This window comes from Salvelinus sp. IW2-2015, linkage group LG23 (genome assembly GCF_002910315.2).
Source record: "Salvelinus sp. IW2-2015 linkage group LG23, ASM291031v2, whole genome shotgun sequence".
Classification (NCBI taxonomy): Eukaryota; Metazoa; Chordata; class Actinopteri; order Salmoniformes; family Salmonidae; genus Salvelinus; species Salvelinus sp. IW2-2015.
In genome coordinates, this window is record NC_036863.1 from 29,109,461 (window position 1) to 29,181,549 (window position 72,089).

At 43.5% G+C, this 72,089-nt stretch overlaps 2 protein-coding genes across 2 annotated transcripts in view; both read right to left on the reverse strand.

Annotated features, from left to right (window-relative positions):
* Positions 1-21,093: 21,093 nt before the first annotated feature.
* Positions 21,094-46,559, reverse strand: LOC111950271 (immunoglobulin superfamily DCC subclass member 3-like). Its single transcript, XM_023967712.2, has 14 exons — positions 46,253-46,559; positions 37,487-37,792; positions 36,570-36,714; positions 36,351-36,481; positions 36,060-36,197; positions 35,536-35,694; positions 28,981-29,146; positions 28,561-28,811; positions 28,167-28,331; positions 27,689-27,877; positions 27,373-27,489; positions 25,863-25,992; positions 25,567-25,693; positions 21,094-25,452 (listed from the first exon to the last, which is right to left on the reverse strand). The coding sequence occupies exons 1-14, from the start codon at positions 46,302-46,304 to the stop codon at positions 25,336-25,338; spliced, it is 2,193 nt and encodes a 730-aa protein (XP_023823480.1). The 5' UTR covers positions 46,305-46,559; the 3' UTR covers positions 21,094-25,335.
* Positions 46,560-56,779: 10,220 nt separating this feature from the next.
* The window catches only part of LOC111950267 (DENN domain-containing protein 4B), a 19,508-nt gene continuing 4,198 nt past the window's right edge, over positions 56,780-72,089 (reverse strand). Inside the window, exons 5-26 of the mRNA XM_070434492.1 lie at positions 71,024-71,265; positions 70,803-70,869; positions 70,036-70,094; positions 69,693-69,837; positions 69,266-69,441; positions 69,041-69,141; positions 68,537-68,752; positions 68,174-68,319; positions 67,795-67,928; positions 67,386-67,500; positions 66,408-66,743; positions 66,146-66,290; positions 65,841-65,993; positions 63,874-64,099; positions 63,482-63,764; positions 63,054-63,334; positions 62,508-62,658; positions 62,169-62,408; positions 61,961-62,060; positions 61,614-61,779; positions 59,265-59,323; positions 56,780-59,157 (exon numbers count right to left, since the gene is read on the reverse strand). Of these exons, the coding sequence (XP_070290593.1) occupies positions 59,012-59,157; positions 59,265-59,323; positions 61,614-61,779; positions 61,961-62,060; positions 62,169-62,408; positions 62,508-62,658; positions 63,054-63,334; positions 63,482-63,764; positions 63,874-64,099; positions 65,841-65,993; positions 66,146-66,290; positions 66,408-66,743; positions 67,386-67,500; positions 67,795-67,928; positions 68,174-68,319; positions 68,537-68,752; positions 69,041-69,141; positions 69,266-69,441; positions 69,693-69,837; positions 70,036-70,094; positions 70,803-70,869; positions 71,024-71,265 (3,687 nt within the window). The 3' untranslated portion in view covers positions 56,780-59,011. The remainder of the gene's footprint in view (positions 59,158-59,264; positions 59,324-61,613; positions 61,780-61,960; positions 62,061-62,168; positions 62,409-62,507; positions 62,659-63,053; positions 63,335-63,481; positions 63,765-63,873; positions 64,100-65,840; positions 65,994-66,145; positions 66,291-66,407; positions 66,744-67,385; positions 67,501-67,794; positions 67,929-68,173; positions 68,320-68,536; positions 68,753-69,040; positions 69,142-69,265; positions 69,442-69,692; positions 69,838-70,035; positions 70,095-70,802; positions 70,870-71,023; positions 71,266-72,089) is intronic.

The following is a 72,089-nucleotide window of genomic DNA, read 5'->3' on the forward strand; positions in this document are numbered from 1 at the left end:
GTGCGAAAGGGCCAAGAAGATACTTGTTAGTAGGGTCACAAGTAGTGGGCTAAGCCATAGTCATTATGCTATACAAATCAATTCTCCTGATCATTCTCCTATAGCTACGGTATGCTCTGAGGCTTGAGGCAGCCAGATTGATAGTCATGTAAGAAGAATATCATGGGATGTCTGTCCTGGGGGTATACACAGTACACATACTGTATGCCCACCTTCTTATGGAATGTTCCGAATATCATATACACAGAGGTATGGGGGGGTTGTTCCATCCCACCCAAAATCTATATGTTCCTGAGCAGGTAAGAGTTCTCATAAAGGGAGAGTATGCAACAACCTCTCCCTCAACGTGAGCAAGACAAATGAGCTGATCACAGACTACAGGAAAAGGAGGGCCGAACACGCCCCCCATTCACATCGACGGGGCTGTAGTGGAACAGGTGGAGAGTTTCAAGTTCCTTGGTTTCCACATCACCAACAAACTATCATGGTCCAAACACACCAAGAGAGTCGTGAAGAGGGCACAACTAAATGTTTTCCCCCTCAGGAGACTGAAAAGATTTGGCATGGGTCCCAAGATCCTCAAAAAGCTCTACAGCTGCACCATCGATAGCATCCTGACCGGTTGCATCATCGCCTAGTATAGCAACTGCTCGGCATCCGACCGTAAGGTGCTACAGAGGGTAGTGCATACGGCCCAGTACATCACTGTTTCCAAGTTTCCTGCCATCCAAGACCTCTATACTAGGCCTTGTCAGAGAAAGGCCCAAAAAATTGTCAAAGACGCCAGTCACCCAAGTCATAGACTGTTCTCTCTGCTACTGCACGGCGAGCGGTACCGAAGTGCCAAGTCTAGGTCCAAAAGGCTCGTTAACAGCTTCTACCCCCAAGCCATAAGACTGCTGAACAATTAATCAAATGGCCACTTGGACCATTTACATTGACCCCCCCCCTTTTTTTTATACTGCTGCTTACTATTTATGCATAGTCACTTTACCCCTATCTACATGTACAAATTACCTCGACTAACCTGTACCCCCGCACACTGACTCGGTACCGGTACACCATGTATATAGCCCCGTTATTGTTATTTTGTGTGACTTTTTATTCAATTTTTTACTTTAGTTTATTTAGTATATATTTTCTTAACTCTATTTCTTGAACTGCATTGTTGGTTAAGGCCTTGTAAGTAAGCATTTCACACTTCAAGTAACAGACGTTGTTTATGAAGCAGGGTAGCAAGATAAAGCAAGATAACAAGGTATGGAAATGCATTTAGAATCAATACACAATGTATGTCTGTGTACAGTATTTGCTGTTTACTGTTGTTCGGAATTCACAGGGTTATAAAGTAACAGGGTTGACAGTAACAGGGTTGATGACTTCATCTTAAAATCAGCCACAAATCCCCTTGTGACAGGGGGAATGGAAGCTTGTTCTGTGTGTTCAACAGGGAGTGGCAACTGAATGCAAGCTAAAAATTAAATAAAAACATTTGTTTAAACATTTCTAGCCTTTCTGTCCATGGGTAACAGAGTTGACGTGTTATGCTCGACCCACTCAGTTTCCCACCTGCTTTTACGCTGATTTGACTATTAATGTACAATGTTTTTTTAATATTTCTTTTAAAGGAATCGTTTCACTATATTAAAACGAGAGTTCACGTAACAAGATTGACCTTAAAATGATGGCCATGCATACTTTAATTGACTACTAATCACATTAAATAAATAATAATCTAGGGCTTTACAATGATTGTGAAAACATGGAGAAGTTAGGGGTTAAGTGGGTTAAAATCTTCCAGAAGTCACAGAAGTTGCACATTTATTGAATGCTCCATGTGGTCGATATTAATGAATCGTATCATGAATAAATACCGTGAAAATAGAGCTTGAAAGAGATAAAGGAAGAGATGGAGGAGGAAACCAGTGTCAATTAGAAATCAATTAATCTATCATAGCTGCCAGTGTTAGTGACATGTGGGGGTAACAACCATCCTGTGGTCCATAGAGGCAGAAGAGGTTTGCTGAGCTGACAGGGTTTAGTTAACCAGGAACAGAACAGCCCTCTTATCTACTGGAAGGTCTCCATAATGGCTCCCCATACAGTTCAAAGAGCCACACTGTCGCCTCCCGGGTGGCGCAGTGTCTGCCACCAGAGATTCTGGGTTCGAGTCCAGGCTCTGTCGCAGCCGGCCGCGACCCGGAAGCCCATGGGGCGGCGCACAATTGGCCCAGCGTCATCCGGGTTAGGGAGGGTTTGGCCGGCAGGGATATCCTTGTCTCATCGCGCACTAGCGACTCCTGTGGCGGGCCGGGCGCAGTGCACGCTGACCAGGTAGCCAGGTGTACGGTGTTTCCTCCGACACATTGGAGCGGCTGGCTTCCGGGTTGGATGGGCATTGTGTCAAGAAGCAGTGCGGCTTGGTTGGGTTGTGTTTCGGAGGATGCATGGCTCTCGACCTTCGCCTCTCCCGAGTCCGTACGGGAGTTGCAGCGATGAGACAAGACTGTAACTACTACCAATTGGATACCACGAAATTGTGGCGAAAAAATGTTTTTTTTTTTTTTTTTAAAGCCATATTGTCAGACTTGTCCTGCTTCATTCACACACACACACACATATTCCAAGAAGGGAAGAGAGCACCAGGCTCAAGGGATGTGCAGAGGGATTCTCCCAGAGGCTTGGAAGACTGTCCTGGAATACCGGAATATGAAATGCCTCCTCCTTCCCAGCTAGTTATGGGTAATAACCTACTGGGCACATCCAGTTTTGATTTACATTTGGTTGAGTTGTAATGTGAATTCAATGTGAAATCAACAAAAAATGTCACCATGTCACTGGATTTAGGTTCAAAGTTGGGTGAAAAAAAATACTAATTTCCCTTTTGTTGATGACTTTTTGCAAATCCAGTTTTCCACGTTGATTCAACGCCATCACATTGAATGTTTTTGTTGAAATGACGTGGAAACAACGTTGATTCAACACGTTTTTTGCCCAGTGGGAAGTGAAAACATTAAAGTGTGAACATGGAGATGAAAGGAATCATTACTGCATGCCATGAGAAGGATTCATCATACCGTCTGACACACATTAAAATATGTGCTAAGATCTTTCATAGGAAGAATACTATCTTTTTTCATACTTTCCATACTACTATCTAAAACAAAATGGTGACAAAAAGTGGAGGTGTGAGTGACAGACTATGTCCCAATCAAGCACTGTGCATACAGTAAGGAAGAGATTGACAGAAGTCTTGCACTTACAGGCTAGACAAGTGCACTGTCTGCCATTGGAGGAGGTTGTAGGAACAACATGTACATTCAGAATGCTTGCTGTTGAGTTTGATTGATGCTCGGTGTCAGCTGAAGAAGGCAGAGTGTGGAAGGCCAAGCTGTGCTTTAGAAGAAACAGATTCTCATACAACACCCTGCCGAGTGATTAGACGCAAGGATTCACGTTGGGTAAATAACAATGATACATTACATTAGCGAACACACACACGTCGGGCTCCGTCTTGATAATTAAGCAAGTACCATTAAAGTTTCTCCCCTGTTGTTTTTCTTGATTCCATGGCAACCTTTTCCAGGCTTTAGGTTCTGAGGATTTGCCACATCAATCCTGTTTTTAATTCCTCAATAGAGTTTTAAAATACCCCAAACATTGGTGCTCAAGATAATATTCTTAATCTAGCGGGTTGTTAAAGCATCTAATGCCCTAACATGTTATTATGGAGTTCTGTCCTTAAAAACTAATTTGAAGCAACAGAACATTTAAGTGGTTTGCTCCCAACTAGAGGTCTTCACGGGTCCACCCAAACCCGAATACCCGAGAGGGTCAAGGTCAAAAATTATTTTCAGGTCCAGGTCGGGTCCTTTTTGATTGTCATCAGGTCTCGGGTCTACGTAACTACAGCTGATGGACCTGAGTGGACCGGACCACAACTCTGCATAGCATATTTATTTTACGCTAATAATTTATTGACTGACAGAAGGCCTAGCCAACATATGAAGACCTATTTGTTAACCAGAATAGCAACTTCTGATTAACATAATTGTTTTTGTCACTCGCATCCAATCAGGTACTGGTTAGGGTCGGGTCTAGGTCTGGTTGTTGTCAGGTCGATTCGGGTTGGGGTCTGATTGTTCTCAGGGTCTGTCCGGGTCCCCCTAAATTAAAAACGATCAAGTCGGTTCGGGGTCTGATGGACTTGGATGGACCCGAGGACAAACATTTTGCACCCGAGAAGACCTCTACTCCCAAATCAAAAAAGCTAGAGACTGAAAACATTGGAAATATCCATTCCATGCCCTATAAGGCATATACTGTACTAAGAAGGGTGATCTGTTTGAGGCTGTCTTCTATACCTATTTATCCAACACATGCTGAGAAGAACCAACACATGCTGAGAAGAACCAACATGGGCTCATGCTTAATGCCTGAGCAGCAACAGAGAGATGTATTACACCGGCCAAGACCTTCACCATGATACAGCATCATGATGTGTAAAAACACCACAGTCAATCACCAGCCTCTTCTACTCTTCTCTTGAGGACACACGGCTTAACCTCCGTACTTTCACAAACCCTGGACTAGGAGGTAAAACAACCCTTGAAATCCAGAGTTCAGAGCCATGAATACTAATTGGATCTTTACATATTTCTTTGATATCCTTCCTGGTCGATACTTCATTGAAAGATAACATGAGGCTCAGGACAGAAAACCAATAAAACCAAGACTATTCTCAGGGCAAGTCTACCGATTTTGACTAGCAGAAGTGTCTTTTCGTAGCAGGTTAGGAGAACTTATGCAGGTTGTTAAGGGAATTAACGTGGCAGGTTATGATAATTAAAGTTAGGAAAAGGGTTAGGGTTAGCTACAATTGTCCCCGAAACAACTAACATATCTAGCTACAACCAGGCCCAACCTGAAAACAGTCTATATATACAAAAGTATGCCCCTTCAAATTAATGGATTTGGCTATTGCAGCCACACCCGTTCTTTACAGGTGTATAAAATCGAGCACACAGCCATGCAATCTCCATAGACAAGCACTGGCAGTAGAATAGCCTTACTGAAGAGCTCAGTGACTTTCAACGTTGCACCATCAAAAGATGCCACCATTCCAACAAGTCAGTTTGTGAAATTTCTGCCCTGCTAGAGCTGCCCCGGTCAACGGTAAGTGCTGTTATTGTGAAGTGGAAATGTCTAGGAGCAACAACGGCTCAGCCACGAAGTGGTAGGCCACACAAGCTCACAGAACAGGACCGTCGAGTGCTGAATCGCACCGCTCGTAAAAATTGTCTGTCCTTGGTTGCAACACTAACGACCAAGTTCCAAACTACTTCTGGAAGCAACGTCAGCACAAGAGCTGTTTGTCGGGAAATTCTTGAAATGGGTTTCCATAGCCAAGCAGCCGCACACAAGCCTACGATCACCATGCGCAATGCCAAGCGTCGGCTGGAGTGGTGTAAAGCTTGTCGACGTTAGACTCTGGGTCAGTGGAAATGCGTTCTCTGGAGTGATGGACGTTTCACCATCTGGCAGTCCGAGGACGAATCTGGGTTTGGTGGATGCCAGGAGAACGCTACCTGCCCCAATGCATAGTGCCAACTGTAAAGTTTGATGAAGGAGAACTAATGGTCTGGGGCTTTTTTTCATGGTTCAGGCTAGACCCCTTATTTCCAGTTAAAGGAAATATTAACGCTACAGCATACAATGACATTCTAGACAATTATGTGCTTCCAACTTTGTGGCAACAGTTTGGGGAAGGCCCTTTCCTGTTTCAGCATGAAAATGCCCCCGTGCACAAAGCGAGGTCCATACAGAAATGGTTTGACGAGATCGGTGTGGCAGAACTTGACTGGCCTGCACAGAGCCCTGACCTCAACCCCATCAAACACCTTCGGGATGAATTGGAACGCCAACGGCGAGCCAGGCCTAATTGCCCAACATCAGTGCCCGACCTCACTAATGCTTGTGGCTGAATGGAAGCAAGTCCCAGCAGCAATGTTCCAACATCTAGTGGAAAGCCTTCCCAGAAGAGTGGAGGCTGTTGTAGCAGCAAATGGTGAACCAAATCCATATTAATGCCAATGATTTTGAAATGAGATGTTCAACGAGCAGCTGTCCACATATTTTTGGTCATGTAGTGTATCTAGTTACAACCAGGCATGCCCTGAGAACAGTCTTGGTACAATAATGCGATGCTGCATAAGCACAGCTCTTATTAGTGAAGAGACAGCGATATGTAGAAGAAATGTCATTTAGAGAGTACTGGATCCTATATGACAGCCTTCAAATGTATTGTCTTGATAGCTGAATATAAAGGAGGAAAATAAAAAGATCTCTCCAAAATGAAGATGTATCCAAGTATGCCTTTTGATTTCAAGAGAAATGGATTAAAGAAATATACAAATGTAACATCAAAGCAGCAGTTGTCCTGCCAAATAAACAGGCTCTGGAAAGGATCTCTTTGCTGCCATTGTTTGACTTTGTATTGCTTCACTACGCACAGTGCTTCATTTGAATGTTTTGAACACTTGAATGCTTTCATTCCTTTCAAATGAGCTATACAGGGAATATCCTGGAGTGTGGAGGGGAATAAACAATGTTTGACGCAAACAAGGACACTCCAAAGGGGAGTGTTTTTGTCAGCGTGCAATCTTCCTGGCTGAAAGGTAGATGAGAGATATGAATCTCTGGCTGTCTAACAGGGCTATTTTGAGGCAAGGCACGACAATGGGCAGGACACACACATACACACACAGAGGGATCTGTCCTTCAGAAGGACAATTGGTGTGGAAAACAGAGAATATTGAAGGTAAATCATTGGCATAATGATTTGAGTGTGTGGAATAGATTTGTAGTTGTGAGCACAATTTGCCAGCATGTAACTGATAATTTGTGAACATTAAATAATAATCTGTAGTTGTAAGCACATTCTCAAACATGTAACTGATGAGTTTGTAGTTGTAATCAAATTCTAATATTTGCCAGCATTAATTGCATCTGTACAACTGCACATGTCAATTTCACGCACTCAGACTTTTGTCAGGGCTTTAGCGCCGTATCAAAGACAGTGGCCCTACTGGGACAGAAATATTTGTAGATCTGCAAACAGTGATTTCTGTGTGTGAGAGCAGAAGCTCTGGGAGGTGGGACCTGTTTGAGACTGAAGGTAGAAAATAATTTGTTTAGCTTTGACATTGGCTGCATTCTGTGAATCTGTACTACCCTTTGATAAATGTAAAACCCTCTCTAAACCATTTACAATTGTCTGTCCACACTTTCCAGGCTGCAATCCACTCCCAGTTAGACAGGGTCCGTTCAGGCCTCCGTCAGCTCCACAATGCCCTGGGGGATGTGAAAGACATTCAGATCTCCCTGGGAGATATTGGCAATGACTGGAGGCAAAGCGTCAACACCGTTGAGAACCTGAAGGATGTAAAATATGCTGCGATGCAACAGTCAGCTAGCCTCAGCCGTGGCGAACCTGAAGAATATATTTTCAGGTATGTTCAGCTGCAAACATGCCACTTGATTGGGAACTATTATTGTTGGCTTGCATAACATTTTATGTGACATTGTACATTTACAATGTATTTGTGTAGTAATATTTCTCCTACTTTCCTGTGCAGTGACTGAGGTTAATGGTAGAGCAAGCCAGGCAACTGGAGGGCCACCACAAGCTGAGGAACCTGGAGTGCTCATGGAATGACCTCATGTATGATCAGTACCACATGTGCAGCAAGAACACGCACAACATGAACCTCATTCGAAACTACTTCGGCAGGGTGGAGGGCCTGTTGAACGACCTGGTCAAGCAACTGCGGTTAGTGCTGCAGTGCGTCATGGGCAAGGCTTCCCAAACCATTACAACACCTTGAAAGGTTCTTCAAGCTCTACCACAAAACTGTGTCCGTGAGGGTGCAGGAACTGACTACAGAGGACCTGACAGCCAAAAAGTTTGTGTACCGCTTCACCTGGTTCTTCAATTCATATTTACAAAAGTAAATCTGTACTGCGCTCTCTATGATTCATGTAGCATCAGTGATATCTGGGCACCAGTCCAATCATACCTTTCTATTCTAATGTTTCTGACAGTGGTTGGAACTAGATGCACAATAATAAATCAAATCAAATTGTATTTGTCACATGCACCGAATTCAACAGGTGTAGACCTTACAGTGAAATGGTTACTTACAATGCAAATAATCTGGGTAGCCATTTGATTAGATGTTCAGGAGTCTTATGGCTTGGGGGTAGAAGCTGTTTAGAAGCCTCTTGGACCTCGATTTGGCGCTCCGGTACCACTTGCTGTGTGGTAGCAGAGAGAACAGTCTATGACTAGGGTGACTGGAGTCTTTGACAATTTTTAGGGCCTTCCTCTGACACCGCCTGGTATAGTAGTCTTGGATGGCAGGAAGCTTGGCCCCGGTGATGTACTGGGCCGTACGCACTACCCTCTGTAGTGCCTTGCGGTCGGAGGCTGAGCAGTTGCCATACCAGGAAGTGATGCAACACGTCAGGATGCTATCGATGCTGCAGCTGTAAAACCTTTTGAGGATCTGAGGACCCATGCCAAATCTTTTCAGTCTCCTGAGGGGGAATATGTTTTGTCATGCCCTCTTCACAACTATCTTGGTGTGCTTGGACCAAGTTAGTATGTTGGTGATGTGGACGCCAAGGAACTTGAAGCTCTCAACCTGCTCCACTACAGCCCCGTCGATGAGAATGGGGGTGTGCTCGGCCCTCTTTTTCCTGTAGTCCACAATCCTCTCCTTTGTCTTGATCACGTTGAGGGAGAGGTTGTTGTCCTTGCACCACACGGTCAGGTCTCTGACCTCCTCCCTATAGGCTGACTCATCGTTGTCTTGCAGTCATGAGTGAACAGGGAGTACAGGAGGGGACTCAGCACGCACCCGTTTGGGGCCCCTATGTTGAAGATCAGCGTGGCAGATGTGTTGTTAGCTACCCTTACCACCTGGGGGCGGCCCGTCAGGAAGTCCAGGATCCAGTTGCAGAGGGAGGTGTTTAGTCCCAGGGTTCTTAGCTTAGTGATGAGCTTTGAGGGTGCTATGGTGTTGAACACTGAGCTCTAGTCGATGAATAGCATTCTCACATAGGTGTTCCTTTTGGAAAGGGCAGTGTGGAGTGCAATAGAGATTGCATCGCATGATTGAAACATGTTGATATTACAGACTCAGATAGGGAGAGGTTGAAAATATCAGTAAAAACACTTGCCAGTTGGTCAGCGCATGCTCGGAGTACACGTCCTGGTAATCAGTCTGGCCCTGCGGCCTTGTGAATGTTGACCTGTTTGAAGGTCTTACTCACATCGGCTGCGGAGAGCGTGATCACATAGTCGTCCGGAACAGCTTATGCTCTCATGCATGTTTCAGTGTTATTTGCCTCGAAGCGAGCATAGAAGTTATTTAGCTCATCTGGTAGGCTCGTGTCACTGGGCAGCTCTCGGCTGTGCTTCCCTTTGTAGTCTGTAATAGTTTGCAAGCCCTGCCCCATCCAACGAACGTCGGAGCCGGTGTAGTACGATTTGATCTCAGCCCTGTATTGACACTTTGCCTGTTTGATGGTTCGTCGGAGTGCATAGCGGGATTTCTTATAAACTTCCAGGTTAGAGTTCCGCTCCTTGAAAGCGGCAGCTCTACCCTTTAGCTCAGTGCGAATGTTGCCTGTGGTTGGGGTATGTACGTACAGTCACTATGGGACGATGTCATCGATGCACTTATTGATGAAGCCGGTGACTGATGTGGTGTACTCCTCAATGCCATCGGAAGAATCCCGGAACATATTCCAGTCTGTGCTAGCAAAACAGTTCTGTAGTTTATCATCTGCTTCATCTGATCACTTTTTTATAGACCGAGTCACTGGTGTATCCTGCTTTCCTGCTTGTAAGCAGGAGTCAGGAGGATAGAAGTATGGTCAGATTTGACATGGAGTCATCTGTGAAATTCAGCAGGGCTTCTGGGAACTTCCACTATACAGAAGTCCATTCATGTCAAGTGCATTCCACTCCTTGGAAATTGAAATTATCTAAATTTCAGATTTGGCTTGAAATAAGAGAAAGTGTATTATTTGAATAACCTTTACCTTAAGCTAGCATCTTTCCCTCTAAACTAAGAATCAGCCTTCAACTGTGATAGAAGGATTGTTTTACTAGAAAGAAAACATGAAAATGTTCTTGAATGTGGGAATGAAGTTCAATAAAGATGTCTCCTTTGCTTTATAATGGTTTAGATCTGGGAAAATGGCAGTAATAGTGTAGAAAATAAAAAAAGTTTTACCACAGTTGGCCTTCTTTGTTCAGGTCAAGTAGTTAGGCCTAATCAAATCCAATTTTATTTGTCACATGTGCCGAATACAACCTTACCCCTGAAATGCTTACTTTCGAGCCCTTAACCAACAATGCAGAGTATTTAAAAAGTAAGTAAGAAAAACTTGTTAAATAAACTAAAGGAAAATTAGTAACACAATAAAAATAACAATAACAAGGCTATGTACAAGTGGTACCGGTACCGAGTCAATGTGCAGGGTTAAGGTGTAGTCAAGGTAATTAAGGTAATATGTACATGTAGGTAGGGGTAAAGTGCCTATGCATAGATAATAAACAGAGAGTAGCAGCAGTGTGAGGGAAGAGTGTAAAGGAACTTTTTTAATGACTGAGTCACTGGTGCTTCCTGCTTTAATTTTTACTTGGAATCAGGAGGATAGAATTATGGTCAGATTTGCCAAATTGAGGGTGAGGGAGAGCTAAGTACACGTCTCTGTGTGTAGAGTAAAGGTGATCTCAAGTTTTTTTCCCTCTGGTTGCACGTTTAACATGCTGATAGAAATGAGAAAAAACTGATTTAAATTTCCCTGCATTAAAGTCCCCGGCCACTAGTAGCGCCGCCTCTGGATGATCGTTTTCCTGTTTGCTTATGGCGGTATTGAGCTCCTTGAGTGCGGTTTTAATGCCAGCATCGGTCTGTGGTGGTATGTAGACAGCTGGGTAGATAGTTTGGATTAGTGCCCAGATATCACTGATTAGTGATACAGAACATAAAATAAAAATATACATATCAGGTTATTATTTTTGATGATATATCGTATAATTTTGAGAATATCGTAATATTATTTTGCGCTAGTTGGCTGTACCTACACAAAACTGCAATATTTCCCCCCATCTTTTTGTAAAATATTTCCTCAACTGAACAAAACTAATTTTCTTATGGCTCTCTGCAGAAAACAATATGGTGAGCATTATGTTTGGAACGCAATAAAATCAGTATCGAATTGCAATAAATATATAATAGGAGAGTGGGGACACACAATTATAAATGGTTAAGATAGGGTTTTACATTAATCAAAGGGCAGTGCACATTCACAGAATGCAACCAATGTCAAAGCTAAACAAATAGATTTCTTCCTTCAGTCATGCTTCTACTAAAACTCCAGATCTAACTGGATGATATTCTGTCAGTTGCTAGTTCTTAGCAGAACTCATTTTCTAATGATAATGCTAGCTACTGTAGCTAGCTATGGCTCCATAACTTTACCTAGTCAATTTCAGTAGCTAGCATCAGACTCCAATGTTAGTTACAAACTCTTAATTACAATGACTTGGACAAAAGTTTCCAAAAACATTAAAAATAAGAAACAAATAATGCTACCTAGCCATAAAAGAAAGACATTTAAACTTACCAGCCATGAGAGCTAACAGCTGGGCTTCTTTGGTGGACATTGCGCAATCAGTCTCAGCTGTAACCTGGTTGTGCACATCGTGATTGGGGAAAAAGGAAAATGACCCTACCACCAGTTAGCCCTCTCTAAAAAAACACCACACATTCCACTATTTTACCCTACCTAGTCCTACTCCAGACAAACAGTCTGAGAGGACATAACACTACCACTCAACACCTCCTGCAGCTGTTCTGCAGTAAATCCTCGCAATCCCAAGTTCTTCTCTGCCACTGCCACTACGACCTCTATTTTCTGTGTCTTTCGATTAATTTCTGCAGTACAGTTGACAACCATGGCTATGAATGCTAAAAAGCCCACCTTACTGAAGCACATTTTCTTCACTCTCTCTTGATCTCTGCCTACTCACAGGAATCCTCTCAGGTTCCCTCACCCTGTACCCATCTTCCTCTAGTACTCTCTTCACTGCTTTGGCATACAATACTTTTTGTACTTCTCTAACCCTGGAAACCTCAAGCTGCCTTTCTCTCTCTGGACACCTCTGATCTATAAGCCCCATGATCACCCCCACAACTAACACACAACTTTCTCCACCGATACCACACATTCCTTAGTCACACATTGACACACATTGACACCTAAAACACTTTAATATTCTCAGAACATAAACTCTAACAGGATAACTGACACTTCCTACCTTGACCTTATCTGGTAATGATTCTGCACCAAAACTCAGCATGACAGATAATGTCTTCTCAGTTTCCCCACCGGAACTACGTCTCATCAAGCAGCGGGCGTCAGACACCGGGATCTTCAATTTCAACTGCTCCTCCGTAACACCTACTGTAATGCCACACCCGTTATCACTCCTCTCAACGGCGCCCTGCTCCATAGAGCAAAGCATGTCACAATTCTTGTCCCTAATCTAATAATCCGGCGCGCCCTCTCCCTCTGGGTGGAAGAAACACAATAAATCATCACGAGTCCACTCAGAGTTACCTTCACCATGTCAACAATCCCCAACCTCGCCTCCACCCAACCTGACACCACATATGGATCAACCAAACAGCAAGGATCCATTCTCTACAAATCTCACTCCAATAAAATCATCTTTATCATCCTTGGGATGAGGCCCGAAAGCCGTAGGTACTTTACCGTCACTCTCAACAAGTTCCGTCTCTGAACTACTGGAGCACATTTCCTTGTTTTTGCACTTGACACCTTCCTCCCCTTACTACTTCCCTCTACACTCAACTTCTTCTCAGCAATCATCACTGCACCTGCCACCACCTTTAATTCATCTTCACTCTCGTCATGTTCCATTTCCGCCTGAAGCTCTTCCAAAAGTTGTGTGATCCTCAATTCCATATTCACTCAAAAAATATTCCATGTCTATTTTTCATTGTCCATCTTCTCCTTCACCAGATCTCTCAGAAGGCCTGTGCAATCCCCCACTCCATGTTAATTCATAAATTACTTTCTTCCTTATTTCCTTTTCCACCATCTTCCACTAGCCTACTCACATCCAAGCGGCCTTGACAGGTGGTTGCGTCAGACAACAAGGCCGATGCATGTGAGCTGTCACCAACCAACCAGTGTAGAGTATGCTGGTCTATGAAAATCTCATCTGATTGGTTAGAAGAAACAGGTCCCCCCTCCCAGAGCTCTAGCTCTCTCTCTCCTTGCTTGCAAATTCCTGTTTGGACATCTACAAATCTTTTTGTCATGGTAGGGCGCTAAAAGACTGCCAACAGTCTGAGCGTGTGAAATTGAAATGCGCAGCTGTACAGATGCAATTATTGCTTGTTATTATTAAATTGGAAGTTTGCGAATGCGATTACAACTACAGGGGCATTGCCTGTGGAACATGCTGAGAAGAATGTCCCGAGATCTAGTCACCAATTTATTAAAATGTCAGAATCACTCAGGGTTTGACAGTTTGACAGAGCACACCAAGAAGAAGTCCTTCCAATCCTGGACTGTATTGTGTGTTATCTGCAGGTTGTTTCCATGGTTAGGCCTGTGTAACATAATGGCCCTCTAGAGATGAGACTGAAAAATGAAAATCAATACCATGTCACAGCAGACTCCCAAAACGTTTCATACACACTGTCAAGTCAACTAAAGGTAAACTTCCTAACAGAAAAGGAGGATCAAATTGCTCTTTACTGTCTTTAAAAAAGACTTGTTACCACCTACATAGGGTGTACCGGAGTCAGATTACATAAACCAGAAATGTTAAATCTTGCGCATGCTTTGCTGACAAAAGGGCGGGGGATTTGTCATCAGTTTTGTCTGAAAGGTTGAGGGATGGCAATTAGGGCATAGATACAAGCCGTATCGCGGAATATCCGCACTATAGCGCAATTGAAATGAAGGAAGTGTTCCCGCATTCATGTCGGCTCAATCAGAAATTACATTAACATTTCAAACATGCTAGGGGGCCAGCAGGTAGCCTCGGGGTTAGAGGAGCGCCAGCAACTGCGGGTTGCCAGTTTGAATTCAGGGTCCGACGGGACAAATCTGACAGGAAGTGAGCTGACAACTGGAGGGTTATTGCTGGTATCAAATCCTTGAGGCCTTTGCCTGCCATTGATCAAGGCACTTAACCCCTCACAATAACAACTCCCCGGGCGCCAAGTCTCTCCAAAACCTGTAGGAGGGGATGGGTTAAAAGCAGAGGTCCAGTTTCAGTTGGACCTTGTGTGCAATTGACCAATAGTGACCTTAATCTTACAAGATACGTATTGAATATAGCCCCTAGATCTCAGTTTGTTGGAAATGCAAAGTATTATGGAACTAAATCAACTTCATCATCTTGATAAATATTGAGTGACAATTTGAATAAAAAATGTCTCATGTTGATTTAATCTGTGTGGGAAAGAATGGAAACTCGCCCAAGTGGCACGGAGCCAAGAACAAACCTTCAGAAGCACAGATTTAGAGTCAATAAAGATATGTTGCACATTACACAAACAGAACATACATGAACATATTTAAATGTTTTTACCTGCAACTAAAGTGAGCTTGCTCATTATGCCTGCTTCTCTGCTAGTCAGGTAGGAGGACATCTTTATGTCTTTCTCAAAAAGAGGATGATGAGAAAGGCGAAATGACAACTATTTGCTCATCATATTTTGTTCCACTCTCTATGACTAATAATTAACCTGGGTTAATCATCTGACAATCCTCCAAAATAGCTCTGTCATTCCTGTCTGTCATAGGTCTGTTACAACAGAGCAAGAAATGTCTTATCTTGTGTAAGAAAAAAGCTGTGCCACAAAAGTTGGTAAAACAGTACACACACAAACAACTTCCTGTTCTCATACCTTCAGTATGAGGTTTGATGACCATAGTATTAACATATAAACCCAGAGCGTGAACTCAGTATAAAAAATGGGAACAGTTGCCAAAGAGCCTACGGATTGCTATGCAACTACAAGCACTCATACAGTACTGTCCTGTCTTCTTCAGTACTGTGTGCTCTGGGTGCAATTCCCTGAGGGCTCCCTGGGCCAGAAGCTGCGGTGGATCCTGTCTGGAAGAGTCACACCTGCCACAGATCAAATGAATGCCAAGTTGAATTTGAAATGACAGTCTATTTCTGTGGGGTCAAGGGACAAATGGATGAAAATATATCTATTCCCCACACAACCAAACATGTGACAACAGACACTACCAGAAATCCCTGTTCCTAGTCCTATGTAAAATTAGATGGAATATTCCACTGACAGGAGACAGGCTTAAGATAGCTTGGATTCGATTTAGTTTGTTGTTGTTTGTTGTTGTGTCAGGAACAGTTTGTGACTGTCAGGTCTTATGTAGTATATTCTTCAATAATACTCTATATTTAAATGTTTGATGTGTAGCAGGCTCAAGGGTGTGGGGTTTCCACGTCACCAAGTTCAATAACAAAGCACGCACCAGTAGCACCACTAGACTGCAAATGGGGAGTTTATTAGGGATTTTTGTACACTGGGGAAAAGGGGGGAATTCACCAACTATTTCACAGTTCACAAACCGGTCTCGTTGTCCGTTCCGTTTTCCAGGGGTAATCCTAAAACTTGGGTCCTCAGCCAATCCAGTTTGGTACATAGGGGGGTAATCAGACAGTCCAGGTCACAACGGTAATCATACAGATATTGCTCTCTCTTCTCCCGCTCTCTGCAGGCTGCCTCCTCCTTTATCGCCAAGCACTTCCTGGCTTAATGATCCACAGCCTCGCCTCGTTGGGGCAGGACGTCCATATAAGGCTTGGGGGTGGAGCCAGGGGGGCTGCAAGATATCTCCCCTCAATAACCACTCCCCCTCACTTCTCCCTGCCACAGATGGTTGTCATGTCGAAAGACGCCACCACTGCACTACAACATGATTGATGGTTTTCAGATGATGGTTATCGACCTTCAAAATGAATTTTGATTTGAAGTTTTGGTAACACCTTATTTGACAGCGTCAGTATAACATGGGCATGGCAGGATAATTTTGATCTGAATTACACATTCTAAAAAACTGTCCCCAGTTGTGTCCATGGGAGATGAGGATATGAAGTGCCATGCTGGGCTAATAGTGCTAATAGTCAGACTGGCCATTAACCTGTTATGACATTAAGCTCATTGGCAGATGATTGAAATGACAAATTACCTATAATCCAAAATGAGACATTTTATCACCAGCAGGATTTCATTACCAGACAAAACAACAAAATAAACTCCAAAGAGAAAGTGGGTGCAGCTCACTCTAACATGGCTCCTCGTCTCCTTTCCTTACTGCATCGACATGAAAGAACAGACAAATGATGACTACCAGGAGTTAACTTTCACCTATCCAGTTCGTTCACATAATTTCAGAAAGGAAAGGAGACAGGGAGAGGAAGGTTCTCATATCCTTCCCCCTTTTTCTTTCCAATAGTCACATCACTGCTAGTGGTATACAAATATTAAGTTAGCTCCATGGGTATCTGTCTCTCAGTCATGTATGGTCAGAACCAGATTACGAAACGGGCCCTGGGGCCCCCGACCTACAGGCACCCCCCAACCCCCCAGATAGCATAGGATAGCAAAATGTGTAGAATAGCAGGAAAATAGCTTTAAAACTACTCAATTCTCTCTCAGCCTCATCGCAAAATGGGAACAATAGCAGGAAATTTGTTTTAATACTGCAACATTTTCTCTATGACCCATGGCAAAAGTGTAGAATTGCAAATTATCTTTATTACCCTCATGACAAGAATAGCATTATAAAACTGCAACAACAAAAAATGTGGTACTCAAATACGGTAGTCCAGCCCTGTGTATGGTAGTATTCAGTGCTAATGTGATGCAGACAGCAGTTTGAGCAAACTGCCTCCAACAACCTGCTTTATCAGAAATATTTGAAACATTTTCAAGATAATTAGCGGTCTTAATGTTGACAACTGCAAGCTGGAAAATCTCTCCATGGGGAAATAGATAGATAGATAGATAGATAGATCTATGTTTTACTCCCCGTACCTGCTTCGTCTCTCCAGCGTCAATTACTTGTGACAGAGGCTTCTGCATTCAGTCACATGGAATTGACGCTGGAGAGACGAAGCAGTTACGGGGAGTAAAACATTTAATAAAGAAGGGACATGGAATGAGACAGGAACCGCGTCAGCAAACTAATAATATAGACAAAAAAGTATTAATGCAGAAGCGGGGAACAGAGCTGGGGAACTGAGGGGAGGTAATAACAGGTGATGAGTCAGTCCAGGTGAGTCCAATATCACTGATGCGTGTGACGAGAGAAGGCAGGAGTGAGTAATGGATGATAGGAGTGGGTGATGCAGGGCAACCTGGCGCCCTCCACCGCCGGGGGGGAGGAGCGGGAGCAGACGTGACAGACAGACAGACAGACAGACAGACAGACAGACAGACAGACAGACAGACAGACAGACAGACAGACAGTAGAAAGAGTGTTAAAAGGAAAGCTAATTTGACCATTATCTGTAATGCTTAGGATCATTTCACCAGGTCTCAGACAAAGATTGAATTAGCGGCATGTTCTCACCTGTGTGTGTAATTGACAGGATATAACTTTGTTCAGAGAATAATGACCATCCACAGTGTGTGAATCCTCATGTGTATTTATAGCCATTATGAATAATAGATATGATTCTTAAAAAGGGGAGAGAAAAAGAGGAAGGGGTGAGCTTAGGTGACACAAAAGTGTCAGGCTTAATGAGACGTCACTGAGACATCAACGAGACCCATGAGAGGCATAAAGCTGTCTACACGCTCTTGATGTCCGGCTGAATCACTCTCTCTTGTTCTCGGCAGTACTAAAGTCAATGAGATGCTCAATGCACATTGCTTACCTCACAATCAGGAATAACGTATTTATTTGAAGATGTCTCTCAGGAGATGTTCCTCCACACTGGGATTTCTTTCATGAAGGTTACTGTGGGTTTGAATCCTTTCATTACTTTCAGACAGTTAACTGAAAATGTCTACCTTTAACATTGGCAGTGTTCCTTTTCTAGACTGATTTTGCAACGGTGGAGATGACACACTATATATGTTGGGATCACCTGGTCATATATGACTTAAGGGCATTAAATGGCATTTGTCCCCTGTACAGTATAGTTAAATGACATTGTTTTTGCAGGTTAAGCAGATTTCTTCAACACACAGCACTATCAGATTTGTTTATTTATTTAACTAGGGCAAGTCAGTTAAGAACAAACTCTTATTTACAATGATGGCCTAGGAACAGTGGGTTAACTGCCTTGTTCAGGGGAAGAACGACAGATTTTGCCTAGTCAGCTCAGGGATTCGATCTAGCAGCTTGTCGGTTACTGGTCCAACGTTCTAACCACTAGGCTACCTGCCACCACGAAATGAGCTCTCTCCATTTCATGATTTTTTAAGGCCTTATACAAACCCCAAAACACTTTTGAAGAAATGCTCTCTCTCCCCTTGCTGAGTCTACAGAGACATTATACTGCAAACCAACAGAAAAAAAACACTTTTAAACAAGTATTTTAACCCATCTGAATTGTCAATGACATAAAAAAAACTTTCTTCAGTCCCTTGGTAAATCTAATTGCTAAATGCTGACTCAATGTTCACCTTGGCCAGAGCTTCTCTCTCCTCTACCTGGCATCAGGCCTAATCAGGTTCTCAGCAGGTGTTAGTTGGAGCTGGCAGTAGCCTGGACTCCCTGGGAAGAGTGTAGAGACAGCAGACCATACAGAAACACACATCTACTTCATGCCAGAGCTGAGTAGGCTGGTACACTCTACACTGTAGCAGCATCTGATCGTTTTCGAGTTCAGTACATATAATTAGGTGTTCACAGCAAAGCTGGTCATAAGTAACCATAGGACCAAATGACACAGAATGTAGGCCCATGGTACGTCTTAAATTTGTTTGAGAAAGCTAAGGGATTGGTCAAAAATATTGCTGAGGTATTGATAAATCAGGAAATCAGATTTTACGTGTCCATTTAAATCCTTTGTAAATCCACTTCACAATGGCCTATCAAGTCGAAACATTTTAGGGTCATCAAAGACATTAACATGATGAACCATGTTACGTTTGGCATTGATATCCTAAATAATAAGGAAACTATTAACAATGAACTTTTTTGACTATGTAATGCTCATATGCTGACCACACCGCTCACGTCGCATGCACGAGCATTGCAAAATAAATGTACACATACATGTTATTCAATCATTGCACTCACACTGCTCGCGCGCATCAATGAGCGTCCGCGTAGCCAGACGCTTAAATAGAACTTGGTTCTATTTGTGACACTTGATGCGCAGCAAGTCCCGCCTCTCCCATCTCCTCATTGGCTTTAAGGGGCATACACCCACGTGGGTGATTGAAAGATGAACTGAGGTTCACACTCCAGTCCAGTTGGTAGTGGTATTGCACCTTAAAGTTGGTTGCCAACCGCCATATAAAGTCCAAAGATGAAGAAGAAGATGCCTGAATGAGGAGAGATTACTAAAAACGAACTTGGTTTACGCTTTTATCTGTGGATTACTTGTCGGAGTAGAGGACCTTGTGCATTTCAGGTAAAATAACAACCCAATGTTTATATCCCAGGACAAATTAGCTAGTAGCAGCAAGCTAGCTAGCTAGCTAGCTAGCTAGCTAAAGTGTCATAAATGTTTCATGCTTTTCGACCTGTCCCCAAATTAATAAAGTTGGTTCAGAGTTCGTTTTGATATTTCGACCGCCATGTTCTGATCGCATCTGGTGTGTGTGGACAAAATCAACATGCGCGCGATGGCACATGCGGACGCACGCGCGCGAGCGGTCTGGTCAGCATGTAATGCTTAAAATAATCTTCAAAAATGTTCTTCTCATGGACTAAAAGTAGATTCACTCCAAATTTGGTCTTTGGACTCATCATAATAGTCCCTAAAGAGTTTGAGAAGATAACGTTGATTCATTCAAAGATGGCCACAATATACCAGTAGATGCTGCTAACAATACTTCAAAACCTTATTTTCATGAACCATAGGACCTAAAGACACCACCTTTGTAATGTAGGCCCATGGTACATGTCTTAACTTAGTTTGAGAAAGCAATGGGATTGGTCAAAATATGTTTGAGTTATTGACAAATCAAAAATAAGATTTTATGTGTCCATTTAAACCACTTTAAATCCACTCCACAGTGGCCTATCAACTTTAAACTAGGCGTCTCTATCATGGATGTCGCTAAGATCAACCACACTGAATTTGGTGTTGATATCTCAAAAAACAAGGAAACTATTAACGACTCATTCTTTGCAAATGTAATGCTAATGCTCAAAATCATCTTCTCCTCATAAACCATATGTCAGATTCACTCCAGATTTTGTATTTAGACTCATGATTTGCACCTAAAGGAAGATCGTTCCTACATGATAGACTGCTTGCTTTGTTATCCAACTCATCTGGTGTCCTTTCTGTCATCCTGTGAACTCCCTGCTCGCTGCTATATTTGACATGACTTTTTTAACTACATGTTGAACTGTTGTATTTCATAGACTAGGTCTAAAGTATGTCACTGGCGCTGGAATTCAATAAAATCTACACTGACTAACCTTGCATTCGGGAAAAAATTGGTGTCACTGCTTCTGAAAAAGGCATGCTTTATGGTGTAATTAATTCTACAGGGTTGACTGGTTGAAACCAGGCAACACTTATTTAAATTAAATCAGTTTTAACATGAACCATTTCATTATAATACTCAGATTTTAGCTGGTTCAGGTCTGGGGTATAGCTTTTTGATGAAAGTCTACAATACCCATATTTGAATCAACAATAAGGTGCTTGGAAGCTATGAACATTTGAATCGTGTTAATACATTTCAACTTTCATTCATTTGAAGGGTATCAGCAGCATTATAAATGAACTCTCCAGGAAGACTGATGTCTACATAATGATCCTGGTTTTATTTGCTTTACAGGTGTCATTTCATTTGAAAGAAGGAGAAACTTAAAGAAACAGCTGACATATTCAAACAGTCATGTCAACCAGAGACCTATGGTTTAAAAGTCGGGGACAAAAACAACTACAATGTGATCTTACTCTGCGTTAGTTCAATTCAATTAATAACCAAACAAAGATCCATTTGTACAGTAATTCTTTTTATGTCTCTAGTTACGGTATAATGGTACACATACACGTCTTCCTCTCTTTCATCTGGTCTGTAACTAGTTTAAAAGCAGTTTAAAGCTTTGGGGGGGTTCTTATGAAACACACAAAGAAAAACATTTGAGAAAAGAAAAGTATGAACATTAAAGCATTTATTTTTTCATTGGTTCTAGCATTCATTCACTACTTCTCCACATTTCAGGTGTTTTCTAGTACGTGTAAATGTTTAGCAACAGGTAGGTTGTGCGTCTGGCATCAAGAAATACTGTACTCAGTTGATAGGTTACAATTCAGTAACCTGATATCAAAGTATGGACTGTAATACACAACAGTAGTGTAAATTATGGCTTAGGAAAACTCCTATATGGCTTACTTTAGTATGGCAAGTGTCCATCTTTGCAAATTAACTTAACATGGTTGTTGCTGAGCTGCTGCTRAAGTAGTTAAGAGAGGAAATATCCATTTGGAGAATACAAGACAGTTTGAGGTATCCTTCCTTCAATGTCAAAATACCGTTTTTTACACTACCTTTTGCTGACAACACACCGTTCTATTTAGAATTCTCACATTTCTAGCAAACATTTYCACATCATTCAACTACAAATAAAACAGAAACAAAAAGAGCCAACCAATATGAAAATCAAAATGAAAGGGAGTGAATCCAAAAATGGCAATAATTACAATATTAATAACAATAATAACATTTTAAAAAGGAACGTCTTCATTTTGGCCAGATTTCCCATACACAGCAGGACAGCCTTGAGAGGGAACATTTATCAAATGAATGAAGAAGAAATGTTCTATAAAAAGAAAAGCATATCATATTTTTTTCATAATCTTTTGTTTTGTTCAAAGAAATATTGGGTCAACTTATGTCTTGTTATTCAAATAATAAAATATTGACCATAATGTTTTTAATTTTTTCCTTTTGGTATCACAATAAAAAATGGTAGATAAGGTATTCACAGTAAAAAAAAGGAAGGTATCAGTGATACCTGGAGTAAACAGTTGATCTAAAACCTTGAGGACAGTGGCACTATGTGCCTTTGTTAGGGTATGTGGCAGTAGCTAATCCAATTCTGCACAGAATACTAGATTCAGAAACTGGCAATGAAAGATGGACCTCCACACAMAACAGAGACATAAACTTGTAGTAAGGCTAAGTTTTTCACATCCATTCAAACAGTTACAACACAATTAATTTGGAGGATCTGAAAACAAATTTACTTAAATGGAATCCTCTTATGCTTGATGGAAACTTTCCTGAGTATCTCCAGCAAATTGACTGAAATTTTATTCAGTAGTTACAAAAAGGGGAAAGGCGGTGCTCTATCACAACACGGATATTCCTGTTGTTAGGTCATTAATAAATGGAACATAAAATGTTAGAATATGGTAATAGTATTGGTCATAGTATTGGTCAAAGTATTTCTATAATTCAAAGGACAGTTATTTGGCAATTTCAACTCCATCCTTCTTGTAACAATATGAAAATATCCCATTTTTGGAAACTGAAAATATGTGGAATACCATGCCTCAAGTGGTCTGCCAGTGAGATACATGGAAAACAACCTGTGAACATTTTACAGTGTTACAGGTGGTTTCTTGAATTATCTTTGTAATTTGTTTTTTTGGTTTATGTAAGCTGTTTATGTAAGCTGCTTGTGTGTTTCTTAGTTTGTCTCATCATTGGCTAATGGCAGCCCCTTAAAACAGGAACCCAACTGAAAAAACTTTTTTTACGAAAAGGTTAATTGAGGAAGACTGAAAACCGTAACAATCATWCATCTTTGGATATCGTTCGACTTGGTTTTCATAGAATATTTGGAAAGTTTTGTTGAAACAGCGATCTACGGTAAAAGCTAGTGTCATTTGTGCGGTAAGTGTGAAGTAAGAATTGAATATGAATAGACATGAAGACAAAATACAARACAAATTAGTCACTCAAGAAAGTTAACCATGGTCTGCTGAACAGAAGGTTCCCATGACAACAACGGTATTTGAGGCACTGCAAACCAATCACCTTTAGTWGGTGACAGAAAGCTTCCTGAAAATGGCCGTCTCAGCAACAATATACATTTCTAATTACATTTTGGAATTCTGCAGGAAAGGGCAAAAAAGTCAGCAAATTCATCCATAACAGAATGGTGAAACTTGGGCTATATATTCCTTAATGTCCATACTTTCATGCAATGTTCAAAGTTGAAAAAATGCTGTGCRTTCATATTTATCGCTCACTTTCTGTCAGGCTTCCAACTTTGTTTCCTGTTGCACGTTTCTGAGTCATGTCTTCCTCCAGCAAGACGAGATGGTGTTTGGCAGCAGCAGGTGGTGCCTTAATAAAGAGACATTCATCTCGCTTTCCCTGTTTGACTGAGGAGACATGTCTGTGGTTCTTGTAGTGCTCCACCGCTGGACTCCGAGACAGCTTGATGTGACATCATCAATGATGGTTGTCTCTCCATCACCCGTTTGTGAAGCTGCTGAGTCTGAGGTAGAATATGTACTTGAATCATAGCCATGTGCTTCCATACTGCATGTCAGTAGCTGAAGTGAGCCAACTCTGAATGAACCGCTTTAAATTAAGGCAGACGTTCAGGGTTTGGACAAGGTGTTGAGTCCCAATCGTAGGGTTAGAAGCTGGCAGGCGATTCTTGCAGAGAATAGGCGATCAGGAATCATACAATGTCAAACAACATAAGAGAACTGGCAAACCCACAGATCCAACCAGTTACATTCTGGGTAGAAGAGGGGCCTAGTGACATTCAATCACAATCCAAGGTCTCCTGCTTTTCTTGACAGGAAGGAATAGAAAGAGTGTACCACCCTCTGAACACAAGGAGTGGCAGCTGGCACAGGACTGGCATTGGCACCCAAAAAGAAAAGGAAAAGGGGGCACAGAAGTACCCTTTTGGTTGAGGTAGGTATGCTTGACCAGCAGCACGACAGGCAAAATGGTTACCTTGATAGCTCTGACGTTCTCGTCAGGCTGAGGTAGCTATCTTTGGAGGTAAAACGTTTTGGTGGGGGAGCAGAAAGTTAACAAAGAGTTTGGGATAGGGGGTTGAACAAAAATGGCTGAATCTGTGATCCCTCGACACCGGACCGCCTCAAGGCTAACACGGTGAGACAAACAATCAACTCAGTCAGGTTCGGCAAGGCTAAAGCTGACCACGTTACGTAGCCCTGAGGTACAATCTTGTGGAGCTAACCAGAGAACACCTATCGACTGAAAACATTCACTATATCTACTGTWTCACAAGCTGAACAGAGAAATCACTTTGGTACTGGCCTCAATATAAGACTAATAGACTTTCTATCTCATCCATTGACTCAAACTCAACATCTAATCATCTGAGAGCCACGTTCACTGTTCAAACTGGTAAAAGGCCTCAGTTTATCTATCAGAACCTGAAAATGGCACCATTGGCCATTAACTTAAAATTACATAAAATTAAGTTATTTMTGGGTTTTGGTTTTAAGAAGATGCACAATGTCCAATACCACATAGAAAATATAAGGAATATAGTAATATTGCAGTTMTCTTCAGAGATGAGCCAGCAGCATTTTACCTAATGAGTCATTTTGAATAATAAATGGTSTGTGCCCATTTCCTCTATGGCTATCAATACATTTYCATGGAACTAAAAATAAAATGTTAAAATAAGGCTTTCAGCTTTGGTGTAAAAGACACAAGACAGAAATGGGGTTAACATCTCAATAGTAACTCATGACTACATTGGTACTACTTTTACTTGAAGCTATTATAAAATACCTTTTTTCCTTTGTGGTATTGCACATTCAACAGAAGTTCTCAACACATCATCTCTTACTCTCAGTTTCATTCTCAATCTCTCTCTCTCATTCACTGCTAGAACTACGGCTGGACGCTGCAATAGGCAGACTATGGCTAAGGCGTTGGTGGGCAGGTGAGGTGGAGGAACCATAAAMCAGCCATTCAYTTCTCAGGCTAAGGGRACTGGGGTTGGGGGAGGTAAGTGGAGTGGTGTTTGGGTGCTTTAGCCGGTGCCTGTGCCAGGCTGGCATGGTGGGGGCTGCTCGATGAGGACTTGGCACTGCGCTGGGGGGGCTTGACCCTTAACAACCATCACTGGAGCAGTGATAGAGTCACATCTCTACAGGCAGAAAAGAGAAGAATGGTTATCATTATACTAACCGCTCCATAGGACACAGAAAGCTAGAACTGTGAGTGTGTATGATGTAGAATTGTGCATATTACAGCTCCTTACCTGTGGCACTAATTCAATGACCTCGGGCATGCGGATCACCCCCTCTTTTGGTGGGCTAGCCCGCTGGTTCCTGTCTTCTCCTCGGGGCCCTGACCAGCCATCTTGGGTCCCTTTCCTGCAGAAGAAGCTGGGGAGAGAAGCATTCAAACATGGAATGAGACCCGTGTCCTCGAGTCAAGTGACTCAATATCCAGGCAATAATAAATAAAGCAAAAAATCCAAAGTTATTACACTAAAACCATATTCAAAACTTATTCTGCTACCATATTACATTTTACCAAAAAGTGCTTCCTTACCTGTGGCGGTAGCCAAACATGAGGAACAGAACACAGAAGAGGATGCATGCCATGCCAGTGTGGATTCCCACCACAATGCCAGTCATGGACCCCTCGTCATCCTGCTTGCAGTTACATGGGCTCTGCCCACCTGGACAAACACGCACAAAAATGGGTTTTGTTAGTGGAAAAGCAATAGAGGGATACACATACACACTCATTAATGCTCGCACAGACACGCATAAGTGCCACGACTCACACCATCTGTGGTGTCAATACAGCGATCTGCTTAAATTCTAATATAATGAGGCAAATATTGTGCACTAATTACACCCAGAAAGAGTTGAAAACAAAAGTACACAAAAAACACATTCCTTTTCTTGTGTACTTGACAAACATCTGTGCAGACACACACTGAGATGTTCTTTCTGTGATCTGAAAGATGAACTAAAGAGATTTACATTACATTTACTTTTTCATAATATAGCTGACGCACTTATCCAGGATGAGTATATGTTTTTACATATATCCTCTGACTAGGGTTGCAAAGCTACTCGTAATTTACCAATGTAAATTTGGTAATTAACAGAAAATATGTGGCAATCTATGGTAACGTTGGTAATTTACTGTATACTTGAATAGCTTACAAAAATAAATATGAATGTATAGTATTAATTTATTATATCTGTGTCCATATTGTCCATGGGTTCCTAGTAGAGAGACTGTACGGTTCAAGAGAAAATAGCTGAATGAATGAAAAAAGCATCTAATCAGCAACGGCATTATTTTCAATTAACTCTGCAACTCTTCCAACATTGACTCTTTTCACATCTGCCGCCAGTCTGACACCAAAACATTGACAGCAAATACATATTGAAATAGTAAAATAAATAGAAGTGTGTAAAAAAATATATAAAGGATATTTCATATTAAACACTAATGGTATTCACTAGTTGATGGTTTATATTTAGGATAATGTTTTACAGCTTCGTCATTCAAATTATTATTATTTTTTAAATCACCTTACTTAATTATTTTACATGTGACATTGCCAGAGAGAGGGCCACCGATAACTACAGACATCTGTGATAATCTAAAGTACCCAATAGGGCCACTGGATGTCTTTTTATAAATTACATACAATTCTTGAAAGTTACCAAAATTCTTGTAGGTAACTGGTAAACTTTGAAAGTTTTCAGTAATATACCCTCCATTTCCAACCCAGGTAGCCTAGCGGTTAAGAGTGTTGGGCCAGTAACTGAAAGGTCGCTGGTTCAAATCCCTGAGCCGACTAGGTGAAAAATCTGTCGATGTGCCCTCGAGCAAAGCACTGAACCCTTATTGCTCCTGTAAGATGCTCTGCATAAACTATTCAAATAAAAAATGTACCCCCTGACACATACTGACTAGACAGCATCATTGCTCCACATTGTCACCTGGTGTAGTATGTTAGACAGCACCATTCTACACTGACAGTTACACATAGGGTCCTGATCCTAAATCAGCTTAAAGGTCAGTGTTTGTGTCTCACCGGAGCTAGTCTTGGCGCTGGTACCACTCTCAGCCAGTGAAACCAGACGCTTGTTGGCAGCACCGTCTCCATTGCCGTTGTAGGCCACCAGTTGGATCTCATACACAGCAGCGGGTTCTGAAACAGAGATGGCCAGTTAGGAAAATCAACCATAGAAAGCAACACCCTAATACACAGTTACATTCATTCCATTTCAAAGGTCCTTTTGGTACCAGTACCGGCACTCTGCATTGTGAAAATGTCTGCTTTGTGTGAGTCATTGCAATCTGAGACCCTGCAGTGACAGTGGTTAGTAGTATTCTGCCTCATCACTGACCTAGATGGGAGATGGTGTGGGTGTTGATGTGACCGGGAAASGCTTCYTGCCCCTGGAAGTTGGGCTGGGGGACCTCGCGGWAGGACAGCTTGAAGCCCTCTACCTTGCCCGACTTACTGGGCAGCTCCCAGAACACCTGCATGGCCGTCTTGTTCAGCACCTTGGTGAAGAAACTGGGAGAACTGGGTACTGTGAGGGGAAAGAGGGGAGGGACAGAGAGGATGAGTAGATTAGCATACAAATTGAATTCCAAACATGAGAAGACAGATAGAGAAAAGGGAAAGAGATGAGTGAGGCTTCGAATAAACAAACTAAAGGTGAAAAACTGAAACAAGGAGATTTTACAGAAACAGGAAAAGATAGAAAAGTGAGAAAAATTAAAGAGTTGGACAAATAAAAATATAGGAACATGAGAAATTAGGCACTCTGATATGCAACTGCTTATCTCCTCTCATTTCATGACATCTAAATGACGTACCGCCCCCTAGTGTTGTAGCCACCACAGTGCTGGACTGCTGGCTGGCTCCCAGAGGGGAGTAGGCCTTGAGGTAGATGGAGTAGGTGGTGGCAGGCTCCAGGGTGGTGAAGTCATGCTGGAAGGTGGTCTTACTGACAGCCTCCTGCAGCTCTCTGCTGTCTGGCTCTGGAGGGGACAGGAAACAGAAAGTGAGGTCATCATCTTTACATCTTATGACAGGAAGGTATTAAAAAGAGGCAGTCTTGTGTACTACTAGAGAATTACTAGAAGCTCTAGATGCATAACGGTCAGGATTTAAAAAAAAATAATTCTCAATATGAATTACATAGGAAAGCAAAAATATATGATTCACTTTGGACAATGAAGTTGTATTATATTATAACASCCTCCTTACCGCCCAACATGCGGATGTGCAGCACATATCCGATTATGCCGTCGGTGACCTCTGGAGCGGGCTGGACCCAGGTGAGCTGTAGGGTGGTGGGGGACAGGGCYGTGGCAGTCAGGTCCTGRGGGGCCTCRGGCAACTCCGTGGACTGGGTGAGGGCCAGGCGGGCACTGGCCTGGTTGGTGCCAGCACTGTTCTCAGCAATACACTGGTAGATGGCCTCGTCTTCCGTGGTGATGCGCGTTACCGCCAGCGTACTGTAGAGGGGGGGTGGGGGAGGTGGGGGGGATATTGTTAAGAGTTGTAGTGACTAATAATGGTGGTGTAATGAATGTATTAATAACATTACTTAATGTTTCATTTGAATCTTATATTTGCAGAATTAAAAGTAAATATAGATGAGTAAAAGCATACTAACTACTGTACCTGTTATTGTTGGTGAGCTTGACGTTGTCACCAGGCGTCAGGATTTTGCCGTTCTTCAGCCAGATGAGGTGAGGCTCGGGAACTCCCTGGGCCATACACGTGAACACTGCACTGCTCCCTGCTGGTCTGGAGACAGACTGTGGCCACTGCAAAAACTCAGGAGGAGCTGGGAATAAAGAGAAAGAAAAAGAAAGAGAGTGAGCTTCTCCTATTTCGCTACATGCTATGTAATTAATGTATGTGATGAAATGTTCCACCATCTTCTGTTGTCTCAAAGTCTGCTTGGCAATATCTACATTATGTAGTTTATTTCAATTTCATTTAAATGAGAGGGGTTGTGGAGGGAGATGGATAGGGGATGAGATACTGCTTGCTATTCCAGGGCTCAGTGGCTGCTTTGACTGTTCAGTGTTGCCTATGTCTTGCAATTACTATAAAGCACAGTAGAGGGCAGCATAGATGTTTCAGCAACGCACTTAACACAGATGGACTTGATATTATTCTGACCATTCTGGCTGTGAGACTAAAATGAGACTATAAACTTGCCAAAATTATGTTTGGGATAATGGACACTGTACGAGAGATACAATCTTGATTTAAATTCTAGGGTTTACTCAATATTTTATATACCCTGTTTGTGCTCAAATTAATATAGTTTAGGTGTCGAATGTTACTCAAAGAACTTGAAAATGATGACATTTCATTCTGTTCTGTGTTTTCTGTGGTCAGGATGAGTGTTTGCCTCTGAATCCAAATCCCCAAATAATCCACAAACAAGAAGAGCCACCACATCTCCAACAAGATAAGAACATTAAGGTCCAGACTCGGACGCCAACTGAGCATATGCCAAAACAAGGAGTCCAAAATCAAGTTCATTATCCATGACAGCAGCATCTCGTCCCCAAATTAAAGCGGTACCCCTGTCCGTCCCTCTCGTGACACCCGAGTGGAGCGGGACACAGGTTGGGGCACAGAGGCAGTCTCGCTGCTACAATGGCATAATGTCTGTGTGCAAAAACCTGAGGCCTCGCCCCCCTCCACACGCATCTCATTGATCTACTACTTCCCCCACCCCCCTCGTAAAAATTAGCCTGCTCACAAATCCATTGTCAGGACTCTGGGAAAAGCAGACCAAGAGGAGAGGGAGGTGGGGTGGGGGGTGTAGGGGTGAAGGGGCTGGGGGCATGGGGGATTGGGGCGGCCATCAATCAATGGCAGGGATGGATTTTATTTCTAACCAGGGCGCTGGGCCTCAATCTCTTTGCATTAACAAGGGACAGGAAAATAAAAGATGACACGCAAGCTGGGCCTCTAAAGCTTGTGTACCGAAAAGATAAACATAAATGCTTGGTTTAATCTTGTGGAGATTTGAGGATATTGAGGAGATATATATCTGTTAGGGTTCCCAGGGTAGCAGAACTTGGATATGACAACAAATTGTGCTAAACGTTTTTATATTACCACAGGAACATGTTTAGTCTCCCTAAAAGTTTTTCTTCCGTCGTCTCCCTAACAGAAATCCACCTGAGAGCAAAGCATAGGGCCAAATATTGGTTTAAGGAAAATTGAAACAGTAAGCTGCCATATATGACCCTCTAGACATATCCATCAGCAACGAACTGTCCAATTCCTTATGCCTAGACTGACAGGAGTACTCCAAACAGTCTAGAATAAGTGTTTAATAAGTGTGTATTTCACTTCAGCTCCAGCAGTGTGGAGAGCTGAAATTGAGTTAGAGTAAACCACTCAATCAATGGTGGGTGTGTGTGAGAGCCTGGTGACAGAATGGTAGTCAGGGTCCTTGTCATTGTCATTCTGTTTGCAGAGAGAGCTCCCCAGCTGTCCCAGCCTGCCTCTCTGCAGAAGGGACCGAGGGGGTAGAGAAGAGGGGGAGAAGGGAGACTGCGGTTAGGGTGAGGGTGCAGGTTTGCTCATTTGAGAGCAAAAAAGATGGCTCCCATTGTGAGAGTGAATGGGGGCTGCTCCATACTACTGCATTTGGGGGAAGTTCGGGTAATGAATCTACCCTCTAGCATCTCTCACTCCTGTGCTACAGTGCACTTCACAATTGAACTTGGGCGAGGCCATATATTTAGAGTAGAGATGCATTCAAGCCCTGTTATTTCAATGATGGTTAGTGGTTCCTATTATTTCAGTGAACTAGAGGAGAAACCTGCAGTGAATGCTTTTATGTTGGTCTGCCTGTCCCTCTGTCTGACTGTTTGCCTACCAAAGGTGTGGCTGGACTATCTAGAGTTTTCTGTGTTCCTGTACGTTGCTGTGACTCTTATTGACGTACAGTCACAACGTGTGACTCTTATCCTGGTCACGCACACATTTAGGTCCTCAATCATGAAAACCAATCATAGTCATAGATTGGTTTTCAACTGTTTCACACCATTTCTCATACAGAACTATACCGAAATATACTGAACCATCCAGAAATATACTGAATATGCTTCCCTCTCTGTAAACCTGATTCCAGTGTAATCAGAACAATACAATGAGATGACCATGACGTGGCTAAAATCGAACATAACTTCCATCATGAGAAAGTTCACGACACATAGGTCCCAATCAAACACCACATGGCAATTGTGAATTGTCCTAACTTCCCTGGAATATTATGCACATATTCAGAAGGTGTGAATGAAAAGTGACTCATGGCTTTCTCCATGCATGAGGATGCTAACCAGAAGCCATGGGAATGGCCTGTAGGCCTACACATAGATGTCCCTTAGAATAAGCTGTTTTGCAAACACACAATGGCTGTCATGTCCCTTTGTGTCCTGAGCCCTTCTGTGTGTCTGTCTGGCACTCGGTGGCCTCTGTCCCCTGAACTTGGCCTTGCCTGTGTCTGTCGCCTGCAGCTGTGACAACGACAAGTGTCCCCACAGGCCAGGGAGGTGGAGCGGGGACCGTCTCGCTGCTCTATCAAGGCCTGCCAATCATAGGCCTATAGCACCAAAACCCCCATCATAGCCCCACCCCCTACCACCAAAACTCAAACCCCACCCCCAACCATCTCACGCATAATTTCCTTAGGGCCTGCAGGGAGAGGGTCAGGGGTGGGAGATCAGAGGTGATCCCTCACTCTGGCATGATTACTCTGCTCCTCCTCCTCCTGCACTTGGGCTTTGCTAGCACTGTCTGTTTTATTCTGTTTCTATATATTGTTATCTTTTTTCAGTTCTATGTTTTACAATTTCTTCTGTATCTGTTCTCCCTATATCTCTCTTTTTCTCTCTGTCAACCTACAAATGTAGGATTTTAAATTGATCACCCTGTTGCAGAAAAACTTTCCTGCAATGCACTTGTAGTGTATTTGGTGTTTAAAAGGCTTCTTATGAGGCTTGGTTGTAAGTTCCACTTTAATATTTCAGACTTGATTTTCCCCTTTTTTTATTTTTATTATCAACCGCTACAAAAATGTCCATTAATTCTAATCCACATAGTAATTCACATTTCCTGTTGCTGAAGCATTATTTTCCTTCTGTAGCAAACTGTCTCGAAATAAGATCCTACATCTGTATTTCTCACTGTCTGTTTTCTAATTTATTATTTTAAATCGTCCCTTACTCAACCTCTCTCTGCTTCCCTGTACATTATATCTCTCCTTGCTGTCTATGAGTGTGTACAGTATATCTCTCCTTGCTGTCTATGAGTGTGTACAGTATACTGCAATACTCAATTTCTGTATGCCTTTGTTTCCCTTCTCTCTTTTGTGTTTAGTGTATGTGTACATGTCCCACTATTTCTATATTTCTCCATGCATCTTTCTCTCTGTCTCTTTCTCTTCCCCACAGATGGTGGCTATGCAGCCATTGTCTGACTGTGGCCTGCATCTGTCCTGGTCAGGTGGTCCCCTGGTGCAGCCAATTTATGACCCCCAGCAGCCAGCACCCCAAATTAGTTTTGGGGAGGTGGGCAGAAGGCAGACGCAACCAGGGAGATGAGGTCTGAAAGGGCATCCCATAATATGCAAAGCCAGCCCAGACTTCATAAGACCGAAAAGGTCTGCAGAAGGTAAAGGCTGGTCAGGTTCAAGTAGAATCAGTGAACTTAGGAGATTTTCAGGCACATTGAGGCAGATGGTATTTGAACATGAGATATCAAGGGATTGGAGTTAACTAGAATTAATATGGTATGTTTTTATTGATGTTAGATTTGGGTATAGCCTGAGTGCCTGATATAGATGGTGTTACCATTATGGACTGCATTTTTTTATATCTACCCCCACATTAACTGTATGAGTGGTTTTAGAAAGAGCAGCAATTTTATCCACACTGTAACATACATACATGTGTTGATCAAGTTATGAAAAAGCAAGGGAAACTAAACCGATTCATAATCTGTATAGTGAACGCGCTGACTGCAATTGTACTCCTCCAAACCTATTGATGGTTTGACCTCGTTTGTTTTCAAATCAAGTTATGCTCTTGTGCCTTTTCCAACAATCAATCAATAAATTAATAATATATATCACCAGCCAATACAGGGTGCTATGCCAGCATCCGATTTTGAAAGACAACAGAAAGCAAGATATTGATTGATTGAGTTGGGTGGCGAGGACAAGCAGACAAACTCAGCCATTACACCAGCTCCAGTATACATTTTACAAAGTGTGTACTATCGTGCCATTTGGCAGTGTATTACTGATGTACAGGAAAGTATCACCTGACTAACACTTCCAAACTATGAACACATACACACACTCACTCTGAAACTCCAAATTTGAGTGTGTTTGTGTTTGAGTGTTACTCTGAGTTTTATTTGTGTAAAGCATAATGTGAGTTGAATCCATGGGATGAACCACCATTAAGATGCTATAGTAATAAACAAGGTATTATGAGCTAAAATAGATAGAGCAGCGAGGAGGATAATAAAGTCTCGGTGAAGTAGAGGGAGGGTCACCAAATAAACGGATTCTACTCCTTTATCTTGTCCAGCTTGGAGCCCATGCCAATATAACATGTTGGCCAACAGCAGAACACTAAGCCCGTGCCATGAGGTCAAAGGTGACCAAAAGAGTTGGGGATGTCAGCTTCACCCTTAAGGTCATGGTCAGATCTACCAAAAGGTTAATATAGTCTGACCTCCTAAAATAACCCCAGCCATCCCCACCATCCTCCAATCCTGCTTATTACCTTCTCTCCTCCATCTCCCCATCCTCCCCCCAAACAGGCCCTGGGAGAGCCAGGGTGCTCCCTGAGGGAGACTTGAGATTAATTTCACAATGGACTCCCAACCGACTCCCTCAGGCTCTTCTGTAGATCTGGAAAGACCACATAGGTTTCAAAAAGATGCAATAGCTTCACCGTCTCTTGAGTGGCTGGGTGGAATGTCTGACATGTTCTTTCTACCTATCCACTCATTTCCAGATCTACAGAAGTGTTTTTCTGGGTAGGGGCTAGGGGGCATTCAGCATAGGCCTGGGATGCACCCGGTCTATTGAGGTGATGGTTGAGTGGTTTCCTGGAGGCGGTAATGGTGGCTCGTAGATCTGGAAAAGTGCTGTATCAACAAAGCTAATATTGCATTGTGTGTATTTGGTGTTTGAGGGTTAATGCTAGTGTTTTGGTGTTTGAGGGTTAATGCTAGTGTGTTTGTGTTTGATGGTTAATGCTGTGTGTTTGGTGTTGAGGGTTAATGCTAGTGTGTTTGGTGTTTGAGGGTTAATGCTAGTGTATTTGGTGTTTGAGGGTTAATGCTAGTGTATTTGGTGTTTGAGGGTTAATGCTAGTGTGTTTGGTGTTTGAGGTTAATCTAGTTGTTTGGGTGTTTGAGGGTTATGCTAGTGTGTTTGGTGTTGAGGGTTAATGCTAGTGTGTTGGTGTTTGAGGGTTATGCTAGTGTATTTGGTGTTTGAGGGGTTAATGCTAGTGTATTTGTGTTTGAGTTTAATGCTGAGTGTGTTTGGTGTTTGATGGTTAATGCTAGTGTGTTTGGTGTTTGAGGGTTAATGCTAGTGTGTTTGGTGTTTGAGGGTTAATGCTAGTGTGTTTGGTGTTTGATGGTTAATACTAGTGTGTTTGGTGTTTGAGGGTTAATACTAGTGTGTTTGGTGTTTGAGGGTTAATGCTAGTGTATTTGGTGTTTGAGGGTTAATGCTAGTGTGTTTGGTGTTGAGGGTTAATACTATGTGTGTTTGGTGTTTGAGGGTTAATGCTAGTGTGTTTGGTGTTTGATTGAGGGTTAATGCTAGTGTGTTTGGTGTTTGAGGTTAATGCTAGTGTGTTTGGTGTTGAGGGTTAATGCTAGTGTGTTTGGTGTTTGAGGGTTAATGCTAGTGTGTTTGGTGTTTGATGGTTAATACTAGTGTGTTTGGTGTTTGAGGGTTAATATAGTGTGTTTTGGTGTTTGAGGGTTAATGCTAGTGTTTTGGTGTTGAGGGTTAATGCTAGTGTGTTTGGTGTTTGAGGGTTAATACTAGTGTGTTTGGTGTTTGAGGGTTAAATCTAGTGTGTTTGGTGTTTGAGGGTTAATGCGTGTGTTTGGTGTTTGAGGTTAATGCTAGTGTGTTTGGTGTGAGATTGAATGGGTACCACGACTCACCCTGCACCACCAGTCTGCCCAGCGCGGTACGCCTCATCCTGGTGCCAGGGCGGTTGGCAGAGCACACGTACACCCCAGAGTGTTGCAGGTTGGCATCTGAGATCATCAGGTTCCCCGTACCCAGTACCTGGATACCCTCCACCCCGATGGAGCGCCCGTCTGGAGGAGAAGAAAGAAAAGAGAAAGGGGGAGAGTTAGAGTGCTGAAAGTCTCATCTGTAGCAAACATGGAGGATCTATTTAGCACAGAAATACTCAACAATATTAAGGCAGCATTCAGTCAATGTTCAACTACCAAGGACACATTGAAGTCTTATATCATGTGTATGTTTGCTGTCACTTCTGTAACCTGAATAGGTGTCAGAAAGGTGACAATAACAAATAGATTTTAACGGTTAGCGATAACAAATTGATGTTACGAGACAATACTCTCTGTGGTAGAATAATTTGGTATTGGGTTTGGACAGTGATGTAGGTTGTGTGATAGGGAACAGTGATGTAGAGTGAGAGGGGGCAGAACCCTACCCAGCCGACTCCAGGACACGATGGGTCGAGGGTTGCCAGTGGCGATGCACTCCAAGATGGCAGTCTGGTGCACAGTGATGGTCAGGTTCTGAGGACCCGACAGAATCACTGGCTCCTTGTAGATCCGTGGAGCTGCCACTGTAGAGACAAAAAGAGAGAGAGAGAAGACAGGAAATGGTGACAAAATAAAAAAATACAGATATCAGTAAATACACAAACAGATAGGCATATTTGTTATTAGCAGATATGATCACTGACACATACAGACTCAGAGAGGACAGCTTCTCTTACCAGTGACATTGAGCTGGGCCTCGTGGCTGTAGCGAGTGTTAGCGATGTTGGTGGCTACGCAGCGATACACACCACTGTCAGCCCGCATTACACCGGTTATCTGCAGGATCCCTGTGGGTAGGATGGTGTACCTGAATACAGGAAAGGAGAATTATAGTGTGTGCGTGCGTGTGTGTGCGTGCGTGCATGCGTGCGTGCGTGTGCGTACCCATGCGTTACCTGTTATCATCAGTATTCACAGCGGTTCTGTTTTTCTCCCAGGAGATGCTGGCCTCTGGGATTCCGTTCACCTGGCAGGTCAGTCTGGCAACGCCACCCTCATCCACCGACATGGACTCTGGGTGTATGTGGAACTTAGGTAGAGCTGTGTGTGAGAGAAAATAGATCAGAGATTTTAAATAGACATATCCAAGACTGTTTTCAATGTCCTAGAACCCGAAATCAACAAAGTCCCCGGAGACAGGTCTTTCTGATAGGCTTACTAGAACTGCCCAACAACCTATGCAATTTTGTAATCAATACGGTTAGGGCGTTTTTCTTAAATKWAAGTGAATCTCCATGGTAACCCCTTTCCCTGAGGGGAGCACCACCAATCCTCCCAAGAGCCGTAATCCTGCTGGTTTACCCACAACCCCCTGCACCTCCCAACCCCCAACTGCCCACTTCTGGTTTTATTTGGCCAGAGGGAGGGGTCAGGGGAGTGAGTGAATGGAAGGTTGTCCACTCAGTGGGGGGTTTCGAGTGGGGGGAGGTGCTGTGGTTATTAATGTTCAGTCCCAACTGGGGGGCTGGTCAGATAATGGAGGAAGGGGTGGGAAGGGAGGATTAAAGCAGACAGGTATGATTTAAAGGCACAATGKGCAGTATCAAATGAATGAACACACATAAAGAATGTCTTGACCAGCATGGGAGCCGGTTTATGTGAGATGCTATGTTCACTTCAATGGCTTGCTAGCCATTTCAAAGAGTTTACATATAACTTCTGCATGCCATGTAATGTGTAACACATGACTCTTACAGTATACAGTATGTGTATCATCTGTCTTATGTATGACTACCAATGTGTGTGTGAGCACTCCAATATGTGTATGTATATGTGCCTGTGCGTGTGGGTGTCTGTGGTGTGTGTAACTTACATGCCAGCTGAACCCTGGCCTTGCGGCTGATCAACATGCCATAGTGGTTCTGAGCAGCACAGTCATACTCCCCAGCGTCCGTCTCRTTGCTCTCTYTCCTCTTCTGGAAGCTCTTGATCAGGAGAGTTCCGTTGGTCAACACGCTAGCCTTCGGCCCGGTGGGAACGGRCACTCCGTTGCGCCGCCACATCACAGAGATAGGCCCCTCCCCTTCCACCTGGCAGTCCAGCATCAGGGGCCGATCACGCACGGCGATGACATCATTGGGCTCCTTCAGGAAGGCCAGCTCAGAGGCTCTGCCCAACACTGGGTGAGAGAAGAGGAGCATGGGAGGTCAGGTACTGCTGAAGTTCTCCTCCATTCAGATGATGATAAGGATGATGATGGAGGTAAGAGGGCTGATGTAGATGACAAGGGAGATCCTCAGGACAGAATGGAGCATCTGATGACGATGATGGTGGTGGTGGTGGAGTTGATGATGAAGAGGAGGACAATGATGGAAGAGGGCTGTTGAAAAATGACAATGATGAAGATGAGAATGAGGATGATAATAATGATGACACACACACGCACACACATGCACATACACACACACGCAAAAGACTCTTAAAGCTGAACTGACATCAGGAATATGACCTATCACATACTATTACACTACTACACCAATCAATCAGTGATTCCAGTACAGAGCCTTCAGAGGGCCAGAGGTTGAAWCTCTCCCTGCCTGCAGGCTTTACAATGTTAACCTCAAGAAGCAGAGAAGGGCCAGGGGTGGTGCTCCTCAGTTTATTGAGTCATGAACGAATTGAAGACCACATTTTACAATGCCCATTCAACGTTAAGGTGAGGGGAGGAGGAGGGAGGAAGACACTGAAAGATGGCTGATGAAGCCATCCAAGTGCTGATGTCATCGATCTAAGTGGACTTTGTTCATAAATTATTCTCTGTTAACGACCTAACTATTGGTTTGGTGTAGTGCCTTAAGCACATATCACATTGTGTTATATCACCAGTGTAAAATATAGCTCCTATATAGTTAGCAAGTTTAGGAGCTTCCAATACCGACAATATATGGCCATGTGGTTCTGGGGAAATATATTGAAGCACCTTTCTTGGTGGATTGATTTATAACAAATAAACAGTGGGTCTTAGAGTTCTTGAGGAATCTACCATTACGACCCATTCTCTACTGACATTTCGTATCTTGTTTAATGTATTTTCCATTATTCCTCTTACCCTACAGCTCCTTTATATTGAAATATCAAGTAAAGGTTAAGTCAAAAAATGGAAAAATGCCCAAACTTTTCCAGTGCTCTATCTAAACCAAGTTGTGCATCTCTGCCCAACTAGATGTTGGACATAATCCAGGCCCTTGTGTTCTTAATAACACCTTAATTACCGCTGAATAACAGGGTTGTTAATGAGAGATTAAGAGGGGAAAAAGAGGACGCTGGATTACTGCTTGGCTGGGTTTATAGCRCYAGGCTGGGAATCACACACTGATAAATGGMCAGTTTCATTGAGTAAGAGCAGACAGCCTGAAGCCCTAACTYTTTCCCCACAATGAGACCCTGTGAAAAAGTGGGACTCCGCTCTCAGTGGTGTGCCCCACACACAGTGTGCACTGGTGACAGCTTCATTCTCCAGACGGGGTGTGCGGAGGAGTGAGTGAGTGAGTGAGTGAGTGAGTGAGTGAGTGAGTGAGTGAGTGAGTGACGTGAGTGAAGTGAGTGAGTGAGTGAGTGAGTGGAGGAGAGGAGAGAGAGAGTGAGAGAGTGAGAGAAGTGAGAGAGAGAGAGAGAGAGAGAAAGACAGAGAGAGAGAAGACAGAGAGAAAGAAAGACAGAGAGAGAGAGAGCGAGAGAGCAGAGAGACGGAGAGAGAGAGAGCGAGAGAGAGAGAGAGAGAGAAAGGGGGTATGGGTCTGAAAAAGTGAGAAACAACAGCGCAGAGGGAGGGGAGCAAAGATAATGTCTTCAGAGGAGTCTGTTTGGGTAGTTTTCAGAAGGGTGAACTTGCACTTGACTTTCCTCCAGCCTGATTGATAGCTCTGTTAGTTACCTCCACCCCCCATCCTATTCTGCCTTTCACAGTSCCCCCCCTCCTTCYCCCACACGCAAACACAATTAATTCCCAAAACTGCCTTACAATAGTGCCGAATGCCATGGAGCCATTGATGCAAGAGAGGGCCTGAACAATGTAAGAAGTGGGGAAGAAGGGGGGGAGAGGGAGAAGGGTTAGGGGTCAAGTTTGGATGACTTCAATGGAGTCTGGTTGGATGACTAGTGATAGCCCCCCCACACACCCCTTTCCCCCTCTGTCCCCTTTAGTCATCGCCCACTCGGATGAGAACATCTGCCCCCCTCTCGCCAGCCACTCTACTGCACCCCCCTGTCCCCCTCTCCCCTTTTTAACTTGAACTTGGAGGTGACTTTCCCATGCCACCCCCATCTCTCACACTACATCGAACCCCGTCACCGATTCCGTCGACACGCCCGTCGCCCCATTATACGCACCATTTGGCGATACCCCTTCTGTTCCCCTTGATTTTTAACCCTCTCTCTTTCCCCTGACCCATTCTAAAGACCAATCCACCTTTCCCAGCTGTTCAAGATAAAAAGGAGAGATGCTGAGAATAAGAAAAGGTTCAGTTCATTTTCGGTCTCTTATTTTTACGTGGCGAGCTGTCTGGATCCCCTGACCCTGTGACCCTTCCGAAGAACAACAATACACACTACCCAGACACAACAAACATCAACACGGCCGACCATAGCAAACCTCTGCAACCGTCAAACATCCCACCAAAACATGCTAGACAGCTGCTCTTTCTTTCCTAACTCCTTCCCCCTATCCATCCATAGTCTTCCCATCCTCGCCATAGTCCTCTCCCATAGCCCCCTCTCCCACATCAGCCCATTCTGGGAGACCCAGTCTAAACTCCAACTCYTGGCTCTGCTCCAACACATGCTGTGTAATCTCCACTGCCTCCAGTTGTTTTTTTGTTTGTCCAATTAGCCTCCCTTTACTCAATTTAATCCCTCCCCCTTTTCCCATTAATCTACCTCCATTGACTTTCTCTGTAACAAATAACAACTAACCAGAAACTACAGTCTATTCMCAGTATAGCTGTGCATCCACAGGACAGATCCTTAAAGCATCTTAATCTAAATGAAGATATCTTCTCGCTCCAGTAGATACCTGATCATTACATTTAGGTTCTGGTTATACACCTTTTAATCACTGACATACAATTATTCTCAATCACCTGCACCTTCCAACAACTTTATATTATATGAGTGCTTGGGCCATTCAGGGTAAAAGTCCATCATTTACACAATCAATGAACACATGGATGCATGCCAAACAAGCAGCCGCAGTACAAAGAATCTCAAACCCTTCGAAAATATAACTTATTTTACAATCTCCTTCAAATCTGCTTTGCAAAATAGATCAATTCTGGATTTCAATACTATGACCCAGGACCAGGTCCAAGCTTAAGTCACTCTGGCCTGGAGTCTTAGAACAGGCTCCAAGTCACACTGCCTGACACAGCTGAGAAGCTTGTGCCCCAGGTCTTTGTAGTTCAGAACGACTGCTTGCACTACCCAGAGACACCCAGTCAAGCTTAACATCTGATGTAAGGGGTAGCAGTGGATAATGGAATACCTGGGATGCTATGCTGGGGATGTAGAGAGAGGGAGATGTCGGTCACGSTAACTAAGGATTAGCTGCATGTCAGATCTTCTGTGGGGACATATTGGATTAGAGATATCTGGGGACTTCCATGCTGGGGATAGAGGGAGWGTGTAATGTAAGAAGGGACTACGAGGGAAGCAGTTAAGACTGATGTCAAATTGTGTTGGCTTTGAGGGGTGAGAGTGCTGGAAACAGCATTATTTTGGGGTTGCTCAAGAAGGAAACCTTAATCATTTGTTTTTAGTAGTCGTTTTTTTCCATTTGTGCTTGAAATCAGAGGCATAAAGCGAATGATGATATTATTTATCATCTATGTATGCCATATAAAAGCAGCCAAGCTCAGCTGTGCCTTATGAGTTCCCAGCTGTATTCCACACAGTCAGAATGCAAAGCCCATCTTTACCACTGCAGCCCTGCATTCGCCCCTGTGCCCCGGAGTGTGATTAAGTGTTAAGTCTATGGATAAATTCACCACCCATCTGGGTGCTCATAATAAGCAGAAGGGGGGCTATCCAGAACACTGAGGACAGGGACCCCCGGCCCCATCCCCCTAGCTTTCCCTCACACTCCACCCCCACAAAATCCCAAATCTCTACCACTCAGCCCCAGATTGTGACCCCAGCCCCTAAAAGGTCATGAGAGAGTTGGCTGAGAGGACTGAGGGGGCCGGGGTGGAGGACAGCTTGCATTCGGTCACCAAAGCAGCCCCCTACCCCAGTCCCTTCATTGTTTATTGTCGCCTCAGACTTGGCAGTGAACTTCACAGTTTCCATTGTGACTGTGGCGTGAAGGTGGCTAAGCCCCCCAGGACGATGAAAAGGGGGTTCAGGGTCGAGGCAGAGAAGGCAAACACAAGTAAATCCCTTCATTGGTTGCGTCCTCTCTATATTTTTCCCTGTGTCGGTTTGTATGTTTTTGTGTGTGTGGGGGGGGCTGCTAGTGAGTCAAGCCCAGTTGCAAGTGTGTCGCAGAATCCTTAATTGACTCGTCMCATACTATCCCCTCTCCCTGACCCTGGGAACCCCTGCATGAAGGGGAGAGGCCGACTTTGGAAATAGACGGATGCCATAGTGAAAATTTACGTATTTTATGTGTGCTTCACTGTATTCACAGTGCTTTCTCACATTTTTTGTGTTGATAAGCTCCATTAGGTGAAATGGACAAGATCAATGACCATGCTATAATAAGCATAGAATTCTAAAGGCCTAGTTGTATTATCAGCTCAAGTCGTACCACAGGAAGACCCTCTGGTATAGGCATAAACATGCCTTATTACCAGTGGATATTGCTATAGCCAGCAGCTCTCCCTCTCTCCTTTCACCTTTTCCTTCACTAGCCTCCTTCACTCTTCATCATAGCAGAGGGATAGGCACAGATGATGTCTACTGAATTAGGCCCATGCAGGCAGGCAGGCATAATGGATGGAGGGGAGGGGGGAGATAGGCCTGTATAAGTATTGGGGACTGATTCCTGGGCCCAGCTGGGATTGAGGATTGGGGGTGCTGGGTCAGGGGGCTGTGTGGATTTGGGGACTGACGTCGCAGGGCTGGGCCTATTGTCCCACTAATAGGAGTTAAACTCCCCTCTCTACCCCTCTCCCAGCCCTCCCCCCTTGACTAGCTGCGTGGCACGCTCTTCTTTATGGCTGCCGATGGTGCTCCCAGCATAGCTCCTCTCCTATTGTTTAAACAGCCACTTCTTCATTAATTGCCAGCCAATTTGGCATTCGCGTGTGTGTGAACACGAGACCCTTTTCCCATTGCGCTAATCAATTCACTTCCGCATACAAGCTATTCCTTACACACCCATGGGTGTGTTCAGCAAGGGTAGGGGGCATTTAATGACCAATAATTACAAGGGGTGGCGTTGTAGGAATGTGGGCAATGTTGGCAACAGACCAAGCATCCATTATGCAATGTTTTGAGATAACATATTTAGCTTGTCTGTTATTCATCATTCTACAACCCTTAATAGCCTATTTAATGACAATACATTCTAATGACAACACACTGTGATGATTAATTCATCAGTATTTTAACACTTGTTCTAACTACATGCTCCAAGCATATTTTTCATTTATTTTGAGTCTGTATTAAAGTGAAAATCACTTTCCTCAATTTTTCTCACACCCAGTTTGCTGTAAATGGGTTAGGCATATAATTCTTTCAGCACACTGTGGCCATGTAAAAACAGCACAATCTAAATAAGAAAGATCCGAAATGATCCAACTTCGCTTTCCCTTTGCCTCGGCCTGAGTTGCTCAGAAATATATTAGAGAGATGCAGTGGAGCGCATTTTGTCAAGGCAATCGCAACCCGAATCGGGATGACCAAAATGTATTGACATTGTTGCACAGAAATTGCCTATGTCATCTTGTACTGCTGCTTGTGAAAGTGGCTTCTGTCAAGAAGTCAACATCAGGTCTCATTGGCCACCAGCATTTGATTGAATGGATTTCACTTTCAAGAACAGGAAGTCTAGTTTATCTTTAATTGAAAACAATGCCAGAACAAAGGTTGTTCCATGTTTCTATTCAGTAAAAGGGGCATCGGTATTGTTTCATTTAAACTGGTAGATAGAGAAAGACATGTTTTTCCAATACTGTGCTCAGAATTCACTTTTAAGTGAATTCACTATTCACTTGAGGTTTACACACTTTCTTGAGGTTAATAAACCTCAGTGTGTCTTTCTCTTTCTCTTATAAAAGGTTCCATTGTATAATGAACAAAATGTTGTTTTCAGTTTCTGTACATCTCACCTCAGAGGGCCTTGGGAGAATTTTGCTCTCAATGTATGAGACCCGTGGTGTAAATTGTTCTTTCACCATGCCCATGATACACAGGCAATTTGTTTTAGGCAATATTGCCAAGGCAATAACAATCTTATTGACTAAGTGGCCCTGCCGATTACATTTCCCCAGATAATAAAACGATTCTCATTTGCAATGGAAAAAGTTGCAGCAACCATTGCTGACAACATTGCTTTGCAATATTGCATTAAAAAAATTGCCAGTGTTGCGAAGGCATTTAGGTCTTGCTTAAAGTTCTATAAAATGTAATGCATCTTGAAACGTACAACCTACAAACTATATGTCATTCATAACTGCTGTCAAAAAATAGTTATTGAATACCTGCATTTTATATGGTCTATGCATGTAATTAACTCAGTTTATAAACTGTGGGGAATGTTCTTATCCCTCATACACACAGCAATAACAGCCAGCAGCACTGTTTCTATGAGCCAACTTCAGTCTTATTTGTTATATATGAACCCAGGATGGGTCCAGCCACATAAGAGGTGAAGAAGTGGGGAGGCCACCAGGGAAGGCTATGAGGCTATGGCACAGAGAGCAAATAAGTCTGAAGGAACTAGGGCCAAGCTTTTGGGCCTCATGGCAGGGTAGAGCCTTGGCCCTGATTCCACCTCAATGTAGATCTTTGGGATTAACACCCCCAGTCAAAAGGGTGTCTGGTTGAGATGTTGAGAACACTGTCTGTGCAGGCTGGGGGAGAGTGTTTGTGTGTGTGTGTGTGTGTGTGTGTGTGTGTTGTGTGTGTGTGTGTGTGTGTGTGTGTGTGTGTGTGTGTGTGTGTGTTGTGTGTGTGTGTGTGTGTGTGTGTGTGTGGTGTGTGTGTGTGTGTGTGTGTGTGTGTGTGTGTGTGTGTGTGGTTTTTGTGTTTGTGTGTGTGTGTGTGTGTGTGTGTGTGCATAGGTTTTAGGGGATATCAAATAAGGCAGCTGTAGGGGGATTACTGAACAACCAATCCCACACACACCATCATCATGCCCCTAAATGAGGTGTGTGGGGGATGGGGGGACAGACAGAGAGGGTCTATCTGCTTTATGTAAATGAAGGTGTGAGGAGGTCAATCATTGTTTAACCCCAAGTCCAACTGGCTGCCCTGTGTCTGACCATGACGGGTAGATGAGCCTGATCTGACCAAATATTCCTGATGAGATTTCAATACACAAGTGGTAGCCAAAACATCGCCATTTCCTACCCTACAGTTATTGGATTTCCAGATATGTTCTTTGCCTGAGTTTAACACTTTTTTATGTGTAGTGTAAACGTGGTTCTTATGATTAAGGAAKAAATGCATGAGAGGCAATAGTCGGGTTCAGGGGATGAGTCAAATTTACTAACATGTTCTTATTGAAAGGTTGTATTGGATTATCGTTGTGATTATTATGTAARGTTTGTTTCATGGATAGCCATTGCCATTCATTTGTCTTAAGTGGTGTAATCAGAGAAAATAATGTGGGAGCTGACTAAAGTCAATAACATGAAGCACCGTGAGTTCCTGTCCCAAAATTGCCTTACAGAGAAGTAAACTTGTGCGTAAAAGGAGAGAGAATAGTCTAGTATCTTTACGCATCGACTGAATGGTGCATCATGGTAGCACACCATTGAAATCTGTGATCAAACATATGTCAACTTTTGTGCTGATAACACATAATTAATTRAACGAATTGGAATGAAAAACGCTTTAAAAAAGTATCTAATGCTCTAGTATTTCACCTAACCCGAATCAATAACAAAAATGTTTTCTATTTTTTGAAGACTCTCCATTCTGCTATCCACGCATAATGTCAAAAATAACACTATAGACATGTATGTTGAAGGTCAAAAGCCTCCCTCCAAAGACACAGTTGTAAATATCCTGACGGTTCCAACTTGGCCATTCATCTTTACGCGCGCCTTAACAGCCCCCATTCGTTTCTCTAATTACACCCATGGCATCCCAGAGGCTGCAAACTACACATGTCCCCTAATCGACACCAATGACTTTATGGAAGACATATACAGACGAGATGGAGTAGACAGGAAAGGRAATAATTGCTTTTACGCAGTGCAATAGGCTAGAGAGGCAGGTGCACACTAAAGACGCATGGCTTCGCGTTCACCTCAAATACATTAGATACTGAGGCTGCATGCTAAAATCATTTCAAAATCACATGCAAGTAGCAAAACATTCCGTTGGTTCCACATGGAGGACATTAACTCGACTTATACTATCATTACCTATTCAAAGCTCGAACATTCATCCGCTTAAATATGAAAAGAATTACCTGAAGATATGACCACCAATAGAAAAAGCTGAAAAATCCTCGTCTGGTTCATGGTTTAGTATGATTCCCTTTTAGTTGAAGTCTAACTRTTATAGCAACGCTTGAATAGCGAGCTTAACTCTTTAAAATGTATTAAATAAAAATACCAACAAAATCTCAAAAAAACATTTCCGCAGTTTCAGTTCCACTGTCCAGCGAACGGCTGGCTTCTGGACGAGGCTGCTTTGAGAATGTTCTGTTTGCTATTGTAGAACGGCCCTCGCTGGGTTCTGTGGCTATTAGTTATGCGTAAGGTATTGTTGTCCCCGCTGACATCCCGGTCAATGAATGGACACTGATACAACAATAGAACTGGCCAGCGGAGACTGGGGGCATGTAAAGGAGCCAATGGTAGGATGGGGGCCAGTCAAAAGGGGTGGCCCCTTCTAAACCCCAAAGCATCACTTGAGGGAACCTGCTATGAAGAGGCTCCAGAAGCCAAATATTGTCTTGATATGCAGGTCATCATCATTCTATTGTCAACCTACTCCACCATACATACACTTTAATGCTGTTATGGTGGTTATTGCTGTCAGTTGTGGAGGTGCTGATGATTACTGGCAATGACAATGTTACTGGTACTCTACTAACCACTTTCCAAATGACATTGTGAGCATCTGTAAGAAAAAATATATATATATAGAAATGTCCTTGTTTTTGAAAGAAAAGCACACTTTTCTTTTAGTCCATTAAAATAACATCAAATTGATCCGAAATACAGTGTAGACATTGTTAATGTTGTAAATGACTATTGTAGCTGGAAACGGCAGATTTTTTATGGAACATCTACATAGGCGTACAGAGGCCCATTATCAGCAACCATCACTCCTGTGTTCCAATGGCACGCTGTGTTAGCTAATCCAAGTTTATAATTTTAAAAGGCTAACTGATCATTAGAAAACCCTTTTGCAATTATGCTAGCACAGCTGAAAACTGTTGTGTTGATTAAAGAAGCAATAAAACTGGCCTTCTTTAGACTAGTTGAGTATCTGGAGCATCAGCATGTGTGGGTTTGATTACAGGCTCAAAATGGCCAGAAACAAATAACTTTCTTCTGAAACTCATCAGTCTATTCTTGTTCTGAGAAATGAAGGCTATTCTATGCGAGAAATTGCCAAGAAACGGAAGATCTCGTACAATGCCGTGTACAACTCCCTTCACAGAACAGCGCAAACTGGCTCTAACCAGAATAGAAAGAGGAGTGGGAGGCCCCGGTACACAACTGAGCAAGAGGACAAGTATATTAGAGTGTCTAGTTTGAGAAACATACACCTCACAAGTCCTCAACTGGCAGCTTCATTAAATAGTATCCTCAAAACACCAGTCTCAACGTCAACAGTGAAGAGGCAACTTCTGATCAGTTTGATGTTATTTTAATGGACAAAAAAAGGGCTTTTCTTTCAAAAACAAGGGCATTTTCAAGTGACCCCAAACTTTTGAACGGTAGTGTATATACAGCTCATTCAGAAAGTATTCAGACCCCTTGACTTTTTCCACTTTTTGTTACGTTACAGACTTGTTCTAAACATAAAAATAAAAAATAGAAATACCTTATTTACATAAGTATTCAGACCCTTTGCTATGAGACTCGAAATTGAGCTCAGGTGCATCCTGTTTCCAACGATCATCCTTAAGATGTTTCTACGACTTGATTGGAGTCCACTTGTGGTAAATTCCATTGATTGGACATGATTTGGAAAGGCACACACCTGTCTATATAAGGTCCCACAGTTGACAGAGCATGTCAGAGCAAAAACCAAGCCATGAAGTCGAAGGAATTGTCGGTAGATCTCTGATCTTGTGTCGAGGCACAAATCTGGGGAAGGGTACCAACAAATGTATGCAGCATTGAAGGTCCCCAAGAACACAGTGGCCTCCATCATTCTTAAATGGAAGAAGTTTGGAACCACCAAGACTCTTCCTAGAGCTGGCTGCCCGACCAAACTGAGCAATCGGGGGAGAAGGACCTTGGTCAGGGAGAACCCGATGACTACTCTGACAGAGCTCTAGAGTTCCTCTGTGGAGATGGGAGAACCTTCCAGAAGGACAACCATCTCTGCAGCTCTCCACCAATCAGGGCTTTATGGTAGAGTGGCCAGACTGAAGCCACTACTCAGTAAAAGGCACATGACAACCCGCTTGGCGTTTGCGAAAAGTCATCGAAAGGACTCCCAGTCCATGAGAAACAAGATTCTCTGGTCTGATTAAATCAAGATTGAACTCTTTGGCCTGAATGCCAAACATCACATCTGGAGGAAACCTCAAACCATTCCTACGGGGAGGCATGGTGGTGGTAGCATCATGCTGTCCAGATGTTTTTCAGCGGCAGGGACTGGGAGACTAGTCAGGATCGAGGGAAAGATGAACRAACAAAAGTACAGAGAAATCCTTGATGAAAACCTGCTCCAGAGCGCTCAGGACCTCAGACTGGGTTCAAGGTTCACCTTCCAACAGGACAACGACCCTAAGCACACAGCCAAGACAACGCAGGAGTGGATCTGCAGAGAAGAATGGGAGAAACTCCCCAAATACAAGTGTGCCAAGCTTGTAGCGTCATACCCTAGAAGACTCGAGGCTGTAATCGTTGCCAAAGGTGCTTCAACAAAGTATGAGTAAAGGGTCTGAATACTGTAATATCTCAGTTATTTTTTTTCAATACATTTGCAAACATTTCTAAAAAACAGTTTTTGCTTTGTAATTATGGGGTATTATGTGTAGATTGATGAAGAAAAAAAACAATTTAATACATTTTAGAATAATGCTGTAACGTAACAAAATGTGGAAAAAGTGAAGGTGTCTGAATACTTTCCAAATGCACTGTATATATATATATATATTAACACTTAACTTGACACCCAGCATCATAACATGTTATGACACGGGCATAACCATGTCATGTCATAACAGCTGACATAACTTGTCATAATATAGTCATAACACTGTCATGACATATCAAATCAAATTTTATTTGTCACATGTGCCAAATACAACAGGTGTAGACCATACAGTGAAATGCTTACTTACAAGCCATTAACCAACAACGCCGTAAAAAAAAAAAAAGTGTTAAATTATTTACTCAAATAAACTGAAGTAAAAAAGAAATAAAGAAAAAAGAACAAAGAAAAAAGAGAAATAATTAAAGAGCAACAATAAAATAACAGTAGCGAGGCTATATACAGTACTTGGGGTACCGGGACCGAGTCAATGTGCGGGGGCACAGCTTAGTCGAAGTAATTAAGGTAATATGTACATGTAGTGACTGTGCATAGATAATAAACAGAGTGTAACAGCAGTGTAAAAATGTGTGTGTGTGTGGGGGGGGGGTCAATGCAAATAGTCCGGGTTGCCATTTGATTAATTGTTCAGCAGTCTTATGGCTTGGGGGTAGAAGCTGTTAAGAAGTCTTTTGGACCTAGACTTGGTGCTCTGGTACCACTTTCCGTGCAGTAGCAGAGAGAACAGTATATGACTAGGGTGGCTGGATGGCAGGAAGCTTGGCCCTAGTGATGTACTGGGCTGTTCGCACTACCCTCTATAGTGCATTGCGGTCGGAGGCCGAGAAGTTGCCATACCAGGCGGTGATGCAACTAGTTAGGATGCTCTTGATGGTGCAGCTGTATAACTTTTTGAGAATCTGAGGACCAATGCCAAATCTTTTCAATCTCCTGAGGGGGGAATAGGCGTTGTCGTGCCCTTTTCATGACTGTCTTGGTGTGTTTGGACCATGATAGTTTGTTGGTGATGTTGACACCAAGGAACTTGAAGCTCTCAACTGGCTCCACTACAGCCCCGTCAATGAGAATGGGGGTGTGCTCGGCCCTCCTTTTCCTGTAGTCCACGATCATCTCCTTTGTCTTTGCTCACGTTGAGTTAGAGGTTGTTATCCTTCAGGAGCAGGACAAGACACCCTCTTTTTGATTGATGACTGACATAAGGGCATGTACTGTACGTGATAGGCCTATCTGGCATTATGATGGTCATAATGATTCTTGACGGTGTCATAAAGTCTATTTTCTTGGTCAAGTGACACAGGATGGTCATAATGCTTCATGACAGTGCCATAAAGTGTATTTTCAACAAGCTATTTAAAATACGATGAAAAAAGATCACTGTAAAGAATTCATTACAACAACAACAACAAAGGAATTAAGAAACAAACTTTCAAACGAAAGGAAACTTCTTAGCAGGGGATAAACTCATTTGAATAAAGTCATCATGTTGTTCCTCTTTGGTGTCTTTTTTCTCTCCTAAAAAAGTGGATTCTTGATGATGAGAAGGGGAAGCATATTGTACTGCAGCTTTACTAAAAACACAGTCATAGTAGCTACAAGCAAGTTGAAGGTCTGTTCAATGAAGACCATTCACCAACTCAAGTCATCTCATCATCTCAACTCCACCAGCCTCAAAGAAGTTCTCAACCTTGGGAACAATAACGAATGTTTAAATAGAAAAACACATTCAGCCACCCTCTGCCCCAACGGTCCTCACTATGGCTCCATTACCAAAGCTGTTGGAATGGAATGCGGTGCGGCTCACAGTAGGACAGACCAGCCAATTAACAGGCATCTGCCCCCCAACACACACAATACGCACCCCTCTTAAGGGAGAACAACAGGCTAGCAGCAGTGTGTTATTCATTAGGTGGTCTTCTGTTCATATAAAGGGATCTAATTGGGGATCGGTCCAAGTGGGAGTGGCCTAGTCTATTATGAGGGAGATATCAACATGCAAAACAAGGATCTGGGAGGAGAATGAGATGCATGTTTTTTAGCCATCTGAGGGAAGAGGCATAGAGCCTACCTACACACACAGTTTTTGTTATCTTCTTAACTAGCTCATTAGTAAGTAGCTCAGTGACTGTTCCTATCCTAATCCTCCTGGTTCTCACCATCATTAAATCTGATCCTCATCATCTGACGAAGAGGACCGTTTTCTTCTTCTATGTAATGGTAGTGTCTAATGAAAGTCAAATGTTGCATCTTTTATCAAGTGAATGAATGAGTATCTATATAATTGTTTTAGATTATATCAAAAGTATACTGTCTTTAGAATAGTAGTTCAAATATAATACTATTGCGCAATAATACTTAATAGACGTCTTACAAAAAGTAACAGATCTTCTGGTCACTCATCCTACTCTAAAATCAAGCTTACTGTCCCATGCTCCCCACCCACAGTACAACTTTTATTAAACTCACCATACAATGTAGTCCCCATTTAAAACATTCTTTTTTACACATCTTGAACACCAAATATAATGTTTTACACAGTCTGGTAAGGGAGTGAAGGTGGTCATGCTTGCCAATTTTACTGGACAACATCAATCAACTGTCCCCCATGGSCTCGTTAAAACTATACTACAGCTGTATCAGCATCTCATATCATAYATTCTCCTAATCTGGCCATTAAAGTTGCTAGGGAGATAGAAAGGACATGAAAACATATATATAATTAGGGGTCTGGTCCAACTGGGAATGTCCAGAGATATATACATATGCAAAGAGTCAGAGAGAAACAGACACAAAACATGTCTACCCATTCCAGCTTTAAAAAAAAGGTATAGACAGTCACCCCTCAGCCCACACCCCTTTGTGATTTTCTTAGCGAACTCATTAGGCAGCCCAATTCTGATATTTTTCCCACTATTTAGTCCTTTGACCAATCACATCAGATGTTTCACATCAGCTCTTTTTCAGAGCTGATCTGATTGGTCAAAAGACCAATTAGTGGAAAAGAAATATCAGAATTGCGCTGCCTGTCTAAGCGCAGCTTTTGTGATTTCTCATAATCATCCTGGTTCTTCTCACCACCAATAAATCAGTTCCTTCTGAAAATGTACCTTCATCTGCTGAGCCCAGTATGTTTAAATCTACATACTGCAAGTATCATATGGTGTCAATGTGTACATAATGTTTTGTAGACTCGTAGTGAAGCCGATCAGACTTTACTGTGCAACATCACTCAAATATCCCTCATTGACAATAAACCTCTGTATGATGCAGTAGGTTTAAGAACAAAACATCTAACCTCATATATTGTCCTAATCTAGCCAGTAAAGGTTGGTGTCACAGAGATCAGATCAGAGAGCAGATGGCTTGAAGATGGTTGTTGCTATGGTATTACAGGTCTGGACAGTGCGAAGTTATCCATGTCTTATCGATCAGTGAGAGGTTATTATGTCTCTAAGGTCTCTAAGGGCAACATCATACATTTCAGAGTGCTTCAGGACTTTATAGAAGAGAAGATAAACTAGTATTGTCTGTTTGGAGTATGTTAATTTACTCAAATCGGTCAAATTCATATTTTGTAGCACATACAATTCTGTATATGTTATCACAATTGAAAGGAATTCAGGGCTTCAGAATGAAGTTACTTTGTATTCAACATTCAAATTACAGGGATGCTCAACACTCAACAAACTGACATGAACCTTCAACCTGAAATGCATCAGACGATGTGAATCAGTAATCTTACCCTGCAGGTACATCAGCTTATAATAGCCTATGATATTTCACCCAAGAGGAAATGGCAAAGGGCATTTCAATCGATAGGAGCACTTTATCCTCCATAGTATGCATAGAGACTAATAGAGTTATTCCCAGGCATCTGTGGTTAAACAGTGAGCAGTAAGCATGGCTGTATTGAGAGCCCTCTGTAGCTCATTGTCCGCCCAGCAGTAGCAAAGCTTTATCCTGTTAGCCACATAATGGGGTTTAGGGTTTCACATAGCGACGATCACAGTGGTCTAATCTGAGCTGGCCTGGCAAGACCGCCTCTCACTGCATGCATACGGCTCAGATTTTCACACCATTCCTCTCTACAAGGCTTGTGGTCATGGAGGAAATAGGATGGAGGAGAGTAGAGATAAAGATGAAGATTATTTGCTTCCCCACCTTTGACTTTTCCCTGTTTACATGATAGAAAACCAATATTTCCTGTAGCAGACTTGTCCTTGACTACACAATGTACCAGAAACTACATTCCATTTAATTGAATAGTAAGTCGTCAGAAAATAAACAAGCTGAGGCGTATAAAGAAGACCAAAAAACAGGGGGCAAAACAACCCAACACCCAACACCCTGCCCAACCGCCAGTGAAAAAAGACCACTTTGATATATGTTCTTGAAATCAAGGTGTCATGTACTGACTTATACTGACAGTGGAATAAAAAGGTCCATGGCAACTGGACCAGATGAACTGGTTTGGAACGTATATCCCACTGGGCTGATACAACTACTGAACAATGTAGATCAGACAGAGCTTTAGTGTAAGATGACAACGCTACATAACCTTATGCAGGATACAATGGTCTCATACTGATTATGAGTATATTGTGTGTGTGTGTGTGTATATATACACTGCTCAAAAAAATAAAGGGAACACTTAAACAACACAATGTAACTCCAAGTCAATCACACTTCTGTGAAATCAAACTGTCCACGTAGGAAGCAACACTGACTGACAATAAATTTCACATGCTGTTGTGCAAATGGAATAGACAACAGGTGGAAATTATAGGCAATTAGCAAGACACTCCCAATAAAGGAGTGGTTCTGCAGGTGGTGACCACAGACCACTTCTCAGTTCCTATGCTTCCTGGCTGTTGTTATTGGTCACTTTTGAATGCTGGCGGTGCTTTCACTCTAGTGTAGCATGAGACGGAGTCTACAACCCACACAAGTGGCTCAGGTAGTGCCGCTCATCCAGGATGGCACATCAATGCGAGCTGTGGCAAGAAGGTTTGCTGTGTCTGTCAGCGTGTGTCCAGAGCATGGAGGCGCTACCAGGAGACAGGCCAGTACATCAGGAGACGTGGAGAGAGCCGTAGGAGGGCAACAATCCAGCAGCAGGACCGCTACCTCCGCCTTTGTGCAAGAAGGAGCAGGAGGAGCACTGCCAGAGCCCTGCAAAATGACCTCAGCAGGCCACAAATGTGCATGTGTCTGCTCAAACGGTCAGAAACAGACTCCATGAGGGTGGTATGAGGCCCGACGTCCACAGGTGGGGTTGTGCTTACAGCCCAACACCGTGCAGGACGTTTGGCATTTGCCAGAGAACACCAAGATTGGCAAATTCGCCACTGGCACCCTGTGCTCTTCACAAGAAAAGCATCACATACATACACAAATACGTTTTTCCCAGTTCTTGCTGTGAGATGTTACCCTACTCTTCCACCAAGGCACCTGCAAGTTCCCAGACATTTCTGGGGGGAATGGCCCTAGCCCTCACCCTCCCATCCAACAGGTCCCAGACGTGCTCAATGGAATTGAGATCCGGGCTCTTCGCTGGCCGTGGCAGAACACTGACATTCCTGTCTTGCAGAAAATCACACAGAACGAGCAGTATGGCTGGTGGCATTGTCATGCTGGAGGGCATGTCAGGATGAGCCTGGCAGGAAGGGTACCACATGAGGAGGATGTCTTCCCTGTAATGCACAGCGTTGAGATTGCTTGCAATGACAACAAGCTCAGTCCGATGATGCTGTGAAACACCGCCCCAGACCATGACGGACCCTCWACCTCCAAATCAATCCCGCTCSAGAGTACAGGCCTCGGTGTAACACTCATTCCTTCGGCGATAAAYGCGAATCCGACCATGTGTTTGTGCCCATAGGCGCGGTTGTTGCCGGTGATGTCTGGTGAGGACCTACCTTACAACAGGCCTACAAGCCCTCGGTCCAGCCTCTCTCAGCCTATTGCGGACAGTCTGAGCACTAATGGAGGGATTGTGCGTTCCTGTTGTAACTCGGGCAGTTGTTGTTACCATCCTGTACCTGTCCCGCAGGTGTGATGTTCGGATGTACCAATCCTGTGCAGGTGTTGTTACACGTGGTCTGCCACTGCGAGGACGATCAGCGGTCCGCCCTGTCTCCCTGTAGCGCTGTTTTAGGCATCTCACAGAACGGACATTGCAATTTATTGCACTGGCCACATCTGCAGTCCTCATGCCTCTTTGCAGCATGCCTAAGGCACGTTCACGCAGATGAGCAGGGACCCTGGGCATCTTTCTTTTGGGGTTTATCAGAGTCAGTAGAAAGGCCTCTTTAGTGTCCTAAGTTTTCATAACTGTGACCTCAATTGCCTACCGTCTGTAAGCTGTTAGTGTCTTAACGACCGTTCCACAGGTGCATGTTCATTAACTGTTTATGGTTCATTGAACAATCATGGGAAGCCGTGTTTAAACCCTTTACAATGAAGATCTGTAAAGTTCTTTGGATTTTTACGAATTATCTTTGAAAGACAGGGTCCTGAAAAAGGGACGTTTCAAAAAAATTAACATCCCTTTATCAGGACCCTGTTTTTCAAAGATAATTCGTGTGCAAAGCTGTCATCAAGGCAAAGGGTGGCTACTTTGAAGAATCTGAAATCTAAAATATATTTAGATTTGTTTAACAGTTTTTTGGTTACTACATGATTCCATATGTGTTATTTCATAGTTCTGATGTCTTCACTATTATTCTTTTACAATGTAGAAAATAGTAAAAATAAAGAAAAACCCTGGAATGAGTAGGTGTGTCCAAACTTTTGACTGGTACTGTATATATACACACAATTTAACAATATTTGCTGCTTTATCTTGCCTGAAAACATTTCAAAACTTCAGAACAAAGACGGGTCAGAGAATACTGTTTGAGGATGTAATTTAGAGCCGCTCTAATACTATTGTTAGGCAGAGAGAAAATCATACTGTACATTAAATCACAAGAAACCTGAACTTTGGGGAATCTGTGTGTATTTTCTTCTATAAAACAAGACATTTACAACTGAAGTCACATCCATATAAATTACAACAGCAAACACAATATATTTTAAATACAGATCTCCTCTCTTCATTCCTTTGCTAACTTAACGGAACAGACAATATAAATGTCCCTTATATTCACTTGCAGTCCGGTGCATTGAAATAGTGGCCATAAATGTAATATTGCCTACGTTGGGGAACAAATCTACCTGCCTTATTTTTATAATCCATCTTCGGGCTGGGAAATCTCAAATTATACACCATTTTATCAACCTACTATCCATACAGTTCACTATTTTTGACCAAGAGCCAAATAGAGTGTAATTAGAGACACTGACGATAACTCAAGTCTTAACTTTTAAACAGCATTCCCTCTTGCGTCTCCTTTACGTCATGACCACTGATAGGTCATTTGAATAAACAGGTTCCCACCATGTTATTACTAAAGACATGTCAATTCCAAGACCAGGGTTGCCTTAGCATGTTCAAGCCCAATTCAACCTACCAATGGCTAGAACTGGACTCTGTATGCCCTACTGCCCTCTACTGGTTGAGAATGCTCAATGCTTTGCTCCAGTCTGTATATCCCTGTTGACTGGATGGCTGTGTGCAAACAATGTCTCCCTTGTACTTTAATGATATATGGGTAGACTCACAATGATATCAGTGCCATCTGAAATATCTCAACCTCAGGTTAAGACTAAAATATGAGATATGAAAATTGTTCTCGCTACAACTTCACATCCCTAGTTGTAAATACAGCTTTACTCCCCAGGTGGGACAATAATTTCTGTCACTCACACAATCTTCAAAGGCAGAACACAAGGTATTCTCTCGTGACTCTGCTATATAACACTGCAAGAACAAAAACAATATATGACGGTAACAGAGGCATTTAACAGTGTGGCAACAATATATGAAATTGAAAGAAAATGAAAAGTCCATTGTGCAATTAATTTGTTTTCATATACAAAGCTGAACAACAAATAAAGTGTTAAAATAAGAGGGGAAAAGGCCTCACAGGTACTGTACATGAAAACAAGAACCTAGTAGGTAAGTATGTGCTCCACAGTGAAGTACCTTCTTCTCTTTAAACCCTTCCACTCAAGTGGATCTTCTGAAGTTCTTTGATCTCAGCCAAAAATTCTTAACCCACTACTGGCCTAAATGTGTGGTGAATGAAAAACTGGTGATGTGTGACTCAAGTTCCATCACAGTCTACTACTACTAAAGGTCCATCACAGTCATTTCCTTGTGGACCATCCTCCCAGACAAATCACTCCCGTTTAACACGGGAAAAGAGGTATGAGATGAGGTAAATACGCATAAAACATGAGAAAACACATGACATCATACATACCATAATCAACCCCCCTTCTACACGTTTTTCTTTTTTTCTTCTGTCAGCCACTTTCTGCAACAAATGCCTCAATCACTGAGAATCAGTTCTTGAACTGAGAACCCCCAATCACACTTCAAATTCACAAGAACAGTACAGGGAATTAAAAACACAATACAACTGATAAATCCTGTATGCAATTTGTATGTGTGTCCATGTATGAAAAGTCCTTCCTGGTTGTGATGTAGGGGTGCAGGACTGGGGTTTTATAGGACTCGTTGATTCTCCTTGAATGTCAGTGTCTGTTCCCAGTCACACCCTCTCTCCGCTTCCTGCCTAACCCGAATGTTGCAGGCATAGAAAGACGCCTGAGCAGAGTTCCCACTTCCGTCAGGTTGAAAATACTGTATCCCTGAAAACCGGATGTTAGCATTTCTGGCGACTCTGCATAGGCTATTTCCTGCCTTACCCAAAGTTTGACCATAGCTCCATYCCACACMATGAGCAGGAAAACACACACACTAAGGAAACCATAGTGATAGTGATTAAACCATTACAAAGCTGATCCCCAGTGCTCCCCATCTGCTCCCAAAACCGATAATTAACATCATACTCTCCCAAAATCAATAGGAAACAACATCCTTTCCCAGAGTTGACATCATCTCCCAAATTTGACATCATCCTTTCCCAGTCAACATCATCCTTTCTTAGTTGACATAATTCTCTCCCAGATTCGACATCTGAGTTGACATAATCCTTCCGAAGATATCCTCTCCCGAAGTCGATAATCAATATCATCCTCTCCCAGAGTAAACATCCTCGTTTGGATTGGCTGAGACTTGCTGARGCAGTCTCATCCCAAAGTGATATACTTTACCACCAATGTCCAGTTGACAGAATTCATTCCAGAGGGTGAAAAAGAGCAAGAGAGGCATGAAATGCGATCTAATCTAAAGGTTTTGACTGTGACTGGGAGTGATTGGTATGTACCCTTGCAATGTAATGTATGTGTTACAGTTCGATGATAGACACTTCCCATCACATCAAGGATCACTAGACATCTCCCACTCATGAGATTTTCTGCTGAAAGCAATGCAAATTATAGAATATGTTCACATTGAATGCATAGATTGCAGGTCAGTAATATGCCTTACATGTTGCATACGAATGAAATGCATGGTTTATGACCTACAAACCAGTATGAGTTATATTGGTGAGGCAGAGGCCATGTATATATGAGCAACGAGCAAAGTCCAAGGGGGCTGGGCTGTATGTACCAGGTCCAATAATCCCTGTAACCAAACTATAGGACGAGAGGGCTGTGTTTAGTTATTGAGGAAGCTGTCCAAAGGCCAGTTGCACAATGGAAATGAATGAAGGTCAAATGTAGATATCGGGTTCACATAAACAAAGATAGTGAGATATAGTTGCACAGTCAGGGGGCTTTTATAGGGTGGCCAAGCTGTGCTCGGTGGCAGCACAGCGGAGAAGTCCAAAGTGAAGGCAGAATTTTCTGTCTGTTTTCTGTCTAGCTTTTCCAATCCCTTCTTCTTGGCAGCTGGGTATCAGTGTTCTAGGGAGCGGAGGCAGCAGCGATGGGGGCGGATCTGGATTGGAGTGGGTGGAGGCTGCAGGTGGTATCAGCACTCGAGGGGCAGCAGGAAGCTCCGTCTGCAGTCCACAGCCTTGGGGCTAGGTGGCTGGGCTCGCTTCCTGCGGAGCTCCTCGCGACCCAAGGAGCCACTCAGCCGTTGGTACGCAGCCTTGTATTTCTTATCAAACGCAGCTAAAAGACAGAGAAAGTGCTGTAAGCAATAAGCCTGGTTGATCTGAAACTATAGTGAAGTTCTAGTATTCCAACTGTGTTTAAAGTGTCTTAAAGAGGCTGCTTACCAACGTGATCTCTACCCATGGCAGCCAGCGTGAGGAAGAGCATCTCTCTGTACAGACTCCTGGACACACAACACAAAGTACTATCGATCACAATTGTGCAATCATATAACCAAAACAGTGCCTTGAGAAAGTACAGTATCACACCCCTTGACTTATTCCACATTTTGTTGTGTTACACCCTGAATTCAAAATGGATTAAATATTTATTTTTCTTCACCCATCTACACACAACACCCCATAATGACAAAGTAAAAACATGTTTAGAAATTCTTGGCAATTTATTAAAAATGAAATACAGAAATATCTAATTTACATAGGTATTCATACCCCTGAGTCAATAATTTGTAGAAGCACTTTTGGCAGCAATTACAGCTGTGAGTCTTTCTGCGTAAGTCTCTAAGAGCTTTCCACACCTGGATTGTGCAACATTTGCCCATTATTCTTTTCAAAATTCTTCAAAATCTGTCAAGTTTGTTGTTGATCATTGCTAGACAACCATTTTCAGGTCTTGCCATAGATTTTCAAGTAGATTTAAGTCAAAACTGTAACTCGGACACTCAGGAACATTCACTGTCTTCTTGGTAAGCAACTCCAGTGTAGATTTGACCTTGTGTTTTAGGTTATTATCCTGCTGGTGAAAAGCAGACAATCAGGTATTCCTCTGTGCTTAGCTCCTTTCTGTTTCTTTTTTATCCTGAAAAACTCCCCAGTCCTTAATGATTAGAAGCATTCCCATATCATGATGCAGCCACCACTATGCTTGAAAATATGGAGAGTGGTACTCAGTAATGTGTTGTATTGGATTTTCCCCAAACATAACACTTTGTATTCAATACAAAAAGTGAATTGCTTTGCCACATCATTTTTTGCAGTATWACTTGAATGCCTTGTTGCAAACAGGATGCATGTTTTGGAATATTTTTATTATGTACAGGCTTCCTTTTCACTCTGTCAATTAGGTTATTATTGCGCACTAACTACAATGTTGTTGATCCATTCTCATTTTTCTCCTATCACAGCCATTAAACTCTGGAACTGTTTTAAAGTCACCATTGGCATCATAGGGTAATCACTGAGCGGTTTCCTTTCTCTCCGACAACTGAGTTAGGAACGACGCCTGCATCTTTGTAGTGACTGGGTTTATTGATACACCATCCAAAGTGTAATTAATAACTTCATCAAGGATATTCAATGTCATAATTTTTTATTTTTTACCCATCTACCAATAGGTGCCATTCTTTGCGAGGCATTGCAAAACCTCCCTGGTCTTCGTGGTTGAATCTGTGTTTGAAAATCACTGCTCAACTGAGGGACCTTACAGATAATTGTTTGTGTCGGGTACAGAGATGAAGTACTAAAAATCATGTTAAACACTATTCATGAAACTTATTATGTGACTTGTTAAGCACATTTTTACTCATGAACTATATAAATGCAACATGCAATAATTTGAATGATTTCACTGAGTTACAGTTCATATAAGGAAATCAGTCAATTTAAATAAATAAATTAGGCCCTAATCTATAGATTTCACATGACTGGGCTGGTGCGCCTCTGCCCACCCCTAATCAGAATGAGTTTTTCCCCCACAAAAGGGCTTCATTACAGACAGAAATACTCCTCAGAAGTCGGGTGTGGAGGTCCTGGGCAGGCGTGGTTACATGTGGTCTGCGGTTGTGAGGCCGGTTGGACGTACAGCCAAATTCTCTAAAACGACGTTGCTTTTAGTTTTTATAAGCTTTTAGAGCTTATAGTAGAGAAATTAACATCAAATTCTCTAGTAACAGTGGACATTCCTGCAGTCAGCGTACCAATTGTACTAGTAACAGTGCATTGTGTTGTGCGACAACGGCACATTTTAGAGTGGCCTTTTATTGTCCCAGGCACAAGGTGCACCTGTGTAGTTATTATGCTGTTTAATCGGCTTCTTGATATGTCACACCTGTCAGGTGGATAGAGGAGACATGCTCACTAACAGGGATGTAAACAAATTTGTGTACAACATCTTAGAGAAATGTGCTTTTGTGCGTATGGAACATTTCTGGGATGTTTTATTTCAGCTAATGAAACATGGGACTAACACTTTACATGTTGCGTTTATTTTTTTCAGTATATTTAGGCTTGCCATAACAAAGGGGTTTATTACTTATTGACTGAAGACATTTCAGCTTTTCATTTTTAATTAGTGAGTGTGTAGGCCAGTGACAATTCTTTTTATATTTAATCCATTTTAAATTCCGAGTGTAACAACAAAATGTGAAAAAAGTCACTTTCTGAAGGCACTATTACTTACACAAACAAAAAATGCTATCAACATTTGATGATTCAGAGGCAATTTCCTGCACTCACCTTTGTATCTTGGGTGTGCCTGGTTGCTTGGCAATGGTTTCCAGGAAGAGAGTGATTCCCTTGTGTACCTCGTTCATGCCGACCCAGCGCAGCACTTCCTCCAGGAAGGCCAGGGTGAAGGGGTGGTTGTGCCTCCGCCAGCTGTGGTTCCGCATGGGTACGCCACCTGAGTGAGTGAGTGAGTGAGTGAGTGAGTGAGTGAGTGAGTGAGTGAGTGAGTGAGTGAGTGAGTGAGAGCGAGAGCGAGAAGGCACGAAAGCGCGAGAGAGAGCGAGAGATGTAATTCATGAAAGGATCTGAACCTGTATCATCTGACTATATCCATGTGAATAACGTGTTTATCTTACTGTGTATCCTCCACAGGATGTAGAGGGGGGGCCAGTAGTCTGTGTCAGGGGTCAGTGTGTCCCACAGCAGCCTCACCCTCACTGCTGAGTTCTCTGAAGTCTGACACACAGACAGGAGCTCAACATTAGAATGAGGACATTATGTATTGTAATATACTAATGCTAATAATTCATCATTAGGCCCCAAGAAGCCTGGGAGCGGAGTTACCTGTGCTAGTTGGTTGGCCAGCGGTGAGGAGCGAACCAGCTGCAGCAGGTTGCTGGGCAGACCCAGGCGATGGAAGTACCACACCATGTTCCAGAAGATGATGGAGTGGCTGTCCAGGAGCTGGCCCTGTGACAGCACCGCCTCGCCCTCGTTCTCCAGCAGGCTCTCAAGCTCCTTGCGCAGCACCAATGGGCTCAGGTAGGCCACCGTCACCTGGGGCGACCCACCCACCGATGAACCCTGGAGTCAATAACACGTTAACTGTGGGTATAGCTAGATTGAATATTTCCCAGAAGTCAACAGATAAAGATGAAAAATAAACCAGTGTAGGTAGAGTACCATGGTAGCGCTGCTGCTCTCAGAATAACTGCTGGTCTCAGAGCTGGAGTCCTCACTCACACCGTTGTGACCCAGGATGTCCCCCTGGTCACCAGGGGACTTGGCTGCGCTCTCCACCTCCTCGTCCATGTTCCAATTGGTACGTTYMAGGCTGTGGTGAACGCTTTGTTAGTCAAAATGAAGGGATTGGGTGACAAAAAAAGCCTAAAGTTCATTCAGTTTAAGAATCATACAGTCCTCACTATACAGTCCTCACCATACAGTCCCCACCATACACCATACAGTCCTCACCATACATTACAGTCCTCACACAATCCTTACCATATGTATTTAGACAGTAAAACCGTAGCTTCACTTTCCAAATACATATGGTGAGGACTGTACATGGCCCTGAATAGACAGATTGAATAAGAATAGGAGTCAAAATGAAGRKATTTTGACTTCTACGGGCCCTGGTCAAAAGTATTGCACTATATAGGGAATAGGGTGCCATTTGAGATACACTTAAATGTTAGGGTGATGTTATGATGAGAGGAGTAGTCCTACCTGCTGACGGGTCCTAGGTCACAGATCTCAGCGTTGAGAAGGGGGACGAAGGTGGTTGAGCAGAAGGGACAGCTGGAGTTGAGGTTGGAGTCGTCAGACGTCCACCCGGCCATTATCTCCTCGTCATAGACCAGGGAGTTACAGCTCCGACACAGGGAGCAGCTCGACATCAACACCTCTAGTCCCGCTCCCTCTTGGTTGGTGTCCCAGGACTTGCGGAGAGGAAAGGCCAAATTGGTGGTTTCAGGGAGGTCGACGTCACTCCCCACCGACAGAGAACTCTACAGAGGGAAAGGATGGAGGAACATTAAGCACGTTTTGACAGGTTTGATAACTCTCTCTACATCTGCAAATGCATTTTACCACAAGTTGGCCAATACAGTATAGTAAGACTATAAGCTACAACAACCCACATGTTGTCCCCTCACCTCAGAGGTAGCACTGTAGAGCCTCTCCTTAGCCTTCAGCAGGCTCTCAGCCACCTGGGCTTTTCGGGACGGCCTCTGTTCCGACACCCTGCGCACCGGCCCGTTTTCACCCCCCGAGCGCCGTGCGTCTACACTGGCGGCCCGCCGCCCCGAGACTCGATGACGAGTAGGTGTGAGCAGCTGCTGCAGTTTCCCTGCCAGGCTTCCCCGACTCGGCGGTGACACATTATTGTAGTTCTCGTCAACGGGCTTGCGGCTCACAGTGTCTCTCGGCCCAGGTGGCCTACATTGAGAACAGAGGAATAGACTCTTATACTATATCTGAGTGATTTTCAAACTGTAATCCAAAAACATATCAGAACATTTCAGCCTCAGCTTCTCCACCCCCTCACCTGCCGTCTCTGTCCCCAGGCTGGCAGCTGCAGTCGGGCTCGGAGACGGCCGTCTCGGCACAGTCTTTGTAGAAGGTGGACAGGCACACCTGGTCGCGGCGCACCAGGACACCACCAGAAGGGGTGGAGGTGTCTCGTGGCCCCACGGGGGGCTTACGGGAGGCAGGATTGCTGCAGCCATTGGCACCTGCGTTCCGGAGCACCGCCTTCATTGAGAGCTTAGACTCTGTGGGGTGGAAATTGTTAGGAGGGTGGTTCCCAAACATTAGACACAGTTGTTTGATGAGAGTGTTAAGTTCCATTAAACCTTAAATCAAATCACATTTTATTTCTCACATGCGCCAATAACAACAGGAGTAGACCTTACCGTGAAATGCTTACTCACAAGCCCTTAACAAACAATGCAGTTAAAGAAATAGAGTTAAGAAAATATCTACTAAATAAAGTGAAAATACTGGGGGTACCGGTACCGAGTCAATGTGCGGAGGTACAGGTTAGTCAAGGTAATTTGTACATGTAGGTACTGGTAAAGTGACTATGCATTGATAATAAATAGTGAGTAGCAGCAGTGTAAAAATGGAAATAGTCCGGGTGGCCATTTTATTAATTGTTCAGCAGTCTTATGGCTTGGGGGTAGAAGCTGTTAAGGAGCCTTTTGGACCTAGACCTAGACCACTTGCCGTGTGGTAGCAGAGAGAACAGTCTATGACTTAGGTTACTGGAGTCTGACCATTTTTTGGGCTTTCCTCTGACACTGCCTAGTAAATAGGTCCTGGATGGCAGAAAGTTTGGCCCCAGAGATGTACTTGGCCACACGCTCTACCCTCTGTAGTGCCTTCCGGTCGGATTCTGAGCAGTTGCCATACCAGGCGGTGATGCAACCGGTTGTTGCCTACCTTTACCACCTGGGGGCGGCCCATCAGGAAGTCCAGGAACCAGTTGCAGAGGGAGGTGTTTAGTCCCAGGGTCCTTAGCTTAGTGATGAGCTTTGTGGGCACTATGATGTTGAACGCTGAGCTGTAGCCAATGAACAGCATTCTCACATAGGTGATCCTTTTGTCCAGATGGCAAAGGGCAGTGTGGAGTGCAACTGAGATTGCGACGTCTGTGAATCTGTTGGGGCAGTATGCAAAATGGAGTGGGTCTAAGGTTTCCGGGATGATGGTGTTGATGTGAGCCATGACCAGCCTTTCAAAGTACTTCATGGCTACCGACATGAGTGCTAATGGGCGGTAGTCATTTAGGCAGGTTACCTTCGCTTTCTTGGGCATAGGGACTATGGTGGTCTGTTTGAAACATGTAGGTATTACAGACTCGGTTAGGGAGAGGTTTAAAATGTAAGCGAAGACACTTGCCAGTTGGTCCGTGCGTGCTCCGAGTACACGTCCTGATAATCCGTCTGGCCCCAAGGCCTTGTGAATTTTGACCTGTTTAAAGGTCTTGCTCACATCGGCTACGGAGAGCGTGATCACACAGTCGTCCGGAACAGTTGGTGTTCTCGTTCATGCTCCTGTGTTGCTTGCCTCGAAGCGAGCATAAAAGGCATTTAGCCCGTCTGGTAGACTTGTGTCACTGGGCAGCTCACGGCTGGGTTTCCCTTTGTAGTCCGTAACAGTTTGCAAGCCCTGCCACATCCGACGAGCGTCAGAGCTGGTGTAGTAGGATTCAATCTTAGTCCTGTATTAACGCTTTGCCTGTTTGATGGTTCATCTAAGGGCATAGCGGGATTTCTTATAAGCGTCCGGATGAGTGTCCTGCTCCTTGAAGGCGGCAGCATTTAACTCGGTGCAGATGTTGCCTGTAATCCATGGCTTCTGGTTGGGATATGTACGTACGGTCACTGTGGGGACGACGTCGTCAATGCACTTATTGATGAAGCCGGTGACTGAGTTGGTGTACTCCTCAATGCCATTATAWAACATTCCAATTACCGTGCTATTTCTATAAAATAGATATCCGTCACTCACTGTCTGTTGAGCCTCTCATGCTGTTCAGGCTGTTGCTCTTCACCATAGACCCCGTCAGCGATTCGTGGCTGGAGCTTTCACTCAGGCCGCTCCAGCTGGACTGACGAATCAGGTTAGATTGTGGGCGGGACCGTTGGTTACTGTCCATTGTATCTATTTAAAAAGACAAAACATGTTTCACCGCTATGTTTTAACATATATAATGATTTTAATTCAAACCATTAAAAAGGCCACTCTAAAACCAATGACTATTTATTGTTACAAACAATAGTAAAAAAACAAATAACATGTAAATATGTCCTGACCTGTCCGCGAGCCTACTGAACCACTCTTCTGCCGTTGTCTGATTGGCTGTCTGAACTGCGCCACGGCCATCAGAACGTTACGCAACTTGGCCCAGCGCAGACGGCCACCCTGATTGGTGGAGGGCCACTTGCTCTCCAGCACTGCCTGAGGAGAGAGGGCCGAGCCAGAGGTGAGTCAATATGGGGGGAAAAAGACAACACTACAGACGGGATCACAGACGGGATTGAACTCTATTTTTAATTCAAGTAAATAATGTCTCACCTTGTTGTAGTATGCATAGGTGATGGTGTTGGGTGTGATCCCAGCTTTCTTCATCTCCAGAAGTACCCTAACAGCGAGCACAGGCTGCCCGTACTGCCCACACAGCTGCATCAGGATCCTGTAACACACCTCATCCGGTAGTACCACCTTCCTGGTCTCCATGTGCTTGAGCACCTCGTATGCCGTTTGCAAGGCACGCACCTTGGCACTCTCCGCCCGCACAAAGGTGGGCAGGTAGATGAACCACAGCCCATAGCAGTGGCCAAGCAGGCATTTGGACCACATGTCGGGCACTGCCGAGTATATCTGTGCCCGCTTCTGTGCCAGCTTAATCTCCTAAAGGAGAAACAGGGATACAGGAGTTAGGTAATCCAATCTAGATTCACTAAAGCCGTAATAATGTGGTTCCTATGTGTCCTAGTAGGCCAACTTAWCAACCCTGAAGGGTGCTTGGGGTATTCACCCAAAATACACAGCCGCCAATGTGCTTCCTGCTTTTAAATATTGAATGAAGGATGAAATATGAATGCTCATTAAATTCAAATGGCACAGAAAAACAGTGAACCATGTTCCCTCTTTAGCTGTGGAAAACTGGGTTATCATAAAGCTAACTGTGGAGTCTTGAACAGATCAAGTTGATTGATACTATATGATAAACAGAGAGTAGCAGCAGCGTAAAAGAGGGGTTTGGGGGCGCACACAAATAGTCCTCAAAAGGTTCTACAGCTGCAACATCGAGAGCATCCTGCCTGGTTGCATCACTGCCTAGTACGGCAATTGCTCGGCCTACGACCGCAAGGCACTACAGAGGGTAGTGCATATGGCCCAGTACATCACTTGTTTTGATTTGCAGGCAGGGTAATGCCCTTAATAAAATAATAAAGATTGAAATTAAACTGCGTGAGTCAGCCTCTTAATATTATTGTATAGTTGTGTTGGGTTTTAAGGGGCTCTGGCACAGCATGTTGGGGTCTGTACCTGTTTGGTCCGTCGCGGGGCAGGGCTGCTGGGGGCACTCCCCTTGGTAGGGACACGTAGCTGGTCCTGAGGCCGGTCAAAAAGATCCATGCAGAGCACAGGGAATGTCTCATAGCTGTAAACAGACAAACACGCTGTCACTGGTCACAGCATCAGACAGTATAAAGTGCTGGGGCCCTTATTTGTGCTCATCTAGAATCAGATCAACCTTCGTATTCTTTATTATTTAAAAGACTAAACTGATCCTAGTCCCAGCCCTACTTTGAGAAGCTTAGAGAACACGAACCCTGCTATATGTAGAGCCTGTGTTACCTGTAGTGAGTGGGGCACTCTGAACCGTCTGGCTCCTGGGGTTCCTCTGGGGGCATGATGAAGACCCNGACCCTGCTATATGTAGAGCCTGTGTTACCTGTAGTGAGTGGGGCACTCTGAACCGTCTGGCTCCTGGGGTTCCTCTGGGGGCATGATGAAGACCGTGTGCTCCCCACTGTGGGCCTCGTCCAGGTCTATCAGACGCACCTCCTCAGGCTTCTCCACATCCGACTGCTTACACACACCGCATATATATATATATACACACACACGCACCGCAAACACAGGTCACATACACAGAAATACACAAACATTGACAACGTAGAGGGCAGGAATGGGATCACACACATTTCCATTAGTTGTGCAAATACAAAAAGGCTCATCCGGTTTCAGTATTAGAATCAACACACTAAAAGCTTCCATAAGATATGGTGCRTCACTAAACATCCTGTAAAACAAGAAGATGTGATTCTGACCTTCTGGACACACTCGTCGAAGAACTCGAGACAGGCATGGCGATCACTGACGAATGAGCACTCCTCGATGAACTGAGTGAACATCTGGGTCCTGGTCAGCTGGGTGTAGAACTTCTGGTGGGTGCGTTCACGAGACTTCAGGAAGCCTGCAAGAGCCAGGGAGGGGTTAACTTCAGACACACATTAAAACACTAGCTTCACAGGGATGCTGGTTATCRACACAGTAAGTAGGTGAGGTAAAACACCCACACACACGTACTCAGCTAGAAAGTTATATAACATTGTGTACACTTGTGTACATTTTTTTGTGAGTTATGAGTCACACACACAGGCAGTCACCCCCTCCCACCCCCCCACACTGACCCTGCAGGTTGAAGAGGGAGCTGCAGTCGGTGGTCCTGTCTGAGGGGGCCTGGGTGATGGGCAGCAGGTAGGCGCGGTAGCCCCTCAGCAAGCAGCTCATGAAGCGCAGGAAGGCCTCCTGGATCTCCAGCTCCAGCTGCTTCTGACGCCCGTAGATCAGGTCATAGTCCGTCAGCAGGAACTCCAGGGTGGCCTCCTCTTGGCCAGTGGTGTAGACTGATGGAGAAGAATGTGGGGAGGGGGTAGAGGAAAAGTGAGGGAAATGGGGATAGTGGTGGAGAAAGGCACAGAGAGAAAATTATGAAGATAAAAAGCATTGGCACATTGAATTATCAAGAGTCAGATGTATTGCACCAATATGTTTTAGCTTGTACTCATTTTCCAGCATCAGTCCCTAGATGGGCTTCAGAATAAGTAGGCTAGATGATGTAAAAAATTATTGACAGAAAAAGGGAGATGAGAAGAGAGTGCATGTCATGAATGGAGTCTCCAGCCATCACCCACTTTTCTCCAGAGTCTTCATCAAGTTGGTGAGGGTATTCACCAGCATCTTGCCATGCTTCCTTGGTAGCGATCGCCATGACAACGGCTTCTTGTCCTCTGCTCTGCAGGAGAAGAGAAAACAAAACTATGGATTTCATCCTTTCAAACGTGCGTATGTTTGGTTTTGTTGCTTCCTCTTCCATCAGTTGCATCCTGGTCCAGGTCCTTCAAGGTCAGTGTACTCACTGAAAGATGGTGTTGGTGTCCAGGTCAACACACACCACGTCAGTAGGGGGGTCATAGAGGTCAAAGTAGCTGGAGTGGACGCCCACGATGAAGGGCATGGGGGCACACAGTACGTCTGCCAGCCGCAGCGGGCACAGGGGGATGTACGGGCAGTGCCAACGCAGAGGGAACGTCATCTAGAGGGATAGAGTGCATTATTTTATTTATTTTTTWAATTAGTACAGTGGGTTAACTGCCTTGTTCAGGGGCAAACGACAGATTTTTACCTTATCAGCTTGGGGATTCGATCTAGCATCATTTCGGTTACTGGCCCAACGCTCCAATGACTAGGCTACCTGCCGCCCCCTTGGAATGAGTGTGTGTGTACGTATATGTCTTTGTGTGTGTGTATGGCGGTGTGTGTAGGTTTGGCGTGTGTGTGACTCACAGACACCAGGGCCTCGCTGACGGAGGTGAGGACGTCGGGGCGGAGGGAGTGTAGCAGTAGTTTGTGCTCCGTCAGCACAGCCAGCAGCAGGACACAGGCGTTCTCAGGGCCCAAGTTCTGCAGCAGCTTCACAAAGCTGGCACCACTACAGACAGAAAAGAACAGCCTCTTTATCAATTCATTATTGTTTTAATGGATTCACTTCAACATGACTTCAACATGATAATAGAAATCCCTCAGGGGAAACTAAGACATGGTTGGAGAGATAGCGCCTAGCGCAGAAGAACGCATTCCACCACATAGTTTATTGCGACTCGACCTAATGCAGATTTACTGTACTGACCTGAGCAGTAAGGGGGAGGAGACGGGCTGACAGAGGAGAAGGTTGTCATAGGGGGAGAGCTGAAATGACACACAAACATTTTTCATTAACAAACCAACATGGTGGACAATAATCTACAGGTCTAAGGAAGAACGTTTAGCCATGCTTCAATTTCATAGACCACCATTCACCAAATTGATATCTGTTGATTKGAAACAAKCAATTAGGAATCAAGTTTGAAAAGCCCCATGAGACTCGATTTGAGTTTTCTAGAAATCCCCAAACTACTTAAACAATCGTCTCTACTTTCTAGAGCCGGAAGGATCATTCAGTGATGTTAAATTATTTTAAATCCACAGTAAATTATATATTGTTTTGATTGGGTGTTATTTTTACCCTGTCCATCTGCACACACTAACCAGTGAAACCATCAATTCATTCAACGCCCATTTCCTGTGGGGGAGGAAGTCACATCTTTAGTGAGAAACACCACAATGCTACTGGTGTCAAACTCAAATAGAACTCAAGCTGAGGTTCCGCTTGTAACGCGCACACACAGAGAAAGCTTTTGTTCTAAACTAGCACTAAAACGCCTGATTCAGCTAATAATCACAGTCATGCCTTACTTGAATTAGGTATTTTAATGCTGCCTTCTGTATAGCCCTGAGCTAAATCAATGCTTAGCAAGGTTTTACACTCCACCCGTCTGATGCTTTAAAGTGCTTTGATGTGTTAATATGGAATAAAGATAAGAGAATGTGAATTGAGTTAAAGACAGGTGTCCCTACCTGCACTAGGATGCGAGGCCGCTGAGGGGAGGGGAAGGGGACGTTGTGCATGAAGCTGGAGATGTGCCTGGAGAGAGCAGAGTTCATGTTAATAAATCAACCAAACAACCAACCATAACATGAATCAACAGCCAATAGGCTGAAGGTATGTTAGCCAGTAGATTAGCCAGTTTAGGTTTATAAAGACACATAGCTGATATTTGCCATGAAGGACCACTGACTTCTCAAGGGGCAGCACGTGGGGTCCGGAGATGGAGTATCGGTAGACGAAGGTGAGGAACTTCTGGAAGACGGTGAAGAAGGGCCAGTGGGAGAGAACACACACGCTCTTCTTCACTTGCAGGGTGCGGTTGGTGATAGGCCGCCGGTCCACCACGCTCACCAGGCCCAGACGGACGCTCTGCCGCTCCGAGAGGCACTCCCGTGGGAACGCCTCGTAGAACTGGATGGCAGCACCGTAAACCTGGGACGGGAAGAGGAGACACGGGAGTGTTAAAAAGTAAAGATTTAGCTAACGCTAGATGCTTTGAACTGTGTAAACAGTTAGCAAATGCTAGATACTGTGAGAAATAGTGGAGTTACATTTTTTTTTATTAAACTGTGAGCGAGTTCATACTTAAGTCATTTGCATCTCAATGTTGTTGTTTTTATTGCTTTATCGCAGATAAAGTCTATACAGTGGGCCAATTTAAAACTTGTAATTGAGGTAGGCAAGCATGATATTGAATAGCTGCATTGGTAAATAACTACACACAAGTCAAGCAACAAATAGTTGGTATTTATCAACATTAGAACATTAGGATTTGTCAATCTTCATATATCACACTTGATATACATTTCTTTGTGAGTGTGTATTTCTGAACCTTGTCAGCCACCGTAGGTCATGGCATTTTGTGGAATTAGAAATATCTCAGCCCATTTGGTTCTAGAATTAGATGTTGTTGTAGCAACCACAGAATTAGCAACATACTCCTTACAGGTGGCCTCACTGGCGTGTCACTGTGATGTCATCACTCATGATGCTGATTCCCTGATCATAATCAGATGAGTTCTGAGTTACCATAGTGATGATTACTATATCGTCAAACAAAATCAATGGAACATATTCCAAAATCGTCAGTCTGTGAAAAATCCTTTGAAGAGACAACCTTGCTATTTCTGCAGATTTTTTCAAGCTGATTTCACACATTCATTGGACCCTCTGTTCAACAAAGCAATGAATCGACGACTAAGTGTGTCCATGTCCCGAAGAAGTGCAGTTTCTGATGATGAGAAAATTGTCAGCCG